Raw genomic sequence first — 72,089 nt, 5'->3', positions numbered from 1 at the left:
TTTTATAGTCCACCAAAGGGAAAATTGTTCACATGTGACATCACACATATTTGTCGCATTGTTAACGGGAAGATCTCCATAGCTGCATTAGTGATCGCAATATTCAGATGCTCAATATTTCTCAATATTTTCCGTTTTTTCTCAAATTTTCTTTGCTCTTATTCTTTGATTTTTTCCTCCCAAGTCCTCATGTTCCAAAGGTTTCATTTCCCTATTTTATTCAATAGATTTGCTGAAGTTATTGACATGAATACTGTATAGCCTATCAGTATTTCATTTAAGTTTTTCAACTCCTGCATAAACAGTATTGACTTAACTTGCTCGGTTGAAGTCGATTGATTAAATATTTCAATTCTTCATGGAAGCGTGTTTGCAGAAAACTTTTCTTTAGGGAGAGGGGTTTGTCAACATTTATCTTTAAAAGGTTTCGTTTGTAAGGGAATCCACATTTGATTGCAATTATGAAGTGATTGTCATATCATTTCTCCCTTTCTCAAATAAATAGAATAACATCAGCAGATATTCCTATAACACCAGGGTAAATTGATTATGATATATATTATTAATAAGTAATAAGGATAGGGTGGGGCACGTTACTCAGCCCCCACCCTTGAGGTAAAGGGACTTTTTTTCTTTGGTAGAAACCTTTCCCTGTGAAGAAAAAAAATGTGCTTCTATTTTTAACATGTTAAGGTAAAATGTAAACCTTCTAACCATAAATTGTTGTAGAATGTCATGGTCTACACTATCAAAACGCTGCGATATATTTAAAAAATGCTTAATTTAGAAATTATGAGTCCTATTATTATATAATATTATCATTATTATTATTACTTTCAGAACAATTACTATATTTTACTTTTGACTAAATGAACCTTTTTAAAAGTGTAGAGAATATGCCAACATTTGACTTACCTACTTTCCTGCAATAATCTTCGTTTGCATTTGCCTTCATACAATTATCATATGCTTTAAGAAGTACAAAAGGAAGAAACGAATTAAAAGTTCCGTTATTACATGAAACATGACCAAGTCATTTTACTATAAATTTATATTCCTGCCTTGTTCTATGCATGTGATGACATATGTTTTTCTCATGTGATATTGAGGACTGTCTTTAGCTTATGTAAGTGTGATAAGTGTTAATAAAAGCCAATGATATTAATTATTCTAGAGTATAACCTTGCATTCATAAATACTTGTAGTAACGATTTGATTTTTTTCAACGGCCGATTTGCCGGTAAAAAATTTAACTAGCATTTGAATCAAACATATATATCGCCCTCTCTCAGCGATATTTTGTTTTTCCTTTAAACTGTGTTCGTTAAGCATGTATCTTACAAATTTAGAGATTTTATTTCAAGAAGCGACAGATAAACTTTATATTTTTAAATTTTCAGCATAATCCAAGCTATGGAATAGGTATTATATAAAAAAGAAACCCTACGCAAATATATATTTCATCTTTTTATAACCTTGCCACAGGTTTCTTTTTATTGAATAGACAAACAAAATATTAACATTTATATATCAACTTCACTTATCAAACGGAGAACTTGCCAATATAACAAAAAATATCTGTAACATCACCTAAATTCAATCAATGTCTAAATATGTCTAGATCAGAAAGACAATTGTCGTAATACATTCAAATTAAATCATAAACATATTTGCATAAAACTAGAAACAACAAAATCAACTTTCATGATGTACTGTATATGTACTACATTCTAATTGGAAAAATGCAAAAGAACACACCGGCTGTTACCATTTTAGTAGTATTCTTGGCCTGTCAACTTGGGTAGGTAATGGGAACCAAATAGCTTTTACCAGAAGGCTAGCTGTTGTAAAGATATGTATCATGACAATAAATGTAATATCTAGGATTCTACCCTTAGGACTATAAAAACACCGATTCACAGTAAAACTGTAGAAATTAAACAATAAGGGGATATTTTGTTCTTCGACGTCAATCCATGTGTTATCTTCAGTGAATGCATTTGGTGAGATGACAGGCATAACAAGAGAGATGAGAACGGCGACAAGTTTTAGTTTTGATGCCATATCTCCGCCAGTACTAGAATAAGTCATGAATACATAAAGAATAACATCTTTTTATTCTTGAAGACATGATCGACAATAATTGTTGCGAATTAGTAGGCCTATGAAGGGTCGTGAGTTCGATTCAAAGCAGTGTCATATTGTAAAGAAACTCTTTGTGTTTGAATTGCAAAAATGGTAATTTGCGTATTCTGGAAAGAATCCAACTTTAGTTCATTACACTTCATATTAACGATAAATATAGAATATTAAATATATATTTTCAATACAAAACATAATACATGGATGACGTCATCGTTCCCTTTTCCATAATGAACATAACTTTTTGTGAAAAATAACCAGAACTTTAAAATGTTATAACTTTAATTTGTTTTTATATTAGACTTTGATGCAAAGTTATACCTATGATTTTTTTTTCTTTTTTATTGAAATTAGCTTTTGGCTGGGGTGTATGTTCACCTTAAAGGCAGTAATTTATGTTTTGCTAGGGTTAACACAGTCTTTGCAAATACACTGTTGGTCATAAAGGTGGAATATTTATTTTTACCCCAGTTTAGGGAAGGATTTTTAAAAATTATTTATTTCTAATAGATCTAGATAATGGCATACATTCTCAGATTTTATTGAATACTAATTTGCGAGTATTTGTTTTGCGTGACTGCTTCATCATATGTGTGTTACTATGCTAATCAGCTAAGGCCCCGGCCCCCAACAGGAAAAATTCCTCTGTAGGGCCATGCATTATGGTTCAAGGCATGGCCACACAGATACATTTTTCCTGTTGGGGGCGGGGGGAAATTGCAATGAATTTTTGACAATTTATTGCATTTTCTTCGTTTTGGGGGATTTGTGGGGGCGGCCGCGTACCCTAGCAAACACTGCGTACAGTCATGATTCAGGGGCTAAGTAATGGCCTCGTTACTGTGAGGCCCCAGGATAAAAATCGTGTCGATTAGCTATATAAGTGCCCTTTTGTGAGGCATTAATCCTCATTACTGTCAATTATGATTTAAGGACGTAGGTTCCCTAGCTGATTAGCATAGTAGCACACATATGATTTAGCAGTCACGCAAAAGAAACACTCGCAAATCAATATTCAATAAAATCTGAGAATGTATGCCATTATCTAGATCTATTAGAAATAAATAATTTTTTAAATCCTTCCCTAAACTGGGGTAGAAATAATTATTCCACCATTATGACCAACAGTCATAAACTAGAAGCTGGATGTGAAGCTGTGAAGCTGTGAAGCTGTGAAGCTGTGAAAGTTTTAATGAGGGAACCATGTAATGACGGAACCATTTAACTAAATCTGGTCTGGATTATATATAGGATTACTAGTCACTTTATCAGCAACAGGATTCATACTGATATCATCTAATCTGATATTTTCAAGTTGGAAAGACAATGGTTCGTCCGGTTACGAGGAGTAACCCAGGTTCAACGGGATCTGCTCAAAACCCCTGTGGGTCGGAGTCGGGCGCTGCAGAATCCAACATACCGAGTGATACAGATGCTGGGCACTCAACTGAATCACGAGCATCGGAGAAAGGAATTCAGACTAGTTCAAATCTTCTTCAGAAGTCTATTGTCGATGCTCTTTGTGCCGAGGAGACTCGTAAAAGGCTCGTGGATGCTATTGTTGACGTGATCGTAGACAATGTTACGCAATCAGTCTACGACGCTGTTAAATTGGATCTTGAACACCAAAAAGAGCGAAATAACATCTCTGAGCAAAAAAGGTCGATGAACTTAGGAAAGAAATCACGAGTCTCAAATCTTCATGTGAAATCCAGGAACAATATAGTCGTCGAAGCTGTCTACGGTTCCACGGCATTCCAGAGAAGGAAGACGAAAACACGGACGAAGTCATACGACAAGTGGTCAATGAGAAGCTGGACATCAATCTAACATCAACCGATATTGATCGGAGTCATCGTCTCACGTCGCGATCAGGAATGTCAGAAGGTGCCAAGCCTCGTGTCATCATCATGAAGTTCGCTCGTTATAACATCAGGAAAATGATCTACAGTAACAGAGCAAAGTTGAAAGGAACTAAGATCTTCATCCATGAAGACCTTACAAGACATCGTCAGTCCCTCGTCAACGCTGCTAACAAATCTGATCTGATATCGAAGGAATACACAACTGATGGTAGAGTCAAAGCCCTTGTGAAGGCAACACAAAGATGGGTAACTATCACTTCTGAAAACCAAATAGAAAAACTATAGACTCATGAAACCTACACTAGTTCAAATATGAACGTAATGCTCAGATTATATGAACCTAGCTTTCCCATGCATTTTTTGTAATAAGTCCGTTAGAAACAATCAGAAAGCTATCCTTTGTGTTAAATGTTCAAAATGGTCTCATTTGAAATGTGGAAATGTTTCAGATAATAGTTTTATGTCGACGATTGACTGGATTTGTCATAAGTGTTTAATGAATGAACTTCCTTTTTACGTTGAAAATTCACCTCAAAAAGATATAAATGTACCTCTAACAAGATAATCTCAAGATAATTTTAACGAGAACTCTAAATTGCAAAAATATAAATTCCCAACAGAGAGGGGAATTAAAGTATCACACCTTAATGTTCACAGTTTAAGGAATAAAAAGGATGAAATGGAGTTGTTTTTAGATTCTAATCCATATGATATTTTTTCAATGTCTGAAACCTGGTTGGACAATGATTTTCCCTCTGGAAGTTTACATATAAATGGATATAACTTAGAGAGAAAAGATAGAATTTGTGGAGCTGGTGGTGGTGTTGGTTGCTATATTAAATCAAATATTACCTATAAAAGGAGAAATGACCTTGAAAATATTTCTTTGGAATTAATGTGGATAGAAATCCAAATAACCAACCAGAAATCATACCTACTAGGTATTGTGTATCGCCCTCCCAAGGCAACAATAGATGTGTTTGAAGAATTAGAATATAACATTGAAAACGTTTGTAATATAAGTAATAAAATACTAATCACAGGAGACATGAATTGTAATATGTTAACAAACAACCTTTTGTCTCGGAAAATCACAGACTTGTGTGATTCCCTTCAGTTTAGACAAGTGATCACAAAGCCAACCCGCATTACTCCATACAGTGAAACACTAATTGATCTTTTTCTTATAACTGATAACCTGGGTACATTGCCGTGTGGTGTTCAATCGGTCGGTATAAGCGATCATTCATTGATATATATAAATCTCAAAGAAAAGAAATTGAAATCCTATCCGAAGATTACAACTATGAGATCTTTTCGTAACTATGATTCAGAAAACTTCAAAGATGATCTTACTTTATTAAACTGGGATGAATTATTTTCAGACAAAGAAAACGTTAATATGATGTGGTTAACTTTTAAAGATAAGTTCATTGAACTGTGTGACAAACATGCGCCTTATGTTAGTATCAGAAAAAAGAATAAACCTGCTCCATGGATAACAAATGAATATTTAATTCTTAGAAGAAACAGAGAATTTTACAAATCTAAATTCGACTATTTTAAATCTAATGGAGATATAGAGAAAATTAATTACTTTTGGTCTGAATATAAACATATTCGTAATAAAATAAACAATATGAATAAAAAATTAAAACGTGAATATTACAGCAATAAATTTAAAGATTTCTCAAGTGATCTGAAACTAAAATGGAAAACAATAAAAGAGCTTTTGCCAAAAAGTAAAACCAATGATAAATATAATCTACAATTTGAGGGTAAAATCATAGAGAATAGTAATGAAATTGGTAATGTTTTCAATCATATATTCAATACTGTGGGAGACAGAATTAGTAATTCAGACACACAAAGGACAGAAGTAGATGTTGAAGATGTAGATGATCCATGCACTAGAAATATACCCAATGTTGATACGATATTTTGTTTTACAGAAATAAGTGAAGAATTTGTTTTGAAAGAGCTTAAAAATATTGATACGACTAAAGCATATGGTCTCGATGACCTTCACCCTCGATTAATCAAAGACGCTGCAGATTTTATTGTAGGACCTCTAACCTATATATTTAATTTTTCACTTAGAACTGGTTGTGTTCCAAATGATTTTAAATCAGCCAAAATAATACCAATACATAAAAGTGGTGACACGTCACAACCAATGAACTACAGACCTATATCGATTCTGTCGGTAATTGGAAAAATTCTTGAGAAGGGAATTCATAAACAGTTGTATAAATATTTAAACGACCATTCACTGCTTACTGATAATCAATCGGGATTTCGACCATTTCATTCCACAAATTCTTGCCTCCTTGACATTATTGAATATATTTTACAAAATATGAGCTCTGGCTACATAACGGGTGCTGTATTTTTAGACCTTCGGAAAGCTTTCGATGTGATTCCGCATGATAAACTATTAAAGAAAATGTTATTGTATGGTATACGAGGTACTGAATATAACTGGTTCCACTCATATTTAACAAATAGAATACAACGTGTCTCCATTGATAATGTTTTAAGTGATCCTCTCTTTGTTAAAACAGGAATTCCCCAAGGCTCGACCCTTTGGCCATTGATTTTTAGCTTATATATTAATGATATTTGTGAAATTGTTAATATGCCACTTAATAAAATATCGTTATATGCAGATGATACCGTTATTTTTTGTAAATCAAAAAATAAAGAAAATTTAGAAATAACACTTCAATCTCAATTTAATATGATAGTTGAATGGATGAGGGTAAATCAAATGTATATTAATGTCGAAAAAACCAAAGTTATGGTATTTGGTACTACTAAAAAGATTAATAAATGCAAAATCAATATTTCATGTAATAACTCATACTTAGAAACAGTTGACAACGTAAAATACCTAGGAGTAATTATTGATTCTTCGATGAAATGGTCAAAACATATTGATGCACTTGTAAGCAAACTCTCACGTTTCACTGCATGTATACGTCGAATTAAGATTTATCTAACACAGAAAACAGTAACTGATTTATATTATTCTATGTTTGTACCACACCTTGATTATTGCAGTATTATTTGGGGAACCTCAACGAAGCATAATATTACCAAACTACAACGAGCTCAAAATAGATACGCTAGAATGATTTTGAATGTCGATAGATATACACCAACTAAGGTTCTGTTACATACCCTAAATTGGCAATCCGTCCAACAACGTATAAAATTCAATTACTGTATAATGATGTATAAAATAATTAATAACCTTGTACCAATGTATCTAACAAGACTCGTTTCCTATAGACCAATTTACTACTCTACAAGATATGCTGCAACCAATCCTTTACATGTCCCAACACCTAGAACAGAATATATAAAATCAACTTTTTCTTATCAAGCAATCGTCATTTTTAATACTCTTCCTTTAAACATACAAACTTGTGGATCATTTATTATTTTTAAGAAGCATTGTAAACAACTAAGTTTAGAATTTTAGTTCATTTTTAAAGTAAACTGAATACATTTTAACTGAATTCCGATATAATCATATGTGATAGTCATAGTGGGCTTTATAGTGGGGTCGGGGATGGGGAGGGATTGTTGTTGTTGTTTTCTTTCTTTAAATATATTATTGTAATCTATATTTTTATATATGTATACCTGTTTAGCATTTTTTTTTCTTCTTTTTACTTGATGTTAATAAAAAAAAAATCGAGGATAAGACCGCCATTATGACATAACTGGCGTTAACTGATTTTATTGTATTACTCTATTTTTAGTATTTCTATTTTTTATCATGCTGGTATTATTTGTTGTTCTCTGGTTTTTATAGTTGTTTTCTCTGTATGTTGTATGTAATGTTTTACTCTTTTTACATTATATGATATTGTAATATTTTATTGTTAACATTTGAACAGGGCTCTCTTGTAAAGCAGTTGTATACTGAAGAGACTACCCTGGGTAAATAAAACAAAATAAATAAATAAATAAAATAAATAACAGTGTATGTATGTAACTGGATTTTCTTGTAAATACACGCAGACAGAACCATATAGGACACTGACCAATTTCTGTTCGATTGTTTGATCAACGTCTGAGTCGGGGAACCTTTGTCGAAATGCTATCACACCACTTGAGAGCACTTGATGAATGATTTTCAATTGCTTTATCATACCTGTACACAGCAAAAACTGTGGTGTTAACCGGTGTACATAGAGGACCACACCAGTTATTTTACACCGGTGTTAAATTGGTGGTGTTAGTTTTACACCTATAGGTGTTATTACAACACTTATGGTTGTTACATTTACACTCATTGGTGTTATGTTCAATCTCTAGGGTATTATTTTAACACCTCAGGGTGTGGTCCTCTATCAACACCAATTGGTGTCAGTTTTAACACCACAGTTTTTACAGTGCATGTATCAAGATTTTATAAAAATACAACAGCCCGCATAAGATTTTACTAATTTATCTTTTTACCACAATAATTTCGCGTAAACCTCTGTGGAAAAGACGAATCCATCTGGTCCTATATATTTCCGTTTCTATAGGTGGGACCAAGGCCGAGTCTGTTCAGCAGGAAATTGTTTATATTTCTCATGACATCCTGAATTCTCTTTCATTTCCATTTAATTATATCGTTCTCATACTGATGATTTATTTTACAAGTCGAATATCCTCAAATTTCCGGATGCTATTCTTTTTCGTACAAGGCAATTCATGTACAAATTGAACCTAAATGTAACCACACATATTATTGATTAACATGTTTACCAAAAAACCCCACAACTATTCACAATCAAGTACGGAAATCTCTCCCCAAAGGGGCTGGAAAATTAGACAAGCAAAAAAAATTGTCACCCCAAAAATAAGGTCATCTCGTCCATAACACATGTTTTATTTCGATTTTTAATGATGTATATTTTTTGTAGCCTTGCAGATGTTTAATCGAGATTGTACCTTTTATTTTACCCTCATAATTGTAAGATTATCATTATTGTTTATTGCTTACCGAAAGCTGTTATCTATTTCATTTGTCATGTTTGTATGGTCATATTGCTTACATGGTATATTCCATTGTATTGATTTGTACGGTTATTATTCCATAGTTTGTGTAATATCATGAATATGTTGAGTCGGAATGAAATAAAGGAAACTTGAACTTTAGTGAAGGTCATTCTGAAGAAGAATGGAGAGATATGTTTGACCCAGTGGCCGTGGCTACGATCCCCGAACGATTCTTAGCAAATACAGTAAAAATGGGACCTTTTGCCATTAGTCCAGGCCCGGAGCTCGGCTTAATTAAACAGGGGCCGCAGAACGGTTTGAAAGTAGGGGGAGGGGGCTAACCATGCAAAAAACACAATCAGATTGTCTTTTTTACATATTTTATACAAGGTTAATCTCCCACCCCCTCCCCCCGATATCCAGGATAACCATCTGTGCATCTGGGTGAATGCACAGATACAGCTTTCTAATAGCTACGATTTCAAAATATTTATTCAACTTCAATATGATCTTAACTCCTCAGCAATCGTCGTAGATGGAGCTATGTCACAAACACCGAGTTACCTGTTGGATTTAAGTCATTACGTGATATTCAGAAAATGCAATTTTCCCCCTTTCGTTTTCTCTTTCTCCTTTTTTATTCTCGACTGAAAAACGTTTGGGGGCATTGTCAAAACCCTTCCATCTTTACGCCAGTGCTATGCAGGTGGGGTACGGAACCTTTCGAAATTTAGCAATTTTAAACAATACAGATGGTGGCTAATTTAATTCAAATCACGGGTTTAAGATTTACACAACACATCACTTCAATACAGTGGCATAATACGACAAATATTTTGAGGGGGCACAACATGGCAAATATGAAAAAAAAAATCTAAAAAGATGCGAGCGATCGAAGCGAGAAAAAAATTGGCCTTGTGAAAATTAATTGCTAATTATGTGATAGATTTTTGTTATATTCAGCAGATAACATATCGCATTTGACCATTTTCTTTCGTTGGCTCCTTCATCATGTTCATTTGTTGGTTTTGGAACTAGGCCTCATTAATTTAGCCCGCGCCATTTATAAAATCAAAAGTCTACGACTTACCCAGGCCTGGTCTGGACAAGCGAGGTACTGAAAGTGGTATTAGTTCCTTGTTTAAACATGGCCCTGCATGGAAGCGGGGGTGCTGAAGTACCCCCAATTTGTTTTCAAGGGTGCTGCGTATGTTATTTATCATAGGCAGCACGCCCCCGCCCCTAATAGAACAAATAGAACAAAATAATAATAGAACAAAACCCCCGGCACCCCTATTCAATAATCGTTCCAAGTACCCTGTGCATAAGTACTAAGTATCAAACCAAATCACAACTTCAAAACCCTCTCCTTCTTTCTTCCTTTGTTGGCTTGATATTGGTTTTATTATCAGGAAATATACGGAATTTATGTATTTACGCTCATCTACAATGCAAAACAAGGCTGTTATGTATTGTTATTTTAATAAAGAACATTATTGAGCTGAATTGTTGGAAAGGCATGAAAAGATGTACTTTGGAAGCAGTGTCTATATATAATCATTCTCGTTGCGTATTGTTCACTTGCCGATGTATATATTTTCCTAAATTTTCATCATATTTTTGACATTTCAATTTCTAGTTTTTTTATGCTTTCAAAGAAATATTAATTTTAAAGGTCTACGATAATACAATCGTGGTTTTCTCACTTGTTAAAGGTACCAAGTACCCTTTTCTATATAGATTTTTCGCCCCTTAGCTACAAGTAGTTTCATATGTATACTTCATTTCATGCATTTTGTTTTATTTCAAAATTCCATTTCTTTATTTCAAATAAGAGGGGGGGGGGGTTCAAAACGTATCATTGAAAATTTGAAATGGCCCAAGGAGTTTTGCTATGTAAAACACATGGGACGTTACAAATGGGTGTTATAGTTAGTTATCATACGATTGCACAAACTTGTTGTGTTTTTTCCAATAAAAATATTATAAACTTTAGTTCTAATCGTTGGATTTGCATGATATTAGTTTTTGTGCATGGCGCCCCCACGGGTGGAGTAGTGTATAACATTCTTTCCTGAATTTCCCACTATCTGATCTTTCATTAAATCCATTATTTCTACAATTCTACTTTGAATATCTCTTTAAGCCATCTTTAATTCATTACAAAGAGGTCGGAGCATTAAAACAATCCATCAAAATTATGTTTACCCCCCTGAGTTTTGGAATTATAACCATAGGAACTTCATTTATTAAAATATCATGATTATCATTGTCATGACTTTAAATGGCCATCCTTATGCTTGAAGCAATCATGCGAAAAAGCAAATATTTGTGTAGATCGGCTCATAAGCTTTCCCAAAAATATGATTCTAAAGAATTAACCTTGCATGGTTAAGATTTCGTTTTGATTCCCCCAACATAATTAAAGTTCATTAACCCTAAATGACCTTTCATATTAGTCATGTGATCTGAAATTCACAAAGCATTTTCAGTGATGCTTGATTACTCTTATGTTCAGGTTTCATGAATCAGATCCATTAACTATCAAAGTAATGATGGAAATCAACAAATACACTTTACATGGCGCCGAAACCCAAAAATGGTTAAAAAGCAAAAAAATAAGGCCAGAGAAAAACCAAAAAAGAACAGCTTTTCATATATCAAGGCCCTTCAAGAACAAAACAACAACATCTACTTTCCCACAACCTTCTAACCCGTAACAGCAAAGGTACCTCAAATAATAATAATAAAACACATTTCCCCATCCTACAAACATGACAACAATCGACAACAACAGCCATCTTCCCGAACCACCCTACTACTTCCTACCGCAGAGGGCGCACCCTACACAACCTCCCACGGCCGTTCCCAACATAAATCCCCACCCCACCAATACTCCCAATGACCCCCTGCATTTCAAATTTAAATCGCCCAAATGCACCCTGCACAACCACATCACGAACACCAGCAAATTCACCAGCACTGTAACCAAACAAAATTACTCAATTACTTCGCACATCACATGTAAATCCACCTGGATACTTTAACCGATCACATGCACCAAATGCAAAAAAAAAAAAAAAAAAAAGATACGATTTAAAAACTAAAACTGCCCCCACACCCGATTCAATAACATAAAGTCCGAAATACGAAAGATTCATCTACCACCGCACATATCACCCCCATACACAATTCATTTCAACCTTCCCTTACACTCTCTAGACAATAATATTTCCTTATCGAGATGGCTTGCAGCGCTCGGTCTTCACCTCCTCCAGCGCCCGATTTAAATGAGTTGTGTAGTGTCTCATCCCGTCGTAGTAAATCTTGATAAGTTTGATTTTATGTTATGGTTGTGGGTGTGTTTACAATTATTTGCATGTTTACCTCCCCCCCCCCCCCTTCTCTCTCCCACTCTCTCTCTTTGTCACCTTCAGTTTTCTTCTCATTTCCCATGTCATTTCCAATCATTTCCAATTACTAGAACTCCTCAAAATAGTTTGGAAATCTGATTTTGATCGAAAATCCCTCCTCGGTTTTAGTGCATATTAATGTCCGATTGATACTAATAAATAGATCATTTAAATGATTATGATTATGGTTCACATGGAGGTGCAGTGCCTTGAAATGTGGGGCAAGGTCGAAATTCGAAAGTTGCAAAATGACACAATATTGAAAGTCTCCTTTCTTTTTTCCTGTGGTGATGAGCGAGTTTCTCAGCGGTTTCTTTTGTTTTCATGCACCTTAACATGAACATCAAATCAACAAACATCTGCACAAGCAAACGCATAACAAACAAACAAACAAACAAACATGCATGGGTATTTCAAACCACGACTCAAACTAAGTTATCTCACATCAATACATAAACCACAACAAAACATTAAAAATGAAGAAGCAGGGACTTGATTTGAATGGATTTTTCATCTCTATTGACACAGACAAAAGAATCATGTACTTTATTGACCTTATTGACCCTTCATGACTATTTCTGCTCGTATTGCAGCTTTTCAATTCAGACCTCATCCAACACTTTTGAATCCGGCTTTTTTGTGATGGCATGATCATAACAGGCATGGTATCATTTTAAAGAAAATCATGATCTTTTTAATGATATCAAATATCCATTCTGTAAAAGTTGGAGTTGGTAGAAATTAATGGCCAAATTCAGATTTCCAAACTTTTTGGAGGGGTTTATACCATTTACCATAGCAATACTACGTATTTTGAAATTATTGTTATACCTTTTGAATATACATTGTATAATTATTTCTAACATTGTCATTTCGTACGTGTGTGTGTGTATGAATAGGTATGTGAATAGGTAATATAAAAGTGTGCGTACTTACATGTAAGTTTTAATATAAATTTCACGTAAGAAATACCAATATCCTTACTTATAATTGTTGTTTTATTTGTATGATATACATACATTTTTACATGTCGTCTGTATATACAGATTCACACGGGCGCCTGCCAAACGTAATTGGCTACAATGCCAGTAATGTATACCAAATCTTATATGTATACTCTTAAAAATGTTTGGCAACATACTGTCCACACAACAATTGGTTAAATCTTTATCCAATTCTGGGTAGTTTTAAACCAATAATGAGTGCTTTGAGTGAAATCTACACAGTATTGGTTGAAAACTACCCAGAGTTAGAATTTTTTTTGAATTTCCTTAATCGTAAATTTTTATTTCTCGTGACCCCAAAAATAATAAACTTCATACATTTCTGAGTATTGTCATTGTTCTTTTTTTTGTTAAGTAACATCTTATTGGGTCCTATATGAGCTATTAAACTACGTAATTCAAATTACACTAATAATATCTTCATTCGCTGCAATATAATCGTAATTATAACGTATCCATGATAAAACAACGAATATCCTCTTTAGTTAATATACATAAAGCATTAATTTCTAAGAAAAACTTGGCATAGAACAGGCACTTCATTACCATTTCCACAAAAAAATATCTTCGTGTAAATCGCGATGTAAAAAAAATGATATCTGCTGGAAGGATATCAGTATAAAAAAGTGCAGACATATCAATTCCAAAGACAAACCTAGCATAGTATGGATAATTATCATTTACACAAAATATATATTCGTGTAAATTGGCTTCATGATAGAGAAAACTTAGATATATGATGGAAGGATATCAGTATCAAAACAGTGCACACATATCAATCAAGAATGCATAAAGCATTCCCATTTATTTGAATGAAGGACAAAAGAGTACCGTCGATTAAATGCCTTGCTCACAGGCATAGGTGCTGGGACCGGGGATCGAACCCCGGACTTTCCTGAGTATAGTCAGGCCCCTTAGACCACTCGGCCACAGCACCTCCATCGGAACCTCACTCTCAATATACTAAGATATATCTCCTTATACAATTTGATTGACATTATATATCAATAAGTAACACCTACAATGAAGAAAATAACATGTCATGCTGGTGTCTTTTTGTACATTGGAACAGCAAAATAAAAACGCCTTAATATTGCGAAATAAGAATTATGTACATTTTTGGATATAGCAATACTTGATTTAACCTCATACTCAGTGGAGATACCCAATAATTGAAACCCACAGTTGTGTTCTGAAGTTAGCGATCCCCACCATGAAACACACTCCTTCATACAGAGTGCTGAATATAGATGATATTACAATGTTTGGGGAGCCCAAATAGGAACAAACTTTATCATGTTTATTGAATGCAATATTGTATCACCTGACTTCAAAGCTACATTGCAGAACTTTTAATATGTTGACTTTCTGGAGGGTTTCACTGACCTCTGAGCACAACTATACATATTACAATAGTATGAGCACAACTATACATATTACATAGTGAAAATTTCATTTCATTTACACCTATATCTACACATTTGCTGATTTTTTATTATTTCGGCTTCTTGCAACATAAAGCAAATACAACACACTTCTCTGGGTATACAATATAATGATCACGTCCAAGGTTGAATGGTGGACCTAATATTTGCTCTAAAATCTTTAAAATTAATGACAAAAAATATTCAGGATCTTGTATCATCGATGATTGGGCGAAATAGTTTAGACAATCTGAATAAAAATAAAATTTGGTTACCACATTGTCAATGTTCACTTATTACTCAAAGTACATAGATACAATAAAATATTCAGTTGCGATGTATTGGGAAATACTTTATTTCGTATACGTCAGCATAATCATACATACACAATAATGTTCTGAATACAAAATTACTGGAAAATTATTTTACGTGCGTTCTTAAATAATGCAAACTAAATATATTTTCAACCGCATATCCGGGCATAGACCGCTGTGTTGGCTCAGTTGATTTTATTTTATTTTATTTTACATATTTCACATAATTATGAATTTAATACAAAAACCATATAACATTACGAATAAGTAACATCGTATATAAATCAGACATGGCCTCATTCAGTTAGTAAAACCAACTGATGGCATCATCAGTTGGTAGAGCGCCGGGTAAAGCATCCGTCTCACACCCGGGATTTCAGACCAAAATACATTGAAGGCATATGCTTACGTTGTAAACATGTAATTTAAAAAAATATCAAAGGAGTGATGAAATATGTACATGAATGCCTTTCTGTCAACCTAAAAACTCTCAAACAAAAAGATCGAAAGAAATCCCTTTGATATACGTTATAATTGATGGTGATGTGTAATTTCTATCGTGCCGATAATAATATAACACATAAGTGTATGGATGAAATTAAGATGGTATTTCCGGTCACTTTATATTTCACTTTTTTTGAAGCACTTAATAATGATTTTCAGACGCGATTTTTGCTGGGCTTCACTTTTGTAACATATCACAGGTGCAGGTGACAAGTGGGACCTCGCAGCTCAGATTTTTTTAAAAGTCAAATCAATGTTAGCAAATACCTTTAAAAGGAGGGAGTTGCTCCTACCCTCATGACCCTGTTTGGTGTTCAACATTTCAGGGACAGAGCCTCGTCGATCTGGCGTCGTACAGCGACTGTTGGGCCCACTATCAATTGGGCAAATTTTAGGAGTATTTCATTCCATGTCTCTTTCGAACAAAAAATATGAGGTTCATTTTTCATTTTCATCGTAAATTTGGTCTCAAAAGATGCACAAGACGTTTAAGTAAAAGGTCATCGAGCGCGGAATAGTCGCCGAAAATGTCGAGAGGGCGGGTGGATTCAACGCCGACGGTTTTAGCGTTAAATTAATGCAAAAAGCTGTTCACAATCTTGTGTCGTCGATAATCCAAATGTTTTAACTATATATGTTTATTTCTTGAGTGCCTAAATCTCTTCCATCTTCATTCCACCGTCCAAACAGTCCTTTTTAATTCACTTGGTAAACCGAACGGCTCTTCTATCATCTCTTAACCACCATGTACATCTTGAAATATCATCTGTTTGGCATAGAAACCATTAAATATGTAGGAATCCAGATGATTTGACGCTGAATCTACAGTTTGAGAGTTTTGTGGAAATTATTGGCTTTTAGATTTGCTACTATATAACGATAATTCCAATAAATCAGTACATTTGGGACAAAGAATTTTTTATTACTTGCTTTTTCGGTAGAATCACTTTTGATTATCAACACTCGGTATTTAATGCATAGTGGGTATGTGCCGCAGAGGGACCCCCATTTTTACACTCAAATTTCCGTTCCAAGGCATAGCATTTCTGTCTTATTGGGAAAAAGAAGAAAGAAATCCGCTCCAAAGTTTCGCATATTTTTCGTTACGCCGTTCCGGTCGCATTGATCTGCTACAATGAGCTGCAATTTTGGTGAAAAGCGGCCGCAGAGCGCTGTCCGACCATCGCCTCTGCCCGAGCGCACCCGGCGAAGGCCGCGCTAGCTGCATCATGCACGCATGCCCGTTCTATATAATAGGGATGTATACGCACTCACACGATGGCGATCCGTTCCAAGGACCCCCGTTTTCACAAACATTTGCAGATCCGAAACCTATTCCGAGGACCCTTCTCTTTTTTTTGTCTCGCCCGCGGCACACCCCTACCACTTTTTTGGTCGAGTGCCCCTCCCCCCGGGCACTCAGGCAGAAGCTCGTCAGCCAAACGAATGTACTTGATTTTAATAAGGGCTTGCCTCAAGCATTCGCGTTCTTCTGATTTCTTGGTTCTATTCCTCCAACCACGAAGCATCTCTAGCGTGCCCATGTATGATGCATTACTGTTATTCTCTAAGTATGGTCCTATTTTTGATGGATGAAATTTCAGTTTTCTGCCAAGATTATCGACATCCTGTCTCTTGTTGACCTGCTCAGCAATTTCCCTCAGAATGTCATCGAACTCATTCTCAGACTCTTCCCTTGGTGCTCTACAGACAATAAAGGAAATACACTTCGAAATTATGAAGATGATAATTGATGGCGATGATGTTCAACGATGATGATAATGACTGCATTGGTCATCATCCTTTGATTATTTGCATTTGTAATTTATACAAACAGTTTTTGGTCACCTAAATGGATACATTCCTCTGCCAACGTCCAAACAATTACCGCAAGATAATATAAAACATGAGATAATTTCGAACACGGTTTGAAAAAAATAAAGACCGGCTAAAGCTTTGATGAAGAACCAATAATTATCTTTTTTTTTCATTTGCAGACTAAAAATAAAAATAAAAAAATCAAGTTTTCAAAAGTTAGTGCCTTCTAGCGGTAATGTTACTAATTTCCTCCAAAAAGGGTCTTTAAGCAATCGTCTATAAAATGTAATGTTTGTAATGTGAAAATTATAGAGAGATTATTTTGAAAAATTCAGCCCATTTCATGCTTCGGTAAATGTTTTTCTTATATTAAATATATATATATATATTCAAAACACCAGACCAAAAAAGATTTCCATCATTTATCCTCCCAAGGAAATGTCCATGTCATATCCTCAACATCATAGGAAAGTAAACTATTTGGATATTTATTTTTCTTATTCGATAATAAGATTACTTATGTATTATGTTTAGTTATTTGACATGTATAGATATTGCATTCTAAGTCGAAATTGGATTTGGTATAGGGAATATGCCTATTTCAGCGTACTTTTACCATGGCCCATAGTAATGTAAATGCCATTCTGTTACGTGCTTGAAATAAATAAATTATTGAAATATTCCATTTGGTTAAGTTTTATTTGTTAATACTATATACTGTCAGATTTTCACCTTGTTTCAGAGGTAGAACCAGAATGTATGACTTCTGCAGGATGATTGCCAGCCGATGAGGATGATGTCGCTATCGTTGATGGTGAACAAGCTCCTCCCTCTGATATCACCGTAGCTGTTTACAATTAAGAGACGAATGACAGTATATGGATATTACAAAATTTGGATTCACTGTAATTATTTGAATCGGACACAATGAACTAATTTAACATTTTTTTTTATTCGCATAGTGGTATTCATATATTTGGTTGAATAATCACATTGCATCTTTAGTTCATTTAAGCATTATCTACATTAATCCTATTCATTGATAGGCACCTAGTATTGAGTCTGTAATTCTTTGGTGGTCGCATGCATTCAGATGACAAGCCTCATCGGTTTTTATCAATCATAATCAAGCTAGTATTTCATCTGAAACAAAGAATTGAAGGTTCGATTTTCTATTTCTTTGTTAAAAAATACAAAAACAATAACATCAATAAACCCATGAGAATATCCATGAAGATGTTGCACAAAATTTTGAACCCTTTTACTGATTTTATGATTCTCGTATTTTAAGGCCGAATTTAGAATTTAGTTTGTCATGTAAAAAAATAGCTGTTGAATAATTTGAATATGACATAGTCACTCTATGAAGGAATATGGATATATCATCAATATTTTCCTGAAATATATCTATACGAGATTTATGCCTCGTTGAACAAAGCATCTGTCTTTCCCCTAGATCATGCATTCTTGTACCATCGCACTCATTCCTATTCGCTATTTTATACCTTTTAACGACATTGGAACGATGAGCGTATTCTTCGTTGTATTCTGTTGTAGGGTGATGTGTAGTTTGACTGCATTCTCAGTAATGTTTTGTGTATCCACCTCGAACATTTTTTTGTGCTTACTTAGGTGACGAAATTCTCTTTCCTGGAGGATCTACAAGAAAATTACATAATGTTTGAAGGGAAATAAATGTTAAAAATTTAAATCAATAAGCTATTCGTAATTAGATATAAAGCACTTTCTACGACTTACTTTTTTAATTCTATAGATAGTTAATTAATTGTTTGGGTCTTTGGAAAAAAACTTTATCTGACCTTGCCTGGTACAGAAATATGCAATATCATAGTGCGATCAGGTGATATAACTTGTAGGTTGTATCAAGTTACATTCGGGATACTTTTTGTTATAGAATCATGAAAATGATATTACCTGAGGCTCGTCTTTCAAGGTGCTTTCTTTGCAAGAAATCTTCAATCCCCCGGACCTCCACCTGAATAAGAACTGCTCCTCGGGAATCGGGGCCTTATATTCTTTTGGAATCTTTGAAAAGCAAAATACAAATGTCATGAACAGGGGCGGTGGAGCGAATTGAAAGTGGAGGGGGGGGGGGCACAGGGAAAACAGTGAACCTTTTCTTTCCAAAAGGGCACTATCTTAAAACAAAGAAAATATGACTTGCCGGTAGGCCTATCTACCCCGCTCACATGACTCATGAAACTTAAGGCACCTCAGTTTCATACTGTAATAATTGTGTTATTCAGAAAAGAAACAGACCATATTGCATCCCAATATACTTAGGTGACCAAAGTAAGTCATTAATTCACGTTGTTGAGAAGTTAGAGTCGCTATTATATAGCACAGGAATTCTTATTTTCCACAGTAAAACTAATGACAACGACTTTACGAATTATATCTTAAATATGAAAATAAGGAGTAGCCTAACATAATGTGCTATAATATAAATATTTTATTATCTTCTCGAATGTTTTCTATTTCTGATATTCAGGGTATATATCAGGGACTAACAACTTTCTCATCAATTTTTTTTTTTTTTTTTTTTTTTCTTTTTTTTCTTTCTTTCTTCTTTCTTTCTTTTACTCGTTTTTATCATTTGTTTTGTTGTTGTTGTTGTCTTTTTTTTTCAATTTGTCTGTTCTTGTAATATTTCGTCTGTCTTGTTTTGGTATAACTTTTTGTCATGTCTTGATCTTGTACCGTTCTGTCACGTCCTGTTTTCGTAACGTTTTGTCTTGTGTGTCCTTTTCACTTTTTCTTCATATCTTGTACGATAATCCAGCCTTGTTTATTTTTTACTTGGGAGAATATGTAAAAAAAAAAATACATTTAACAAGGATTTACATATAATTTTTACATATAATTTTTACAAGAAAGATATGATGACTTGTTTATTGTATCTATTTTGAACTTCAACAAGAACGATATGATTAGTATATTATATATATATATTGTTTTTTGCATTAAGTCTTATTTATTGAAGGAAACCTTCAATAACAAGCTTTGCTTTCCAGAAGGTTCCTATTTCATTTCAAAATGTTATATTATATTTTGCTTTACTTTGTAACTTTGTTGAAATTTTGGAATGAATAAATTCGTTGTCAATCAATCAATACAGATTTACTTGAAGTGACAGTTGATCACTTCATATCTGCTAGTTATACTTTTTTTTTGTTGGCGATATTCAATGTTTTGTCATCTTAATATTCATGATTTCATAAATTTGGTTTCTGTAAATTTACCATATCTGGATCTAAGACGATATGATGGCAACCAAGCCTGATTGTAAAGACTTTCTCATATATTAATTGCTGCCGTTGCGAGTTTAGCTTTAACACCGGTAACGTGTAACCCACATACACCTGGGCGTGTGGGCCCGTGATTTCGTGTGTCTGTACGTGCGTGTGCCTGGTTAAAGAGCACACGGTGTGAAAGGATGTTTTTAAGAACACATTTTTTTTCATTTATTATATTACATATGCATCTTTAAACACATGTTTAACACCCGTAAACTTAAATTCAGATACTTTCAGTCCTATTGGACAGAGTGCAGCGTCAAAAATATTTCACCACCCCCATTAATATATATATATATATATATATATACTTATATATATGACGATATTTCATTCCTCGTGTTGGAAGCAGATGAGATAAAAGAAGCAAAGAGGTACATAGTTCCAGCAAAGTTTATTTTCAAGTATATACAGTGCGTCCCACAAAAAACGAAACCAAGATTTATCGATGATTTATCACAACTTAATCACAAATACAATAGAAAAATGACCTACCACTGTAAAGCTTAGAATCTCCTCTTCCATCTGAAATTGCTTAGATTATTTCTCATTCACGCATGAGTGAGAAAAAATAATTTAAAGAGGGGATACCAAAAAGTCATTTGGCGGGCTGTATAAGGGTTTCAAAAAGAAAACCACACTTTTTAAAAGTTCAATATCTGCTCTTTAAAGGAGAATGAAACCCTTGAAACCAACTGAATCCATATCAAAGAGAAAAATCAAAGAAACATATTGTTGAAAGTTTGAGGAAGATTGAATGAATAATAAGAAAGTTATGAGCATTTGAATATTGAGATCACTAGTGCCATGTAGATCCTCCTATCGGCAATGCGACCAACATCTGTGATGTCACACACGTACAACTCCCTCATTACTTTAGTACTTATTTCACTTATATTCTCACTTTTATAGAGTCTATCACAAGGTGAGGTGTTCTCTTTATGAGATGACAAGTACAGAGGTTTCACAACATTATATCATTGATGAATCGTCATATGATTAGAATGAGCAAAAAGAGATGTTTTGGGGTATATTTTCAGTGTCCAAATGGGAGAGTTGTACGTGTGTGACATCACAGATCTTGGTCGCATTGCCAATAAGAGGATCTCCATAGCATTAGTGATCTCGACATTCAAATGCTCATAACTCTTTTATTGCTAGTCCTATTTTACTCAAACTTTTGTTGATCTTATTCTTTGATTTTTCTGCTTTCACAAAAGCTAACTTGCTCCAAGAGTTTCATTCTCCTTTAATTTGATACCTCATTTCCAGAAAATGGTCAAGAAATAACAAAGTTATGGTTATTTGAAATAAGGCTTGATTTTCAAAAATTTCATAAAATGATGAGGTTCTACAGGCTAGCGTTTAAACTCACTTGGCACTCCGTTTTGTTGACGATCAGCCATGCATTAAGTATTTTGTTAACCATGCGATAGCTTCTGTGGGAAACCGGCGAAAACACGTTTATTTAATGAACTTATGGAAATACAAGCATTGTTTCGAGGGAACACAACTTTTTTACTTCTTGACCATTTTTGTGATTAAGGTATCAAATAAAAGAGCAGATATTGAACTTTTTAGGCATGTGATTTTCTTTTTGATATTCAGATACCCCCCGCCAAATGAGTTTTTGGTATCCTTTCTTCCAATTGTTTTTGCTCACTCATGCGTGAATGAGGAATAATCTATTAAAGTAATACCAGATGAAAGAGGAGCGTCTAAGCTTTACATTGGTAGGTCATTTGTCTATTGTATTTGTGATTAACTCATGATAAATCATCGCTTAATCTCGGTTTAATTTTTTCTGGGACGCACTGTATATCTGTTTTAAGGAAAATTCAGAGAATATTTAAAGAAATGTGATGGAAGCATTCCATTAAGACTAACCTGTCCTTCTGCATTGTTTTGGTCCCTGACATTGACCCACACAACGGGCATGAGATTTCTAGGTGCTGGTACAGGAATGATTGGTGTACAAATAACACGTTTCCCAATAAATATCCTTGATATCATGCTTATTGTAGCAGTAATCCAGAATTCTGAGAAGTGTTCCAGGTAGATATCTAGATCGCTATCTCTCATAACACACTTTGGGATACTCGTGCTGGTGGATAGAATCGCTGTAAACTTAGTAGAATCTGTAATATCATTAAAATAGAAAATAGAAATGTGTCATTCCTCTTTCTGCAAACACACGAAGCAAAGGAGATCATTCTGTAATAAATATATGTATCGTTAAAAAAAGATCAAAATGTACTAATTTTAAATGTCAATGGCCTTTTCCCAACATTTTATCGAAAGCGGGAAATTAGATTGATAAGATGAAACAGAAGAGGAAAGTTATTACTCTACAGAATACAGAGAAGAACGTTTCATTTACATTTACTCTCCACCTTGTGACTATTTGTACTCAAATTAGATAGCCTTGGAAACGGGCCGTTTTGTTCTAATTATCCCCTAGATTCTATGACGTCATCTTATGTGGAATTCAGTTGTGATTACATGCGTTTGTTGTAACCAACATAATGCGCTTTATGAGCGTTCATTCTGCTCCGACATAGTGTAGTGGCTGAATTGTTAGTGCTAACAACACCTTCGCTACAGGCCAGTGAAAAACACCAAATAAGCCTATGGTATGATCGGAGCTTGCAATATATGGGTGTAACAGTAAAAATTGAAGAAACTTATGTTGTTGTATTCTACTCCTTCATATCTTTCAAACGGTGTCTAGTTGTTTGGGTCATCATAATGAACTATATTGTAATCTTAAAATAAAAATCAATATATTTCCTGCAATATTAGTATTACTCCGTTCTTCAGGAATGTGAGTGGGGGAAACTGAGTGAAAGGAAAACGATAAAAAAAAATAGAAAAAAGTACCGTTCTTGCGATAATAGATGTAAACTTCTGCATCAGTAGGCTTTGTAAATGCACCACAGTGGGGCATTGTTACTCTTACAGGACTGTCAAATATTGCGTCAGAAGGCGACATCTTCAATCCAACCGAAATGATGGCTTCTGTCTCCTTCAGCTTTATCTCAGGTGGGACCTCTTCAATCACTTCCACAGTGATGTCCTTTGCACTGTAGATTTCATATTTGGAAATTCTGACAGTAATGCCATGCTTCTCAATTTGAATCAAGTCATATTTTTCATCAGTATGACCCTCATCGCTTTCTGCAGCTTGGGTTTGAGTTTTATTTTGCTTATTCTGCTCCCTCTTCTCATCCTGGGACATAGTGACATCCTCTGAAGTTGCATCAGCAGAGACTTCAGATTCCTTGTGACGTTCTTTATTCACGCTCTCTGTGTATTTGTTGAAGAAGAGTGAATAAAAACTGGCATAATGAGCCTTCACTGATTGACACAGGGCAATGACCTTCAACGAACACTGTTTGGTTACAGAAATACCTTGGATGCCCACCCCCCCCCCACACACACACCCCCCACGCACATGCACCTACAGACAAACACATATTATTTTGTCTCTTATAAAGGATATGAATTTGAATATACTAATAGTAATATGAAATTATTATTACTAATATTACTAATGATAATAACAATAATGATATTGATAACACTAACAACAACAACAACAACAATAATTACAATAATTATTATCTACCAAGTCTTGCAAACTGTTCTCCCAACGGGCCCTGCACAATTTACCCTTCCCTTTTCCAAAACATCGAGAGCCTGACAAGGCAGGAGGTTTAAATTGTAAGTCTTGGATCGAACCCAGGGCCTCCTATTAACGAGACAGACACTCTACCACTTTGCCACCAATATCACTTGTGATGTTTTGCGTGCATCTTACCTTGATAATAATGGGTCTCTTCAGGATGAGATTTCATTCTGAAAATTAATCAAAAATCAATTCAATCACAACAATTTAATCTAGGTATGAAGACATGATATTGACACTGATGGCTCATGATCCCTTGACATGTATGCTCTAAGATGTCAAATATATCTATTGAAGGACAAGTCCACCCCAGCAAAAAAATTGATTTGAATAAAAAGAGAAAAATTCAACAAGCATAACACTGAAAATTTCATCAAAATCGGATGTAAAATAAGAAAGTTATGGCATTTCAAAGTTTCGCTTCATTTCACAAAACCGTTATATGCACATCTCGGTCGGTATGCAAATGAGGAACTGATGACATCACTAACTTTGCATTTTATTATATGAAGTATGAAATATTTTTATTTTCTCGTCATTGGCATGTGAAATGAAGTTGAAATATTGTATAATTCAAACAATAAAAAACAAAAGATGTAGTGAGTGAGGGACATCATCGACTCATTTGGATGTAACTGGCTCGTTCATTTAACTATTTAGCTAAAAATAAGCGAAACTTTTAAATGAAATGTCATAACTTTCTTATTTTACATCCTATTTTGATGAAATTTTCAGCATTGTGCTTGTCTGATTTTTCTCTATTGATTGAAATCAGCATTTATACATAAAGTTTTTGGTCACCTAAATGGATACATTCCTCTGACAACGTCCAAACAATTACCGAAAGATAATATAAAACATGAGATAATTTCTAACACGGTTTGAAAAAAATAAAGACCGGCTAAAGCTTTGATGAAGAACCAATAATTTTTTTTTTCATTTGCAGACTAAAAATAAAAATAAACAAGTGGAATGCCTCTGGCCGTCTCACCTGCATCACGCGATTCAATATAGCAGCAGTGCTGATTTTGAAAACTACTATAACTCGCACAAGATGTTCAGTGATACTTGGTTACTCTTATTTCCACGTTTTATAAACTAGACCAATACACTTATAGAGATATGATGGTAATTCAACAAATACCCCCAACGTGGCCAAAGTTCATTGACCTTACATGACCTTTGACCTTGATCATGTGACCTGAAACTCACACAGGATGTTCAGTGATACTTGATTACTCTTATGTCCAAGTTTCAAGAGTAAGATCCAACAACTTTCCAAGTTATAATGGTAATTAAACAGATACCCCCATTATGGCCAAAGTTCATTGACCTTTGACCTTGGTCATGTGACCTAAATTGCGCACAGAATGTTCAGTGATACTTGATTATTCTTATGTCCAAGTTTTATGAACTAGACCAACACACTTTCAAAGTTATGGCGGTAATTCAACAAATACCCCAATTTGACCAAAGTTCATTGACCCTAAATGACCTTTGACCTTAATCATGTGACCTGAAACTGGCACAGGATGTTCAGTAATACTTGATTACTATTATGTCCAAGTTTCATGAATCAGATCCATAAACTTTTAAAGTTATGATGGTAATTCAAAAACTTAACCTCAGGTTAAGATTTGGTGTTGACGCCGCCGCCGCCGCCGTCGGAAAAGCGGCGCCTATAGTCTCACTCTGCTATGCAGGTGAGACAAACAAATCAAGTGTTCAAAAGTTGGTGCCCTTTAGCGGTAATGTTACTAATTTCCTCCAAAAAGGGTCTTTGAGCAATCATCTATAAAATGTAATGCTTGTAAAGAGAGATTATTTTGAAAAATTCAGCCCATTTCATGCTTCGGAAAATGTTTTTCTTATATTAAAAAAATATATATATATAAAACACCAGACTAAAAAAGATTTCCATCATTTATCCTCCCAAGGAAATGTCCATGTCATATCCTCAACATCATAGGAAAGTAAACTTTTTGGATATTAATTTTTCTTATTCGATACTAAGATTACTTAGGTATTAGGTTTAGTTATTTGACATGTATAGATATTGCATTCTAAGTCGAAATTGGATTTGGTATAGGGAATATGCCTATTTTAGCGTACTTTTACCATGGCCCATAGTAATGTTAATGCCATTCTGTTACGTGCTTGAAATAAATAAATTATTGAAATATTCCATTTGGTTAAGTTTTATTTGTCAATACTAAATAATGTCAGATTTTCACCTTGTTTCAGAGGTAGAACCAGAATGTATGACTTCTGCAGGATGATTGCCAGCCGATGAGGATGATGTCGCTATCGTTGATGGTGAACAAGCTCCTCCCTCTGATATCACCGTAGCTGTTTACAATTAAGAGACGAATGACAGTATATGGAAATTACAAAATTTGAATTTACTGTAATTATTTGAATCGGACACTATGAACTAGTTTAACATTTTTTTTTTAATTTGCATAGTGGTATTCATATATTTGGTTGAATAATCATATTGCATCTTTGGTTCATTTAAGCATTATCTACATTAATCCTATTCATTGATAGGCACCTAGTATTGAGTCTGTAATTCTTCGGTGGTCGAATGCATTCAGATGACAAGCCTCATCGGTTTTTATCAATCATAATCAAGCTGGTATTTCATCTGAAACAAAGAATTGAAGGTTCGATTTTCTATTTCTTTGTTAAAAGATACAAAACAATAACATCAATAAACCCACGAGAATATCCGTGAAGATGTTGCACAAAATGTTGAACCTTTTTACTGATTTAATGATTCTCGTATCTTAAGGCCGAATTTAGAATTTAGTTTGTCATGTAAAAAAAAACAGCTGTTGAATAATTTGAATTGGACATATTCACTCTTTGAAGGAATATGGATATATCATCAATATTTTCCTGAAATATATCTATACGAGATTTATGCCTCGTTGAACAAAGCATCTGTCTTTCCCCTAGATCATGCATTCTTGTACCATCGCACTCATTCCTATTCGCTATTTTATACCTTTTAACGACATTGGAACGATGAGCGGATTCTTCGTTGTATTCTGTTGTAGGGTGATGTGAAGATTGACTGCATTCTCAGTAATGTTTTGTGTATCCACCTCGAACATTTTTTTGTGCTTACTTAGGTGACGAAATTCTCTTTCCTGGAGAATCTACAAGAAAATTACATAATGTTTGAAGGGAAATAAATGTTAAAAATTTAAATCAATAAGCTATTCGTAATTAGATATAAAGCACTTTCTACGAGTTACTTTTTTAATTCTATAGATAGTTAATTAATTGTTTGGGTCTTTGGAAAAAAACTTTATCTGACCTTGCCTGGTACAGAAATATGCAATATCAGAGTGCGATCAGGTGATATAACTTGTAGGTTGTATCAAGTTACATTCGGGATACTTTTTGTTATAGAATCATGAAAATGATATTACCTGAGGCTCGTCTTTCAAGGTGCTTTCTTTGCAAGAAATCTTCAATCCCCCGGACCTCCACCTGAATAAGAACTGCTCCTCAGGAATCGGGGCCTTATATTCTTTTGGAATCTTTGAAAAGCAAAATAAAATGCAATGGCAGAAAAGGCATAAATACCTAAACAGGGGCGTTGTAGCGAATTCTTTTCAAAAGGGCGCTATCTTAAAACAAAGAAAATTATGACTAACCGGTAGGCCTATCTACCCCGCTCACATGACTCATGAAACTTAAGGCCCCTCAGTTTAATACTGTAATAATTGCGTTATTCAGAAAAGAAACAGACCACATTGCATTCCAATATAATTAGGTGACCAAAGTAAGTCAATAATTAATTAAAGTAGTTGGGAAGTTAGAATTGCTATTATACAGCGCAGGAATTCGTATTTTTCTACAGTGAAACTAATGAAAAGGACATTACGAATTATATCTAAAATATGAAAATAAGGAGCAGCCTAACATATTGTGCTATATTTAGAATCTTTTATTATCTTTTCGATATTCAGGGTATATCTCGGGACTAACAACTTTCTCATCAATACAGATTTATTTGAAGTGAGAGTTGATCTATTCGTATATTTCCTAGTTTTCTACGATGCTTCATAAAGATAACTGCCAGTTGAGCTAATGATATCGAAAAATAGTTTGCACCCGATTCAAACAAATTAATGACCGTCAAAATGTTTGTATGCATATTTATAAAATATGCGCGAAATGATTAGGCAGGAAATGGATGATTACAAAGAAATAAATAAAACAAGCGTGACATTCCAATCAGCTGTCAGGCACGTAGCAAGGGGGGGGGGCGGTGGGGGCGGTCACCCCCCAAACGTCCCCAAAAATAAAAAAGGGGAAGAGAGGAGAAAAGGAAACGCGAAGGGAGGAAAGAGAAGAAAGGTAGATTTGTGGGTTTTTCTTTTTATTCTTTATTTTTTTCTCAAAAAAGAAACTCCTTCACTCTTGCTCTAAATTTATATATTTGAATTTAATTTCCGCGCTGCGCGCTAAATGACAATATTGCAGTTCTTCTTTGTTTCCATCATACACCCTTTCTCCATAACTCTGTTTTTCCACCTCAGCTACAGTTTCTTGCCAGTTAAAGTTTAAATGTATACATTAAGGCATGGAATTATGCAGAAGTATATGAACTTGAAGTTATTTTTTTTTCCAAATTGATCGCGCAACTTCTGGTCGGGTCGGCTCCCAACGGTTAAAATCTTGATATCAATTTCTGCCGTCCCCTATGAGGCGCCGAATGTACCAATATTATATAGAACAATTATTTGTTATATAATCATTATTTATTAAATAATAACTATTATTTATATATAATTTACATTTTATTTGTAAATAACTACTATTATATAAAATATCATTTCTAATTATTTATATATAATTCCAAGTAATACTTCATTATTTGTAAATAATAATAGTTCGACATTCCATTATTTATAAATAATGATTATTTGTTTTTCATTATTTATAAATAATGATTATTTGTTTTTCATTATTTATAAATAATGATTATTTGTTTTTCATTATTTACAAATAATGATTATTTGTTTTTCATTATTTATAGATAATGATTATTTGTTTTTCATTATTTATAAATAATGATTATTTGTTTTTCATTATTTATAAATAATGATTATTTGTTTTTCATTATTTATAAATAATGATTATTTGTTTTTCATTATTTACAAATAATGATAATTTGTTTTTCATTATTTATAAATAATGATTATTTGTTTTTCATTATTTATAAATAATTTGTTGAGTTTTCCATTATTTATAAATAATGATTATTTGTTAAATAATGAAAACGTCTACTTCATTATTTATAAATAATTTTTTCGAGTGCACCATTATTCTCATTATTTATAAATAATCATTATTTAATGTTCGAGTTTTCCATTATTTATAAATAAAGATTATTTGTTAAATAATGAAATATCTACTTCATTATTTATAAATAATAATTTTGTTTCAATATCCCATTATTTATAAATAATCATTATTTATAAACAATTTTTACAGTTTGCCATTATATACAAATAATCATTATTTATATACAAATAACCATTATTTATTAAACAATGCCATTATTTATTATATAATGCCATTATTTATTATATAATGCCATTATTTATTATATAATGCCATTATTTATTAAATAATGGAAAACTCGCTATAACATGCAAATGTGGGACCGCCCATGATATGAATATTCATAATGCGATTTCCTTTTTCGTGATTTTTCTTCACAAATTTTTGTCCATTTCCTCTTCATAATGACATTTCCTGAAGCAATTTTCTAGAGATATGGTCTGATTGTAATATTCTTCATTTTCTATATAACTTCGTCTTCGTAGAAATATCAAAAAGTGTAATTTTATACGATTTTTCCTACAGTTCACAATCCCCATAGGCGCGCGTGTATCGTAGGGACAACCGGTGAATCGACGGAGTGCTCTTCATCGAAATACTACGTTGGTTGGTCCCCGGAAGTGGCGGGCGGAATTTAGCCCGAATCCTCGATGGAAGTCGATCAAGTGCATATGAGCTGAGAGAGTGAAATATCAGTGTACTTGTACAGGCCCTTCTACTTTTTATAAATATAAGTTTCAGTTCTAATAATGCACTTCAAATACATTTTGGAGTGTCTGTTTGAGGCGTTTGGGGCGATTTCACCCTGGCCCCAAAATGCTCGCAACGACAATACGGGGGCATGATGACCCCTAATTTTTTAAAAACTTATTTTTCTATTGAAAATTATCACAAAATTCACCAAAAGTGTGCACGAAAGCCTTCGTATTTCACTTTTAAAACTCCAAAAAGTGCCCAAATGACAAGCTTGGTCGCTTCGCTGTGTCGCTTTCAACATGAGAACGTTTACGCGTCTGCTTCCCCCCCCCCCCTCCTCCGAAAGAAATTCTGTATACGCGGCCATGCTCTAAAGAGCCTGGCACATTGATTTATGTATACTTCATTTTCATTATTTTTATCTCATTATCATCATGGCCTTACGCATAATTTTTTGCGGGGGGGGGGGGTGGGGGGAGCAGGACGCGCGTAAACTTTCTCATAAAAATCTTGAAAAAGCGAAGCGACCAAGCTTGTCATTTGAGTTTGGTCGCGTCGCTGTCTCGCTTTCAAGATTTTTTTGAGAAACTTTACGCCCCTTTACGCGCGTCCTAGCTGCCCCCCCCCCCCCCGGTAAAAATTCTGTGTAAGGCCATGATGATGATGTGATAAAAATAATGAAAATGAAAAGTACATATAAATCAATGTGCCATATGCTCTTTTGAGCATGGCCGTTCACAGAATTTCTTTCGGGGGGTGGGGGCAGACGCGTGTAAACGTTCTCAAGTTGAAAGCGAGACAGCGAAGCGACCAAGCTTGTCATTTGGGCTTGGTCCCGTGGCTGTCTCGCTTTCAAGATTTTTTTGAGAAAGTTTACGCGTGTCATGCTCCGGCCCCGGCCCCCCTGGAAAAAATTCTGCGTAAGGCCATGTTGATAATGAGATAAAAATAATGAAAATGAAAGTATACATAAATCAATGTGCCAGGCTCTTTAGAGCATGGCCGTATACAGAATTTCTTTCGGAGGAGGGGGGGGGGGGGGGGGAAGCAGACGCGTAAACGTTCTCAAGTTGAAAGCGACACAGCGAAGCGACCAAGCTTGTCATTTGGGCACTTTTTGGAGTTTTAAAAGTGAAATACGAAGGCTTTCGTGCACACTTTTGGTGAATTTTGTGATAATTTTCAATAGAAAAATAAGTTTTTAAAAATTTAGGGGTCATCATGCCCCCGTATTGTCGTTGCGAGCATTTTGGGGCCAGGGTGAAATCGCCCCAAACGCCTCAAACAGACACTCCAAAATGTATTTGAAGTGCATTATTAGAACTGAAACTTATATTTATAAAAAGTAGAAGGGCCTGTACAAGTACACTGATATTTCACTCTCTCAGCTCATATGCACTTGATCGACTTCCATCGAGGATTCGGGCTAAATTCCGCCCGCCACTTCCGGGGACCAACCAACGTAGTATTTCGATGAAGAGCACTCCGTCGATTCACCGGTTGTCCCTACGATACACGCGCGCCTATGGGGATTGTGAACTGTAGGAAAAATCGTATAAAATTACACTTTTTGATATTTCTACGAAGACGAAGTTATATAGAAAATGAAGAATATTACAATCAGACCATATCTCTAGAAAATTGCTTCAGGAAATGTCATTATGAAGAGGAAATGGACAAAAATTTGTGAAGAAAAATCACGAAAAAGGAAATCGCATTATGAATATTCATATCATGGGCGGTCCCACATTTGCATGTTATAGCGAGTTTTCCATTATTTAATAAATAATGGCATTATTTAATAAATAATGGCATTATATAATAAATAATGGCATTATATAATAAATAATGGCATTATATAATAAATAATGGCATTATTTAATAAATAATGGTTATTTGTATATAGATAATGATTATTTGTATATAATGGCAAACTGTAAAAATTGTTTATAAATAATGATTATTTATAAATAATGGGATATTGAAACAAAATTATTATTTATAAATAATGAAGTAGATATTTCATTATTTAACAAATAATCTTTATTTATAAATAATGGAAAACTCGAACATTAAATAATGATTATTTATAAATAATGAGAATAATGGTGCACTCGAAAAAATTATTTATAAATAATGAAGTAGACGTTTTCATTATTTAACAAATAATCATTATTTATAAATAATGGAAAACTCAACAAATTATTTATAAATAATGAAAAACAAATAATCATTATTTATAAATAATGAAAAACAAATAATCATTATTTGTAAATAATGAAAAACAAATAATCATTATTTATAAATAATGAAAAACAAATAATCATTATTTATAAATAATGAAAAACAAATAATCATTATTTATAAATAATGAAAAACAAATAATCATTATTTATAAATAATGAAAAACAAATAATCATTATTTGTAAATAATGAAAAACAAATAATCATTATTTATAAATAATGAAAAACAAATAATCATTATTTATAAATAATGAAAAACAAATAATCATTATTTGCGAGAATAAATACAGATCGAACATGAAATTGCCGTTTCTCAACTTTATTGCCTCTGGGGGATTTTACCAGAATCATTAAAACGACATTTACAATATTTTAACAAGTACACAGTTTCTAAACAATATTCATCAAGCCACAATCAACCAGATTTTAAGGGGGAAACCGGGTCACGTGACCTCCCAGAAGGAAGAGATCCAACGGGATCCCAGGACAGGTATTTCCTGGGGTGCGGATTCCCCTCTTTACATTTATCATCTATTCAATACAAGATTATCTCATGTGTGAAATAAAATTGGGGGAGAGGCTTCAAGACCAGAACGTGAATTCTTGGAAGGGGAACCTGCCGGAAGACATCCAGCCGGACTTCCAAACCAGGAGACTTTGGAAAGTTGGGTTCCCCTGTCCCGATTTTCTTGACATAATTAGTATACAGTGCCTCCCCCTGGTGTTGAAATTTGACCGATATAAGAAAAAATACTCAGTAATCAGGCCAAACACCAAAACAAGCCCATCCTACCAGCCAAAACAAGCCCATCCAACCAACCATATCAAGCCCGACCAACCAACCATAACAAGCCCGACCAACCAACCAACCATAACAAGCCCATCCAACCATCCAACCATATAAAGCCAATCTAACTAGCCAAACGAGTTTAAGTTCACCTTGTACATCATTACCACATACAAACATAAATCAATTATAAATGATATGATGCATAAACAATGACAATACATATCAATTGTAATTACAAATCAACTACGGACACAATTTCAATATTTGTACAATAGTATTATCAGCTTGGTTGAAACTGAGGGGATCTTTCTAAAGGATCTGCTGATAGAGCGTGGATCGATATGATCATAACCAATCAACTAATCATAACAAGCCCAAACATCCAACCAATGTTAGCCCATCCAACCAAACAAAACAAGTTCCTTTTGAACTTCCGTCATGTACATCACAAAAAATTACGGTACCAATCAATATGCATCAAATGCATTAACACAAATACACATCAATTATAATTCCAAATCAACTGCAAATTATGAAAATTTGTGCAATTGTAGTCAACCAGAACAAGCCCAGCCAACCAACCATATAAAGCCACCAAACAAATTTCAGTTCATCTTGTACATCATTACCAAATACAAACACGAATTAAATATGCATCATAGTGCGCATAAACAATTTGCAAATACATATAAATTGTAATTGCCGGTCAACTACAGACAACATTTTAAAATTTGTACAAAAGTATTAATAGCTTGGTTGGAAATGAGGGGATCCACTAAAATAACTACTTGGAGAGCGTGAATCCCTATGATCATTATAACCAACCAACCAATCATAGCAAGCCCATCCACCCAACCAGCGCAAGCACATCCAACCAAATAAAAACGAGTTCATTTTGAACTTCCGTCATGTACATCATAAAAAATCACGGTACAAATCAAATATGCACTAAATGCATAAACACAAATACACAACAATTGTAATTACAAATCAACTATAGACAAATTATGGAAATTTGGGCAATTGTATTAACAAGAACTTGTTTGGAAATAAGGGGATCCACTAAAAGCCTTGCTTGTAGAGCGTGGATCCTTATGATAATAAACAACCAAACATATCGCCCAACCAACCAATGCAAGTCTATCCGACCATCAAGCCCATCCAGTCAACTAATACAAGCCTATGCAACCAATGCAATTCTATCCAAACACATGCCCAGCCAACCAACCAAAATAAATCCATGTTATCTATCAACAGTATAACCAACCAAAATATAAGGTTATTTCAATCAACTGTAACAGGCACAACTTGCACTTAAACAGGCTCATTGAGCAATCTCGAGCCCCGTCTTTAAAATTCGCTATTACCACATTTAGATTAATTAGCACAATCGCCTTTGACAGATTTGAGTATAAACAAAAATCACGACAGAATTATTAACAACCATGTATTATATCATCCAATCTTTTTTCATAACATGTGTACCACATTTTTGGAGGCAGAAACAATACCCTCAGACCCTGACAATATTATAACCAACCACTCACAACCATTATTAAATGGGCGGGAGGGAGGGCAAATTAACGTCTTGCATCCCCCAGAGCTTAGTTGAGAATGAACATGTGCTTCCAAATCTGTCGCGTATTGCGCACGTCCCTGAATTCTTTCAATGCATTTCATTGGTTCTTTTTAGCGTAGAGGCTGTGCCCCCGTTGCCGTTGCCTGGCTGTCACCAAGGGCGCTGTGTAACGGCGCCATCCATGACATGCCCAGCCAATCACAGGCATGTTGCTGGGGGCGTGTCCTTGGAGAATTCCCGCGGAATCGCAGGGGCGCGCTTTGTTTTCGCGGGCCGTGTATGGCTTGCCAATAATTGGTTTTTTGAGAAGACCTGTCTTCTCTCGCAAACTATCTTCTTCGCTTATTCGAATAATCTTATTGCGAGAATAAATACAGATCGAACATGAAATTGCCGTTTCTCAACTTTATTGCCTCTGGGGGATTTTACCAGAATCATTAAAACGACATTTACAATATTTTAACAAGTACACAGTTTCTAAACAATATTCATCAAGCCACAATCAACCAGATTTTAAGGGGGAAACCGGGTCACGTGACCTCCCAGAAGGAAGAGATCCAACGGGATCCCAGGACAGGTATTTCCTGGGGTGCGGATTCCCCTCTTTACATTTATCATCTATTCAATACAAGATTATCTCATGTGTGAAATAAAATTGGGGGAGAGGCTTCAAGACCAGAACGTGAATTCTTGGAAGGGGAACCTGCCGGAAGACATCCAGCCGGACTTCCAAACCAGGAGACTTTGGAAAGTTGGGTTCCCCTGTCCCGATTTTCTTGACATAATTAGTATACAGTGCCTCCCCCTGGTGTTGAAATTTGACCGATATAAGAAAAAATACCCACAAAAAAGCGAAAGCCCCAAATAATTTTTTTTTTTTTTTTTTTTTTTTTTTTTTTTTTTTTTTTTTTTTTTTTTTGCCGTGACACTTGGCAAACACTATTGGATTTTGGGAGTCCCTTCATGTCAAGGCCATCCCTCCCAAACCATCGCGTCTGGTTTCCTGGTTGCAACTCATGGTTTCGGAAACCCATAAATTATGCTCTCTCTCCCTTGTCCTCTGCACTAGGACCAAAATATATACTATGAGCGTCATCTTCTTTTGTCATGTAATTATACTCGTACTTCAATAATGTCGCCATTATACTAGTATGATAATTCTATTTTGTGCATTTTATCGTATAATAATACTCGATAAAATAAGGGCCACTCTTCCAAAGCACCCCCGATATCATGACTAAGGTAGGATTTGGTCCCATATTCTGCCTCCTCGGCGGCGACCCTAAATGGTAGAATAGAGGGCCGTGCATCGGTGCCGTCGACTTTAAATTATCAAACCATTGCCTACCCTGGAAAGCTGATGTCAAAGCTACCGATAATAATCAGTCGGTAATTCTGTAACCAAGCCCAACCAAGCCATAAGTTCAAAAGTGAGTTTTCACGCTCGACAACCCAGCCAATTCAATAATCAAGGACACAACAACTAAGTTAATGATCAATAAACCATGCCAGCCATCGGAATGGATAGTCAACAATCACAAAATTATTCCATACAAAGCAATCTCATGCGATCAACGAATGGACGCATCATATACCATACTCTTCGTCTACACCTCCAAGTTGTTATAAATATCTCTACATCAATTGGACATTGGCCAACCATTCTCACTCTAAACCATTAACAAGCTTGACAACATCGCATCCTTGCTTATTTCATTCCCCCTGCGAGTGAATGTTGTTCGCAAGTTTAAGCCCTCGTTGCACTAAACATAACTCATGCAACGAGAGCTGAAACCAATTCCACGTCAAGTAGGTCCAGGGTAAAAAACCAGAGATAAAACTCGGTGAGAAGAAACTCTGGAAAACCTTCGGATCCACTTTTGCGGAAATGTGAAACAACAAATCAACAAATGTCTTGGCACACCTTAAAAAGGAGTACCCTTCTTTCAACTAATTTCAACTTAATGTCAATTAGGGGGTCATCGAAGTGACTCTAACATGAAATAATTTGAGGCCAAAGAATATATCAAATTAATGTATAGCCAAACCATGCTAGTAATTCTATCATTATTGTACAACTCAACTGTTTGATGAAATGCCATACAAAATCAATCTCCACAACTATTTGATAAATGTGTATTTCTTTTCAAGTGAACAAACTGTGGCCTCCATAACCGTTAAATAAGACCATTGAATTTCATCATCCCTGGTAACAGTTCATGCATTAGGAAATTTTGCATGATTTTCTCATGTGTAATGTTTATGTAGGAATGCCTTCCTTCAAGCTAAGAACCGGGATTTTTTTTTTTTCTTTTTTTTTTTTTTTTCGTTTTTGGTCACCAGTGTGAATCGAAACAAATAATATCCATTCCACATCGATTAACGTCTTGCATCCCCCAGAGCTTAGTTGAGAATGAACATGTGCTTCCAAATCTGTCGCGTATTGCGCACGTCCCTGAATTCTTTCAATGCATTTCATTGGTTCTTTTTAGCGTAGAGGCTGTGCCCCCGTTGCCGTTGCCTGGCTGTCACCAAGGGCGCTGTGTAACGGCGCCATCCATGACATGCCCAGCCAATCACAGGCATGTTGCTGGGGGCGTGTCCTTGGAGAATTCCCGCGGAATCGCAGGGGCGCGCTTTGTTTTCGCGGGCCGTGTATGGCTTGCCAATAATTGGTTTTTTGAGAAGACCTGTCTTCTCTCGCAAACTATCTTCTTCGCTTATTCGAATAATCTTATTGCGAGAATAAATACAGATCGAACATGAAATTGCCGTTTCTCAACTTTATTGCCTCTGGGGGATTTTACCAGAATCATTAAAACGACATTTACAATATTTTAACAAGTACACAGTTTCTAAACAATATTCATCAAGCCACAATCAACCAGATTTTAAGGGGGAAACCGGGTCACGTGACCTCCCAGAAGGAAGAGATCCAACGGGATCCCAGGACAGGTATTTCCTGGGGTGCGGATTCCCCTCTTTACATTTATCATCTATTCAATACAAGATTATCTCATGTGTGAAATAAAATTGGGGGAGAGGCTTCAAGACCAGAACGTGAATTCTTGGAAGGGGAACCTGCCGGAAGACATCCAGCCGGACTTCCAAACCAGGAGACTTTGGAAAGTTGGGTTCCCCTGTCCCGATTTTCTTGACATAATTAGTATACAGTGCCTCCCCCTGGTGTTGAAATTTGACCGATATAAGAAAAAATACCCACAAAAAAGCGAAAGCCCCAAATAATTTTTTTTTTTTTTTTTTTTTTTTTTTTTTTTTTTTTTTTTTTTTTTTTTTGCCGTGACACTTGGCAAACACTATTGGATTTTGGGAGTCCCTTCATGTCAAGGCCATCCCTCCCAAACCATCGCGTCTGGTTTCCTGGTTGCAACTCATGGTTTCGGAAACCCATAAATTATGCTCTCTCTCCCTTGTCCTCTGCACTAGGACCAAAATATATACTATGAGCGTCATCTTCTTTTGTCATGTAATTATACTCGTACTTCAATAATGTCGCCATTATACTAGTATGATAATTCTATTTTGTGCATTTTATCGTATAATAATACTCGATAAAATAAGGGCCACTCTTCCAAAGCACCCCCGATATCATGACTAAGGTAGGATTTGGTCCCATATTCTGCCTCCTCGGCGGCGACCCTAAATGGTAGAATAGAGGGCCGTGCATCGGTGCCGTCGACTTTAAATTATCAAACCATTGCCTACCCTGGAAAGCTGATGTCAAAGCTACCGATAATAATCAGTCGGTAATTCTGTAACCAAGCCCAACCAAGCCATAAGTTCAAAAGTGAGTTTTCACGCTCGACAACCCAGCCAATTCAATAATCAAGGACACAACAACTAAGTTAATGATCAATAAACCATGCCAGCCATCGGAATGGATAGTCAACAATCACAAAATTATTCCATACAAAGCAATCTCATGCGATCAACGAATGGACGCATCATATACCATACTCTTCGTCTACACCTCCAAGTTGTTATAAATATCTCTACATCAATTGGACATTGGCCAACCATTCTCACTCTAAACCATTAACAAGCTTGACAACATCGCATCCTTGCTTATTTCATTCCCCCTGCGAGTGAATGTTGTTCGCAAGTTTAAGCCCTCGTTGCACTAAACATAACTCATGCAACGAGAGCTGAAACCAATTCCACGTCAAGTAGGTCCAGGGTAAAAAACCAGAGATAAAACTCGGTGAGAAGAAACTCTGGAAAACCTTCGGATCCACTTTTGCGGAAATGTGAAACAACAAATCAACAAATGTCTTGGCACACCTTAAAAAGGAGTACCCTTCTTTCAACTAATTTCAACTTAATGTCAATTAGGGGGTCATCGAAGTGACTCTAACATGAAATAATTTGAGGCCAAAGAATATATCAAATTAATGTATAGCCAAACCATGCTAGTAATTCTATCATTATTGTACAACTCAACTGTTTGATGAAATGCCATACAAAATCAATCTCCACAACTATTTGATAAATGTGTATTTCTTTTCAAGTGAACAAACTGTGGCCTCCATAACCGTTAAATAAGACCATTGAATTTCATCATCCCTGGTAACAGTTCATGCATTAGGAAATTTTGCATGATTTTCTCATGTGTAATGTTTATGTAGGAATGCCTTCCTTCAAGCTAAGAACCGGGATTTTTTTTTTTTCTTTTTTTTTTTTTTTTCGTTTTTGGTCACCAGTGTGAATCGAAACAAATAATATCCATTCCACATCGATTAACGTCTTGCATCCCCCAGAGCTTAGTTGAGAATGAACATGTGCTTCCAAATCTGTCGCGTATTGCGCACGTCCCTGAATTCTTTCAATGCATTTCATTGGTTCTTTTTAGCGTAGAGGCTGTGCCCCCGTTGCCGTTGCCTGGCTGTCACCAAGGGCGCTGTGTAACGGCGCCATCCATGACATGCCCAGCCAATCACAGGCATGTTGCTGGGGGCGTGTCCTTGGAGAATTCCCGCGGAATCGCAGGGGCGCGCTTTGTTTTCGCGGGCCGTGTATGGCTTGCCAATAATTGGTTTTTTGAGAAGACCTGTCTTCTCTCGCAAACTATCTTCTTCGCTTATTCGAATAATCTTATTATAAATAATGGAATGTCGAACTATTATTATTTACAAATAATGAAGTATTACTTGGAATTATATATAAATAATTAGAAATGATATTTTATATAATAGTAGTTATTTACAAATAAAATGTAAATTATATATAAATAATAGTTATTATTTAATAAATAATGATTATATAACAAATAATTGTTCTATATAATATTGGTACATTCGGCGCCTCATAGTCCCCTTCATTTAGGCAACTTTTCCCGCTTTTCAGCTAACAGTTTCCTAATTTATAAAGAGGGCAGGTTTAAATTCATGTCGTATTGAATAAAAAAGTACAATATATTTTATCACATTCTATTAAACTTCATGTTATTTCCCTGCACATTCATCTTCTGTCCTGTTTTGCGCCATCAGTTTGAAATTTTGAATGACACTTAAGTTTCTTTATCATTCAAAATGAAGCGCTTCAGTATAAGTCAAATAAATTGTACATCATCCTTTTTTTTATATAATTTCAATAAATCACAGAAGTTTCAACTTTTTGCGAACTATTTTCTTTGTAATGAAGTTCAATAATCTTAGAAAATCAATTGAATTAGAGCCGATGTGGTATTAGTGATATCTGCATTTGATGAATCGTCCGCCCTTAAAAAATTCAGTTTCATTGCTCTGCGCGGGGAGGAATATTTTCCTCCCGGCATACAAGTTTCTTCTCCTCTGTTTTGTGAGTTAAAAATATGCACTGTCGCTTAATAGTTTGTAATCAAATCTGATCTTTCCAAGGGAAGCATTCAATATAACTAAGAAAATACCCTTTTCTCAGGACCCTTTTCTTTGCAAAAAAAAGTAAAACGCGGTAACTTGTTATTTTAATTTTCTCCATTTTATCCCTTTTTGTGCATTCACAATCACTTTTGAAAACAAGGTTCAAAATCACAATATAGTCAACTGAATTGGAGCTGATATAGAGACAAGAGAGACGGCTACTTTTCATTTTAATTTATGAAACACCGAAAGTTTCGCACTTAGCAAGGGAGGGGGAAACTCCCCCTCCTGCACACACCCCCTAGGGAGCGCACTTCGCGAAATGTTGATTTGAATAAATAGAGAAAATCAAACTAGCAAAATGCTAAAGATTTCATCAAAATCGGATGTAAAATAGGAAAGTTATGACATTTTAAATTTTCGCTTATTTTTCACAAAATTGTGATATCCACAACTCAGAGACATGCAAATGAGAAAGCTGATGATGTCCCTCGCTCACTATTTCCTTTCTTTATATTGCTTGAATCATACAATATTTCATTGTTTTACAAATATGACAATAAGGCCCAACTGGAGGAATTAATCGTTGTTTCACCTGTCAATAAGGAGAAAATGAGAATACTTCATATTCCATATGATAAATTACAAAAGGAATAGTGAGTGGATGACGTCATCAGTCTCCTTATTTGCATACCCACCAGGATGTGCATATTACAGTTTTGTGAAATTTAGCGAAACTTTGAAATGTCATAGCTTTCTTATTTTACATCCGATTTTGATGAAATGTTCAGTGTTATGCTTTTTGGATTTTTCTTTTTTTTAATTCAAATCTATTTTTTTGTTGGGGTGGACTTGTCTTTTATTTGCTGCCGTTGCGAGTTAGCTTTAACACCGGTAACTAGTAACCCACATACACCTGGGCGTGTGGGCCCGTGATTTCGTGTGTCTATACGTGCGTGTGCCTAATTAAAGAGCACATGGTGTGAAAGGATGTTTTTAAGAACACATTTTTCCCCATTTTTTCTATGAAAAATTACATATACATCTTTAAAAACATGTTTAACACCCTGTAAGCTTAAATTCAGATACTCTCAGTCCTATTGGACAGAGTGCAGCGTCAAAAGTATTTCACCACCCCAATTTACCTTTGATATATATATATATATATATATATATATATATATATATATATATATATATGTATATATATGTATATATAGATATATGCTCATATATATGACGATATTTCATTCCTCGTGTTGGACACAGATGAGATGAAAGAGGCAAAGAGGTAATACATTGCAACAAACATAATTCCAACAAAGTTTATATATATATATTTTTTTTTAAATATATATATATATATATATATATATATATATATATATATATATATAGGTATCTGTTCAGAGAATATTTAAAGAAATGTGATGGAAGCATTCCAATAAGACTAACCTGTCTTTCTGCAACGTTTTGATCCCTGACATTGACCCACAAAATGGGCATGGGATTTCTAGGTGCTAGTACAGGAACGATTGGTGTACAAATAACACGTTTCCCAATAAACATCATGCTTATTGTAGCAGTAATCCAGAATTCTGAGAAGTGTTCCAGGTAGATATCTAGATCGCGATCTCTCACAACACATTTTGGGATACTCGTGCTGGTGGATAAAATCGCTGTAAACTTTGTAGAATCTGTAATATCATTAAAATAGAAAATAGAAATGTGTCATTCCTCTTTCTGCAAGCCCACGAAGCAAAGGAGATCATTCTGTACTAAATATTTGTATCGTTAAAAAAGGATCAAAATGTACTGATTTTATATCAATGGCCTTTTCCCAACACCTTATCGAAAGCGGGAAATTAGAGTGAAAAATGAAACAGAAGTGAACAGTTATTAATCTACAGAATACGAAAATGAACGTTTCATTTATATTCACCCTCCATCTTCTGACTGTTTACTATATGGTTATCAAATTAGCGAGCCTTGGAAACGGTCCGTTTTGTTCTAATTACCCCCTAGATTCTATGACGTCATCTTATGTGGAATGAAGTTGTACTTACATGCGTTTATTGTAACAGACATAAGCGCTTTATGTGCGTTCATTCTGCTCATGGTGTTAGTGGCTGATTTGTTAGTGACTTGTTTGCGCTAACAAAACCTTCACTATCAGCGCTTCTGTGTGGCCGCTACAACCCAATAAGTAGCAGTAAAAATTGAAGAAACTTATGTCGTTGTATTCTACTCATTCATATCTTTCAAACGGTGTCTAGTTGTTTGGGTCATCATAATGAACTATATTGTAATCTTAAAATAAAAATCAATAAATCTTCTGCAATAGTATTACTCCGTTCTTCAGAAATGTGAGTGGGGGAAAACTGAGTGAAAGGAAAACGATCAAAAAGGAAATAGAAAATGAGTACCGTTCTTGCGATAATAGATGTAAACCTCTGCATCAGTAGGCTTTGTAAATCCACCGCAGTGGGGCATTGTTACTCTTACAGGACTGTCAAACACTGCGTCCGAAGGCGACATCTTCAATCCAACCGAAATGATGGCTTCTGTCTCCTTCAGCTTTATCTCAGGTGGGACCTCTTCAATCACTTCCACAGTGATGTCCTTTGCACTGTAGATTTCATATTTGGAAATTCTGACAGTAATGCCATGCTTCTCAATTTGAATCAAGTCATATTCTTCATCAGTATGACCCTCATCGCTTTCTGCAGCTTGGGTTTGAGTTTTATTTTGCTTATTCTGCTCCCTCTTCTCATCCTGGGACATAGTGACATCCTCTGAAGTTTCGTCCGCAGAGACTTCAGATTCCTTGTGACGTTCTTTATTCACGCTCTCTGTGTATTTGTTGAAGAAGAGTGAATAAAAACTGGCATAATGAGCCTTCACTGATTGACACAGGGCAATGACCTTCAACGAACACTGTTTGGTTACAGAAATACCTTGGATGCCCACCCCCCCCCCACACACACACCCCCCACGCACATGCACCTACAGACAAACACATATTATTTTGTCTCTTATAAAGGATATGAATTTGAATATACTAATAGTAATATGAAATTATTATTACTAATATTACTAATGATAATAACAATAATGATATTGATAACACTAACAACAACAACAACAACAACAATAATAACAATAATTATTATCTACCAAGTCTTGCAAACTGTTCTCGCAATGGGCCCTGCACAATTTACCCTTCCCTTTTCCAAAACATCGAGAGCCTGACAAGGCAGGAGGTTTAAATTGTAAGTCTTGGATCGAACCCAGGGCCTCCTATTAACGAGACAGACACTCTACCACTTTGCCACCAATAGTGATGTTTTGCGTGCATCTTACCTTGATAACAATGGGCCTCTTCAGGAGATTTCATTCTGAAAATTAATCAAATATGAATTTAATAACAACCATTAAATCAACAAGGAATGAAGACATAACATTGACACTGATGGCTCATGATCCCTTGACATGTATGCTCTAAGATGTCAAATATATCTATTAAAGGACAAGTCCACCCCAGCAAAAAACTTGATATGAATAAAAAGAGAAAAATTCAAGATGCATAACACTGAAAATTTCATCAAAATCGGATGTAAAATAAGAAAGTTATGTCATTTCAAAGATTCGCTTCATTTCACAAAACCGTTACATGCACATCTCGGTCGGTATGCAAATGAGGAACTGATGACATCACTCACTTTGTATTTTATTATATGAAATATTTTTATTTTCTCGTCATTGGCATGTGAAATAAAGATGAATAATCCAAACAATAAAAAAACAAAAGATGTAGTGAGTGAGTGACATCATCGACTCATTTGGATGTAACTGGCTCGTTCATTTCACTATTTAGCTAAAAATAAGCGAAACTTTGAAATGAAATGTCATAACTTTCTTATTTTACATCCTATTTTGATGAAATTCTAGCATTGTGCTTGTCTGATTTTTCTCTATTGATTCAAATCAGCATTTATACATACAGTTTTTGGTCACCTAAATGGATACATTCCTCTGCCAACGTCCAAACAATTACCGAAAGATAATATAAAACATGAGATAATTTCTAACACGGTTTGAAAAAAATAAAGACCGGCTAAAGCTTTGATGAAGAACCAATAATTTTTTTTTTTCATTTGCAGACTAAAAAAAAAAAAAATAAACAAATGGAATGCCTCTGGCCGTCTCACCTGCATCACGCGATTCAATATAGCAGCAGTGCTGATTTTGAAAACTACTATAACTCGCACAAGATGTTCAGTGATACTTGGTTACTCTTATTTCCACGTTTTATAAACTAGACCAATACACTTATAATCCAGGAAAAATAACTGATTTTGGGGGTCAACCGCAAACAAATTGCAATAGAATTTTTTTACCACAATGCATTTCCCTGAAGTCCCCAAAATGACATACTAAAAGTCCAGAAAAATCCCAGTAGTGGAAAGACGTCTAATTTGCATAAATCCAAAATGGCCGCCAAATTTTCAGAAAATTTGAATTTTCGTGCATAGATTTTGACATGAACATTTAATTGCCACAAAATTAGTGTCATATGAAAGAAAAATAAATTTTCTATAATTTGGTACTATTTATAGGGGATAAATAAATAATTTGGCTGAGATTTTTTAGTAGAAAACTGCATTTTTGTCATTTTTTCCCCAAAATTGAAAATTTTTGAAATACATGATTTTACATAAATCTGAGAAAACTTAAGCAATTACCTTGAAATGTTCTAGAAAACTTTATTGATATACTATTATCATGTGGATGCAATTTTTAATTGGGGTCATTATTTTTAACAAATTTATAAGGTATCAAAGTTGACTATTCAAATTTCACAAATGTCGCGTTTTGTATGCATTTTCGTAGAGTAATATGTATACAGTACAGTAGTGAAAGATTGTATGCATTTATCTACGCTTTTTAACCACTTAGTTTTGATTAAGCTTTTCTTTATCAGCTACATAAAACGGGCTGGCACATTGACGCCTAGTCCTCTCAGGGGGTGTTAAAGTCACGCCCCCTGGCTATATCATGTTGTAAGTGTATCAAAATTAGCACAGCCACATTTCATTCCAACTTTGTGAAAAATTTGTTAGCTTATAGTCCAGGAAAAAAATACTGATTTAGGGGGTCAACCTCAAACAAATTGCACAATTTTTTTTTTACTACAATGCATTTCCTTTAAGTCCCCTAAATTTCATACTAAATGTGTTTTTAAAATCCATGTATTGGAAAGAGGTCTTATTTGCATAAATCCAAAATGGCGGCCATCGCAAGATTTTTCAGTAATGATTACTTATAGTAGTACAAATACTTGTCTGATCATATCACTTATAAAAATATATGATTAAAGCATTTACCTTTCACCAGTGTTATATCTTACCATAGGCTTTGTCTTAAAATTAGGATGCAAGTCAGATTTGGCCTATGCTGACCTCTAGAGGTCAATGACCTTAAGGTCAACGACCTCAAAATATCAGAAGTTTTGCATCATTAGCTCATGATAAATATAATAATAATGCAAACAAAATTATTATTAAATATTGACTTTCAAGATAACCTGATATTCTAGAAATAATTTTGTGTATTACAAAAGTTGACCTTTGACCCTGGAGCACTGGAAAGGTCAATAAACATATTACAATATTGATACTTAGCAAAATGCAATACAATTTATTTCAGCACAATGCATTTCCATGAAGTCTATAAAATGACATGTACTAAAAGTCCAGAAAATCCATGTAGTGGAAAGACGTCTAGTTTGTATAAATCCGAAATGGAGGCCATCGTGAGAATTTTTCATTTTTACAAATAATAGTAAAAACACTGGTCTGATCATAGCACTTAAAAAAATAATGATAAAAGCATTTAACTTTCACCAGTGTTATATCTTACCATAGGCTTCATTTAAAAATTCCAATGCAATTCAGATTTGATCTCTCCTGACCTCTCGAGGACAATGACCTTAAGGCCAATGACTTAAAAATATTGATGTTTTGCATCCAGAGTTCTTTATTAGCATCATGTTATATTAAATTATGTTTAAAATTTGAGGATCTCTAAAGAAATTTGACCTTAAAATGTAAAATATTGGTACTCGGCATCACTGGTTGATATGATAATATTTTGATGTAATTGATCTTTCACTTTCGTCAGCAGTCAAATGTTGAGATCTGTAAACTTTCTCAAAATTAATGATCAGTTAAAAATAACAAAACTATATCTGTATAGTTGTAAGTTTGTAACTCTAGGGGCACGTTTCATAAAGAGTAACTTTGCCATTATGGCAACTACCATGGCATTAGGGTTCAGCAGCCAATCAAAATCAAGGTTTCCATGGTAGTTGTCATAATGGAAAAGTTACAACATTTATAACTCTTTATGAAACGGGGCACCAGGTCTTTTTGGGCTAGTACATTCCTGACTGAGGTTAGAGCATTGGGAGGTTTTGAAATTATATCTGAAATGTCTCAATTATTTTTTTTGCAATTATCATCTATGTATACTTCCCGAGAGACTTGCAAGTTTTCCCATCTAGATTGTAACCTGGTGTAGTTGCTCTTTAGAAGAAAGATGCAGCTTACCACGACGCTGGTTGGCACTGCACTTCTCTTCCCATAACTTGCATAATGGTGACTCTGTCAGAGGTTGGACAGAATTAAAAATATGTTTCCTAGATTTTAAGCTTTTTCAACTAGTTTGGCATCATAGATTTGATGGATGCTATATCTTCGCTTAGAGCTCTGTGGTATAGCTACTGATCTGCGTATATCAGATGGGCAATACCTGACAGGACATACAGACTCTTCACATTTTTTGGCTTTAGATAGTTTGTGATAATCCCACAAGTGTTGTCTAGAGGTAGACGTGTTCAAGACAGCACATGCATACTCTGTAGCAGAGTATTGGTGGAGGAGTTTGTCAGTTCCGGAGAATTTATTTTGGATCCTCACTTTCCCCCTTCACTCTTAATGTGACTGATCAAGGTTGACACCAAGATATCTTGCATGGTCGCAGTGCTGGAATGGAATTAAAAACATAGATTGTTTTGAGTTTCCTCAAAGCATGAGGATTGTGGGGATGAAACAAGCTAACCTTGGTCTTCGGGTTTAAAGACAAGCAAGAACACTACCCTGAGAGAATCAGTTCTTTTGAATTATTTACCTGCCGGTCTTCCTGTTGAGCTCCAAAAAGAGTTGTCTGTTTTCTAGTAGAAGTTTGATGACTTTAGTCAGATGAATGTCATCAATGATTTGTATAGTTGTACAAGTAGACCACAGTATCAGATGCAGCTGCTAATTCAACAAAATTTTCTATACCCGTTAGTTAGTTACCGTATTAAGTCGGAAGTCCTCAGTGAACTGAGTCTGGTTGAGAACCCAGCCTGTATATTATTTCCAAAGTTAAAAACCAGCCTGGTTAGGAATATGATATGTTGTTCTATAATGGGACAATTTTTTTTAAAGGATGACTAAATGCTCAAGTATAGCTTATAGAGATATCAGAAAAAGGCGATTGGTCTGTAGCTTCTAGGCACATTTGGATCTTTCCCAGGTTTGAGGAATTACTTTAGCCTTCCTCAAAATTTCTGGGAGATGGGACTGTGTAGCATATTGTTAAATAGGCTGACAAGCCATTCTTAAGTATGGAAGCCTAAGATGTTCACATAATCATCTCGTCATGTCTACATCTCTTAAGGAAAAAAGATAAGATGACGAAATCTCGGATCTCGTCTTGTCTACATCCTGTGGGAGAGATGATCAGGTGACAAGATCTTGGATCCCATCTTGTCTACATCCTGTAGGAGAGATGATCAGATGGCAAGATCTTGGATCTCGTCATGTCTACATCCTGTGGGAGAGATGATCTGATGACTTGATCTGTGATCTCATCATGTCTACAACTCTTAGAGAAAAGGATAAGATGACAATATCTTAGATCTGATCATCTCTCCCACATGAAGTAGACATGACGAGATGATTAAATGAACATCTGGGCGGCAGATCAAAATGTTTCATTTACTCAGAGTGGTGTCACCGAAGCGTGCTGCATTTCCCTTCTTTGTTCCTTCAATTTCAATATCCATGTGAAGTCTCCATTGGACTGGTCTCATGGAAGATATCCACTTTGGTGTATCTTTGGTGTATCTGTACTGGGTTGTTCTATTCAGCAGAAGCTGGATAGTAAACTAGTTAAGTTTAATATTCTAAATGAATTGACCTTTGAAAGTTTCAGGGTTAAAGGTCAGAATTTTTAATACTCGCAAATTTTCTCATGAATCAAGGGCCCTTATAAGTTAACGAATTATTATGATGCAAAACATAATTTTTATGATATTCCGACGTCAATAATCCTTTAGGTCATTGCCTCTAGAGTTATGCACAGGTCAATTCTAAATTGCATCCGATTTTTAAAATGAAACATATGATAAAATATAACAGTGATGAAAGTTTAACACTTAAATCATATTGTTAGTGTTATGATCAGACCCGTGTTTGTACTACTATGATTAATAATTTTGGATCACTTTTGATGCCTATAAGACGCTTTTCCACCACTTGGATTTTTCTGGACTTTTGGTATATCATTTTGGAGACTTCATGGAGATGCAATGAGGTGAAATAAATAGTATTGCAATTTTTACACCTTGAGGCCTGTTTTAATATCATAAAACAGTGATGCTTTGCGTCACTATTCCAAAATGTTAAGGTCATTGACCCTTTCTAGCTCTCCAGTGTTCAAAGGTCAAAGCTTATAACCCACCAAATTCTTTCTAAAATACCAAAATACCTCGGAAGTCAATATTGAATAATTTTGTTTTCATTATTACTATTTTTATCATGAGCTAATGATGCAAAACATCATTTTTTTTATATTTTGAGGTCATTGACCTTAAGGTATTTGACCTCTAAACATCAGCGGAGGTCAAATCAGACTTGCATCCTAATTTTGAAATGAAGCATATGGTAAGATATAACACTGATGAAAGCTCAATGCTTCAATAATAATTTTTAAAAGTGCTATGATCAGACCATTGCTTGTACTAATAATCATAAAAAGTTTTTATGATGGTCGCCATTTTGGATTTATGCAAATTAGACGTCTTTCCACTACATGGATTTTTCTGGACTTTTAGTATGTCATTTTGGTGACTTCATGGAAATGCATCGTGCTCAAATTAATTGTATTACAATTTTTACACTAGAAGCTTGTTCATAAATCAGATATGCTATGTGTCAATATTCTAAAATGTTAAGGTCATTGACCTTTTCCAGCTCTCAAAGGTCAAGACTTATAACCCACCAAATTCTTTGTAAAATATCAAGATACCTTGAAAGTCAATATTGAATCATTTTGTTTTGATTATAACAATATATATTATGTACTAATGATGCAAAACATCAATGTTCTTATATGTAGAGGTCATTGACCTCTAGAGGTCAGTGGAGGTAAAATTTGACTTGCATCTTGCTTTCAAAATGAGATCTATGGTAAGATATAACACTGTTTAAAGTTTCATGCTTTTATCATATTTTTTTAAAGTGATACGATCAGAAGAATGTTTGTACTACTATCAATAATCATCAAAAATTCTCACGATAGTCGCCAACTTGGATTTATGCAAGTTAGACGTCTTTCCACTACATGGATTTTTCTGGACTTTTAGTACGTCATTTTGGTGACTTCATGGAAATGCATCGTGCTCAAATTAATTGTATTGCAATTTTTACACTAGAAGCCTGTTCATAAATCATAGATGTTACGTGTCAATATTCAAAAATGTTAAGGTCATTGACCTTTTCCAGCTCTCCAGGGTCAAAGGTCAAGACTTAAAACCCACCAAAATCTTTCTAAAATATTAAGATACATTGAAAATCAATATTGAATCATTTTGTTTGCATTATAACCATATTTATTATGTTCTAATGATGCAAAGCATCAATTTTCTTATATTTAGAGGTCATTGACCTTAAGGTCATTGACCTCTAGAGGTCAGCGGAGGTCAAATTTGACTTGTATTCTGATTTTAAAATGAAGCCTATGGTAAGATATAACACTGGTAAAAGTTTCATGCTTTTATCATAATTTTTGAAAGTGCTATGATCAGAACAATGTTTATACTACTATCAATAATCAGCAAAAATTCTTACGGTAGCCGCCATTTTGGATTTATGCAAATTAGACATCATTCCACTAAATGGATTTTTCTGGACTTTTAGTATGTCATTTTGGGGACTTCATGGAAATGCATTGCGTTGAAAAAAATTATATTGCAATTTGTTTGCGGTCAAACCTTATTTTTCCTGGACTATTATAGAGATATGATGGTAATTCAACAAATACCCCCAACGTGGCCAAAGTTCACTGACCTTACATGACCTTTGACCTTGATCGTGTGACCTGAAACTCACACAGGATGTTCAGTGATACTTGATTACTCTTATGTCCAAGTTTGAAGAGTAAGATCCAACAACTTCCCAAGTTATAATGGTAATTAAACAGATACCCCCATTATGGCCAAAGTTCATTGACCTTTGACCTTGGTCATGTGACCTAAAATGCGCACAGAATGTTCAGTGATATTTGATTACTATTATGTCGAAGTTTCATGAATCAGATCCATAAACTTTTAAAGTTATGATGGTAATTCAACATATACACCCAATTCGGCCAAAGTTCATTGACCCTAAATGACATTTGACCTTGGTCATGTGACGTGAAACTCATGCAGGATATTCAGTGATACTTGATTAACCTTATGTATAAGTTTTATGAACTAGGTTCATATATTTTCTAAGTTATGATGACATTTCAAAAACTTAACTTTAGGTTAAGATTTTGATGTTGATTTCCCCAACATGGTGTAAGTTCATTGACCCTAAATGACCATTGACCATGGTCATGTGACATGAAACTCAGGCAGGATGTTCAGTAATACTTGATTAACCTTATGGGCAAGTTTCATGAACTAGGACCATATACTTTCTAAGTTATGCTGTAATTTCAAAAACTTAACCTCAGGTTAAGATTTGGTGTTGACGCCGCCACCGCCGCCGCCGCCGTCGGAAAAGCGGCGCCTATAGTCTCACTCTGCTATGCAGGTGAGACAAAAAATCAAGTGTTCAAAAGTTGATGCCCTCTAGCGGTAATGTTACTAATTTCCTCCAAAAAGGGTCTTTGAGCAATCATCTATGAAATGTAATGCTCGTAATGTGAAAATTAGAAAGAGATTATTTTGAAAAATTCAGCCCATTTCATGCTTCGGAAAATGTTTTTCTTATATTAAAAAAATATATATATATAAAACACCAGACTAAAAAAGATTTCCATCATTTATCCTCCCAAGGAAATGTCCATGTCATATCCTCAACATCATAGGAAAGTAAACTTTTTGGATATTTATTTTTCTTTTTCGATACTGAGATTACTTATGTATTAGGTTTAGTTATTTGACATGTATAGATATTGCATTCTAAGTCGAAATTGGATTTGGTATAGGGAATATGCCTATTTTAGCGTACTTTTACCATGGCCCATAGTAATGTTAATGCCATTCTGTTACGTGCTTGAAATAAATAAATTATTGAAATATTCCATTTGGTTAAGTTTTATTTGTCAATACTATATACTGTCAGATTTTCACCTTGTTTCAGAGGTAGAACCAGAATGTATGACTTCTGCAGGATGATTGCCAGCCGATGAGGATGATGTCGCTATCGTTGATGGTGAACAAGCTCCTCCCTCTGATATCACCGTAGCTGTTTACAATTAAGAGACGAATGACAGTATATGGATATTACACAATTTGAATTCACTGTAATTATTTGAATCGGACACTATGAACTAATTTAACATTTTTTTTATTCGCATAGTGGTATTCATATATTTGGTTGAATAATCATATTGCATCTTTTGTTCATTTAAGCTTTATCTACATTAATCCTATTCATTGATAGGCACCTAGTATTGAGTCTGTAATTCTTCGGTGGTCGCATGCATTCAGATGACAAGCCTCATCGGTTTTTATCAATCATAATCAAGCTAGTATTTCATCTGAAACAAAGAATTGAAGGTTCGATTTTCTATTTCTTTGTTAAAAAATACAAAAACAATAACATCAATAAACCCACGAGAATATCCATGAAGATGTTGCACAAAATTTTGAACCTTTTTCCTATTTTATGATTCTCGTATTTTAAGGCCGAATTTAGAATTTAGTTTGTCATGTAAAAAAAATAGCTGTTGAATAATTTGAATATGACATAGTCACTCTATGAAGGAATATGGATGTATCATCAATATTTTCCTGAAATATATCTATACGAGATTTATGCCTCGTTGAACAAAGCATCTGTCTTTCCCCTAGATCATGCATTCTTGTACCATCGCACTCATTCGTATTCGCTATTTTATACCTTTTAACGACATTGGAACGATGAGCGTATTCTTCGTTGTATTCTGTTGTAGGGTGATGTGTAGATTGACTGCATTCTCAGTAATGTTTTGTGTATCCACCTCGAACATTTTTTTGTGCTTACTTAGGTGACGAAATTCTCTTTCCTGGAGAATCTACAAGAAAATTACATAATGTTTGAAGGGAAATAAATGTTGAAAATTTAAATCAATAAGCTATTCGTAATTAGATATAAAGCACTTTCTACGAGTTACTTTTTTAATTCTATAGATAGTTAATTAATTGTTTGGGTCTTTGGAAGAAAACTTTATCTGACCTTGCCTGGTACAGAAATATGCAATATCATAGTGCGATCAGGTGATATAACTTGTAGGTTGTATCAAGTTACATTCGGGATACTTTTTGTTATAGAATCATGAACATGATATTACCTGAGGCTCGTCTTTCAAGGTGCTTTCTTTGCAAGAAATCTTCAATCCCCCGGACCTCCACCTGAATAAGAACTGCTCCTCAGGAATCGGGGCCTTATATTCTTTGGGAATCTTTGAAAAGCAAAATACAAATGCCGTGAACAGGGGCGGTGGAGCGAATTGAAAGTGGAGGGGGGGGGGCACAGGGAAAACAGTGAACCTTTTCTTTCCAAAAGGGCACTATCTTAAAACAAAGAAAATATGACTTGCCGGTAGGCCTATCTACCCCGCTCACATGACTCATGAAACTTAAGGCACCTCAGTTTCATACTGTAATAATTGTGTTATTCAGAAAAGAAACAGACCATATTGCATCCCAATATACTTAGGTGACCAAAGTAAGTCATTAATTCACGTAGTTGAGAAGTTAGAGTCGCTATTATATAGCACAGGAATTCTTATTTTCCACAGTAAAACTAATGACAACGACATTACGAATTATATCTAAAATATGAAAATAAGGAGTAGCCTAACATAATGTGCTATAATATGAATCTTTTATTATCTTCTCGAATGTTTTCTACTTCTGATATTCAGGGTATATATCAGGGACTAACAACTTTCTCATCAATACATATTTACTTGAAGTGACAGTTGATCACTTCATATCTGCTAGTTATACTTTTCTTTGTTGGCGATATTCAATGTTTTGTCATCTTAATATTCATGATTTCATAAATTTGGTTTCTGTAAATTTACCATATCTGGATCTAGTACGATATGATGGCAACCAAGCCTGATTGTAAAGACTTTCTCATATATTAATTGCTGCCGTTGCGAGTTTAGCTTTAACACCGGTAACGTGTAACCCACATACACCTGGGCGTGTGGGCCCGTGATTTCGTGTGTCTGTACGTGCGTGTGCCTGGTTAAAGAGCACACGGTGTGAAAGGATGTTTTTAAGAACACATTTTTTTTTCATTTATTCTATTACATATGCATCTTTAAACACATGTTTAACACCCGTAAACTTAAATTCAGATACTTTCAGTCCTATTGGACATTGTGCAGCGTCAAAAGTATTTCACCACCCCCATTAATATATATATATATATATATATATATATATATATATATATATACTTATATATATGACGATATTTCATTCCTCGTGTTGGAAGCAGATGAGATAAAAGAAGCAAAGAGGTACATAGTTCCAGCAAAGTTTATTTTCAAGTATATACAGTGCGTCCCACAAAAAACGAAACCGAGATTTATCGATGATTTATCACAACTTAATCACAAATACAATAGAAAAATGACCTACCAATGTAAAGCTTAGAATCTCCTCTTCCATCTGAAATTGCTTAGATTATTTCTCATTCACGCATGAGTGAGAAAAAATAATTTAAAGAGGGGATACCAAAAAGTCATTTGGCGGGCTGTATAAGGGTTTCAAAAAGAAAACCACACTTTTTAAAAGTTCAATATCTGCTCTTTAATTTGATACCTCATTTCCAGAAAATGGTCAAGAAATAACAAAGTTATGGTTATTTGAAATAAGGTTTGATTTTCAAAAATTTCATAAAATGATGAGGTTCTACAGGCTAGCGTTTAAACTCACTTGACACTCCGTTTTGTTGACGATCAGCCATGCATTAAGTCTTTTGTTAACCATGCGATAGCTTCTGTGGGAAACCGGCGAAAACACGTTTATTTAATGAAATTATGGAAATACAAGCATTGTTTCGAGGGAACACAACTTTTTTACTTCTTGACCATTTTTGTGATTAAGGTATCAAATAAAAGAGCAGATATTGAACTTTTTAGGCATGTGATTTTCTTTTTGATATTCAGATACCCCCGGCCAAATGAGTTTTTGGTATCCTTTCTTCCAAATGTTTTTGCTCACCCATGCGTGAATGAGGAATAATCTATTAAAGTAATACCAGATGAAAGAGGAGCTTCTAAGCTTTACATTGGTAGGTCATTTCATAAATCATCACTTAATATCGGTTTCATTTTTTCTGGGACGCACTGTATATCTGTTCTAAGGAAAATTCAGAGAATATTTAAAGAAATGTGATGGAAGCATTCCAATAAGACTAACCTGTCCTTCTGCATTGTTTTGGTCCCTGACATTGACCCACACAACGGGCATGAGATTTCTAGGTGCTGGTACAGGAATGATTGGTGTACAAATAACGACTTTCCCAATAAATATCTTTCTTATTGTAGCAGTAATCCAGAATTCTGAGAAGTGTTCCAGGTAGATATCTAGATCGCGATCTCTCACAACACATTTTGGGATACTCGTGCTGGTGGATAGAATTGCTGTAAACTTTGTAGAATCTGTAATATCATTAAAATAGAAAATAGAAATGTGTCATTCCTCTTTCTGCAAACACACGAAGCAAAGGAGATCATTCTGTACTAAATATATGTATCGTGAAAAAAAGATCAAAATGTACTAATTTTAAATGAATGGCCTTTTCCCAACATTTTATCGAAAGCGGGAAATTAGATTGATAAGATGAAACAGAAGAGGAAAGTTATTACTCTACAGAATACAGAGAAGAACGTTTCATTTACATTTACTCTCCATCTTGTGACTATTTGTACTCAAATTAGATAGCCTTGGAAACGGGCCGTTTTGTTCTAATTATCCCCTAGATTCTATGACGTCATCTTATGTGGAATTCAGTTGTGATTATATGCGTTTGTTGTAACCAACATAATGCGCTTTATGAGCGTTCATTCTGCTCCGGCATAGTGTAGTGGTTGAATTGTTAGTGCTAACAACACCTTCGCTACAGGCCAGTGAAAAATACCAAATAAGCCTATGGTATGATCGGAGCTTGCAATATATGGGTGTAACAGTAAAAATTGAAGAAACTTATGTTGTTGTATTCTACTCCTTCATATCTTTCAAACGGTGTCTAGTTGTTTGGGTCATCATAATGAACTATATTGTAATCTTAAAATAAAAATCAATATATTTCCTGCAATATTAGTATTACTCCGTTCTTCAGGAATGTGAGTGGGGGAAACTGAGTGAAAGGAAAACGATAAAAAAAAAAAAGTACCGTTCTTGCGATAATAGATGTAAACTTCTGCATCAGTAGGCTTTGTAAATGCACCACAGTGGGGCATTGTTACTCTTACAGGACTGTCAAAGATTGCGTCAGAAGGCGACATCTTCAATCCAACCGAGATGATGGCTTCTGTTTCATTCAGCTTTAGCTCAGGTGGGACCTCTTCAATCACTTCCACAGTGATGTCCTTTGCACTGTAGATTTCATATTTGGAAATTCTGACAGTAATGCCATGCTTCTCAATTTGAATCAAGTCATATTTTTCATCAGTATGACCCTCATCGCTTTCTGCAGCTTGGGTTTGAGTTTTATTTTGCTTATTCTGCTCCCTCTTCTCATCCTGGGACATAGTGACATCCTCTGAAGTTTCGTCCGCAGAGACTTTAGATTCCGTGTGACGTTCTTTATTCACGCTTTCTGTGCATTTGTTGAAGAAGAGTGAATAAAAACTGGCACAATGAGCCTTCACTGATTGACACAGGGCAATGACCTTCAACGAACACTGTTTGGTTACAGAAATACCTTGGATGCCCACCCCCCACACACACCCCCCCCCCCACGCACATGCACCTACAGACAAACACATATTATTTTGTCTCTTATAAAGGATATGAATTTGAATATACTAATAGTAATATGAAATTATTATTACTAATATTACTAATGATAATAACAATAATGATATTGATAACACTAACAACAACAACAACAACAATAATAACAATAATTATTATCTACCAAGTCTTGCAAACTGTTCTCCCAACGGGCCCTGCACAATTTACCCTTCCCTTTTCCAAAACATCGAGAGCCTGACAAGGCAGGAGGTTTAAATTGTAAGTCTTGGATCGAACCCAGGGCCTCATATTAACGAGACAGACACTCTACCACTTTGCCACCAATATCACTTGTGATGTTTTGCGTGCATCTTACCTTGATAATAATGGGCCTCTTCAGGATGAGATTTCATTCTGAAAATTAATCAAAAATGAATTCAATAACAACCATTAAATCTACAAGGAATGAAGACATAATATTGACACTGATGGCTCATGATCCCTTGACATGTATGCTCTAAGATGTCAAATATATATATTGAAGGACAAGTCGACCCCAGCAAAAAAATTTGATTTGAATAAAAAGAGAAAAATTCAACAAGCATAACACTGAAAATTTCATCAAAATCGGATGTAAAATAAGAAAGTTATGTCATTTCAAAGTTTCGCTTCATTTCACAAAACCGTTACATGCACATCTCGGTCGGTATGCAAATGAGGAACTGATGACATCACTAACTTTGCATTTTATTATATGAAGTATGAAATATTTTTATTTTCTCGTCATTGGCATGTGAAATGAAGTTGAAATATTGTATAATTCAAACAATAAAAAACAAAAGATGTAGTGAGTGAGGGACATCATCGACTCATTTGGATGTAGCTGGCTCGTTCATTTAACTATTTAGCTAAAAATAAGCGAAACTTTTAAATGAAATGTCATAACTTTCTTATTTTACATCCTATTTTGATGAAATTTTCAGCATTGTGCTTGTCTGATTTTCCTCTATTGATCAGCATTTATACATAAAGTTTTTGGTCACCTAAATGGATACATTCCTCTGCCAACGTCCAAACAATTACCGAAAGATAATATAAAACATGAGATAATTTCTAACACGGTTTGAAAAAAATAAAGACCGGCTAAAGCTTTGATGAAGAACCAATAATTTTTTTTTTTCATTTGCAGACTAAAAAAAAAAATAATAAACAAATGGAATGCCTCTGGCCGTCTCACCTGCATCACGCGATTCAATATAGCAGCAGTGCTGATTTTGAAAACTACTATAACTCGCACAAGATGTTCAGTGATACTTGGTTACTCTTATTTCCACGTTTTATAAACTAGACCAATACACTTATAGAGATATGATGGTAATTCAACAGATACACCCAATTCGGCCAAAGTTCATTGACCCTAAATGACCTTTGACCTTGGTCATGTGACGTGAAACTCATGCAGGATGTTCAGTAATACTTGATTAACCTTATGGCCAAGTTTCATGAACTAGGACTATATACTTTCTAAGTTATGCTGTCATTTCAAAAACTTAACCTCAGGTTAAGATTTGGTGTTGACGCCGCCGCCGCCGCCGTCGGAAAAGCGGCGCCTATAGTCTCACTCTGCTATGCAGGTGAGACAAAAAAAATCAAGTGTTCAAAAGTTGGTGCCCTCTAGCGGTAATGTTACTAATTTCTTCCAAAAAGGGTCTTTGAGCAATCATCTATAAAATGTAATGCTTGTAAAGAGAGATTATTTTGAAAAATTCAGCCCATTTCATGCTTCGGAAAATGTTTTTCTTATATTAAAAAAATATATATATATAAAACACCAGACTAAAAAAGATTTCCATCATTTATCCTCCCAAGGAAATGTCCATGTCATATCCTCAACATCATAGGAAAGTAAATTTTTTGGATATTAATTTTTCTTATTCGATACTAAGATTACTTATGTATTAGGTTTAGTTATTTGACATGTATAGATATTGCATTCTAAGTCGAAATTGGATTTGGTATAGGGAATATGCCTATTTTAGCGTACTTTTACCATGGCCCATAGTAATGTTAATGCCATTCTGTTACGTGCTTGAAATAAATAAATTATTGAAATATTCCATTTGGTTAAGTTTTATTTGTCAATACTAAATAATGTCAGATTTTCACCTTGTTTCAGAGGTAGAACCAGAATGTATGACTTCTGCAGGATGACTGTCAGCCGATGGGGATGATGTCGCTATCGTTGATGATGAACAAGCTCCTCCATCTGATATCACCGTAGCTGTTTACAATTAAGAGACGAATGACATTATATGGATATTACAAAATTTGAATTTACTGTAATTATTTGAATTGGACACTATGAACTAGTTTAACATTTTTTTTTTTTGCATAGTGGTATTCATATATTTGGTTGAATAATCATATTGCATCTTTGGTTCATTTAAGCATTATCTACATTAATCCTATTCATTGATAGGCACCTAGTATTGAGTCTGTAATTCTTCGGTGGTCGCATGCATTCAGATGACAAGCCTCATCGGTTTTTATCAATCATAATCAAGCTGGTATTTCATCTGAAACAAAGAATTGAAGGTTCGATTTTCTATTTCTTTGTTAAAAGATACAAAAACAATAACATCAATAAACCCACGAGAATATCCATGAAGATGTTGCACAAAACTTTGAACCTTTTTACTGATTTAATGATTCTCGTATTTTAAGGCCGAATTTAGAATTTAGTTTGTCATGTAAAAAAAATAGCTGTTGAATAATTTGAATTGGACATAGTCACTCTATGAAGGAATATGGATATATCATCAATATTTTCCTGAAATATATCTATACGAGATTTATGCCTCGTTGAACAAAGCATCTGTCTTTCCCCTAGATCATGCATTCTTGTACCATCGCACTCATTCCTATTCGCTATTTTATACCTTTTAACGACATTGGAACGATGAGCGTATTCTTCGTTGTATTCTGTTGTAGGGTGATGTGTAGATTGACTGCATTCTCAGTAATGTTTTGTGTATCCACCTCGAACATTTTTTTGTGCTTATTTAGGTGACGAAATTCTCTTTCCTGGAGAATCTACAAGAAAATTACATAATGTTTGAAGGGAAATAAATGTTAAAAAATTAAATCAATAAGCTATTCGTAATTAGATATAAAGCACTTTCTACGAGTTACTTTTTTAATTCTATAGATAGTTAATTAATTGTTTGGATCTTTGGAAGAAAGCCTATCTACCCCGCTCACATGACTCATGAAACTTAAGGCACCTCAGTTTCATACTGTAATAATTGTGTTATTCAGAAAAGAAACAGACCATATTGCATCCCAATATACTTAGGTGACCAAAGTAAGTCATTAATTCACGTAGTTGAGAAGTTAGAGTCGCTATTATATAGCACAGGAATTATTATTTTCCACAGTAAAACTAATGACAACGACATTACGAATTATATCTGAAATATGAAAATAAGGAGTAGCCTAACATAATGTGCTATAATTAGAATCTTTTATTATCTTCTCGAATGTTTTCTATTTCTGATATTCAGGGTATATATCAGGGACTAACAACTTTCTCATCAATACAGATTTACTTGAAGTGACAGTTGATCACTTCATATCTGCTAGTTATACTTTTCTTTGTTGGCGATCTTCAATATTTTGTCATCTTGATATTCAGGATTTCATAAATTTGGTTTCTGTAAATTTACCATATCTGGGTCTAGGACGATATGATGGCAATCAAGCCTGATTGTAAAGACTTTCTCATATATTAATTGCTGCCGTTGCGAGTTTAGCTTTAACACCGGTAACGTGTAACCCACGTACACCTGGGCGTGTGGGCCCGCGATTTCGTGTGTCTGTACGTGTATGTGCCTGGTTAAAGAGCACACGGTGTGAAAGGATGTTTTTAAGAACCCATTTTTTTCCTTTTTTCTATGTAATATTACATATGCATCTTTCAAAACATGTTTAGCACCCTGTAAGCTTAAATTCAGATACTTTCAGTCCTATTGGACAGAGTGCAGCGTCAAAAGTATTTCACCACCCCCATTGATATTATATATGTATACATATATACATAGGTGTGAAGTTATACATGTACAACAGCTTTGGCAACTCATTTATTTAAATATTTTGTGAAAGAAATGGATGAAGAGAACAATAGTAGGCGTAGCTTAAATCAAAGTTCCCCAGAGCTATCCACCCTTTGGAAAAATTGGTGATGCCGAAAAAATGTATCTGCCGGGAATCGAACCCGGGCCCCCAGCTTTGAACGCCGGTGCCTACAATTGTTCTCTTCATCCATTTCTTTCACAATATATATAGCCTATTTATATATATATATATATATATATACATATTTATATAAGGTATCTGTTCTGAAAATGATTCAGAGAATATTTAAAGAAATGTGATGGAAGCATTCCAATAAGACTAACCTGTCCTTCTGCAACGTTTTGGTCCCTGACATTGACCCACAAAATGGGCATGGGATTTCTAGGTGCTAGTACAGGAATGATTGGTGTACAAATAACAAGTTTCCCAATAAATATCTCTCTTATTGTAGCAACAATCCAGAATTCTGAGAAGTGTTCCAGGTAGATATCTAGATCGCGATCTCTCACAACACATTTTGGGATACTCGTGCTGGTGGAGAGAATCGCTGTAAACTTTGTAGAATCTGTAATATCATTAAAATAGATAATAAAAATGTGTCATTCCTACAAACCCACGAAGCAAAGGAGATCATTCTGTACTAAACATGTATCGTTAAAAAATTGATCAAAATGTACTGATTTTATATCAATGGCCTTTTCCCAACACCTTACCGAAAGCGGGAAATTAGAGTGAAAAATGAAACAGAAGTGAACAGTTATTAATCTACAGAATACAAAGATGAACGTTTCATTTATATTCACCCTCCACCTTCTGACTGTTTACTATATGGTACTCAAATTAGCGAGCCTTGGAAACAGTCCGTTTTGTTCTAATTACCCCCTAGATTCTATGACGTCATCTTATGTGGAATTAAATTGTGATTACATGCGTTTGTTGTAACCAACATATGCGCTTTCTGAGCGTTCATTCTGCTCATAGTGTATAGTGGCTAACTTGTTAGCGCTAACAACGCCTTCACTAACGGCGCTTCTGTGCGGCCGCTAGTGAAAAAACCCAATAGGCCCATGGCATGATCCGAGCTTGCAATATATGGGTGTAACAGTAAAAATTGAGGAAAAAAAACTTATGTCGTATTCTACTCCTTCATATCTTTCAAACGGTGTCTAGTTGTTTGGGCCATCATAATGAACTATATTGTAATCTTAAAATAAAAATCAATATATATTCTGCAATAGTATTTCTCAGTTCTTCAGAGATGTGAGTGGGGAAAACTGAGTGAAAGGAAAACGATTAAAAAAAATAGAAAAAAGTACCGTTCTTGCGATAATAGATGTAAACTTCTGCATCAGTAGGCTTTGTAAATGCACCACAGTGGGGCATTGTTACTCTTACAGGACTGTCAAATATTGCGTCAGAAGGCGACATCTTCAATCCAACCGCAATGATGGCTTCTGTTTCCTTCAGCTTTAGCTCAGGTGGGACCTCTTCAATCACTTCCACAGTGATTTCGTTTGCACTGTAGATTTCATATTTGGAAATTCTGACAGTAATGCCATGCTTCTCAATTTGAATCAAGTCATATTCTTCATCAGTATGACCTTCGTCGCTTTCTGCAGGTTGGGTTTGAGTTTCATTTTGCTTACTCTGCTCCCTCTTATCTGAATCATCCTGGGACATTGTGACATCCTCTGAAGTTACGTTAGCAGAGACTTTAGATTCCGTGTGACGTTCTTTATTCACGCTTTCTGTGTATTTGTTGAAGAAGAGTGAAAAAAAAACTGGCATAATGAGCCTTTAGTGATTGACACAGGGCAATGGCCTTTGACGAACACTGTTTGGTGGCAGATATACCTTGGATGCCCCCCCCCCCTACACACACATGCTCCTACAGCTCATACAGACAAACACATATTTTTTTGTCTGTTATAAAGGATATAAATTCAAATATACTAATAGTAATCTAAAAATATCATTACTAATATTATTAATGGTAATAACAATAATAATAATGAAAACATTAAGAACAACAACAATAATAACAATAATTATTATCTACCAAGTCTTGCGAACTGTTCTCCCAACGGGCCCTGCACAATTTACCCTTCCCTTTTCTAAAACATCGAGAGCCTGACAAGGCAGGAGGTCTAAATTGTAAGTCTTGGATCGAACCCACGGCCTCCTATTAATGAGGCAGACACTCTACCACTAAGCCACCAATACCGGTTGTGATGTTTTGCGTGCATCTTACCTTGATAATAATGGGCCTCTTCAGGAGATTTCATTCTGAAAATTAATCAAACATGAATTCAATAACAACCATTAAATATAGGTATGAACACATAATATTGACACTGATGGCTCATGATCCCTTGACATTTACGCTCTTAGAAATTAAACTATATCTATTAAAGATAGGGGGAATGCATAAGAAGATGGAAACAAAACATCAGCGAACAGAGAATCTTGTAATATCACCACTCACGAAGTATATCTAACAAATTAAGAACTATATTTTCTCCTCATTGTTTTGAACTTTTGAACTTTCAAGACAAAACTAGGTATTTAAATGTGTTTTTTCATTATTGAGTGTTTAACATAATCACTTTCTCATTAATATCAATTCTTTAAAAAGAAAGAAATTATGGATTAGAAAAAGGCGTTCCCATTGACACGACATAGGCTTATAGGTTTACTCATAAAAAAATAAAATTACCTCGATAAGATCATCTGTCTAACCACTTCATCTTTGGCATAGTGGATTGGCAATTTCCCTGACTTATCTTCCACGTCTGTCTTAGCTCCATTGTCAAGTAAATAAAACACCAAAGCCTTTTCGGGTGATAGGTTTCCATTGTAAAACTCGTCTGAAATCTGAATCATACAAAACTAGTAAACCAATGCCTGTTTTTCTAATCGATCTTACAACCGTGGATTGGGTGTTACCCCCGCCCTCGAGTCTCCGCTGTCGGTAATGCGGTCGTGAATAAATGTATACAACAATCAACCCCAAACTTTGGTTCAATTCTATCTTGGTACTTTGTATATTTCAGGGCCCCGTCTTACAAAGAGTAACGATTGATCCAGTCAATCGTAACTCTATGGAAATCCATCAGTGTCATATTTTTTTCTACAGGAAATTTGCAAAATGTACTTTGTAAACAAAGGCGAACACACCAAATTGTCAAGAAAACAAAGAATTTGTGGATATACATTCATATCTAGGTTTTTTTTAATGACAAACATGCACTTTATATTTTGACTTTGCCGGCTTTCCATATTTGCGATTAATTCCGGGGATTGATTGGATCAATCGCAACTCTTTATAAGACGGGCCCTAGGAAACAATGAAAATTTAACATCCTGCGTCACGTGATCCTGAACAGAAACTTATATTGATTTGCTATGACAACACTAAATTATCGTATAATATCTCGTATCATATCCGATAACGCGCTTACATGCGTATATGTGTAGCCTGCTGTGCAAACCCCTCACTCGAGTAAAGGGTCTGAATGTGCAGCCTACTCATGTTGCCTTGTTTACTGAAGGCCCTCGAAACAGCAAGTTTTGTATGTGCTAGTCTTTGCGTGGAGACTCATTTGCTGATCAAAGTTTCAATCAGGGTCTGTTCCTGCAGACTAGCGTATGTGAGCCAACCACTGATAAACGAATCGAGAGTAGGGTAGTGTTAAAACTAGTCTGCAGGCACAGACCCTGATTGCAACTTTGATCAACAAGTGTGTCTCCACGCAAAGACTAACACATACAAAAAACGAGAGGGCCTTCAGAGGGGGGGGGGGGGGTGGTGGGTTCTTCTTTTTATTTGGCAACCAGTCAATTTGACTATTTTCGCCATCATAAATATTGTATTATTCACGTTGTTTTCTTTGAAAAAAAAAATATTCATATAGAGTAAGCTTCAAATATATATTTCTTATTCTTTTTTTCCTTTTATTCTCTTCTTTTTCTTTTATATTTATTAGTATTATTATTATTTATTTTTTATATATATATATTTTTAGGGTATCTACGAGGATTTAAAGTCGAGTAGGTGTGTCTCAAAAATTAAAACCAAGGCTTTTTCTCAAAATATGTTAGATATACAGGCCTACGAGTAATGCAAGTGAACATAGGAAGAGATGACAGAGAAAAGAAGTGAGGAAAATCACAGCTCCAATCCTACACCCGTACCGGAGTATGGGGATACGTCTGTCCCGTTGATGTGAACATCAACGTCAGTGAAGTATCGATCTTTCCCGGAGACAAGACGCCTTTAAATCCTACCTACATTGGGAGACAAGCCCTTGTAGGATGGAAAGTGATTTTGGGTGAGTTTTGGGGAAAAAATTGAATACATGCATTTATATATATATATATATATATGTATATATACATATATATATATATATATAAAATAGAAATAGTCTGCTTCGGCATAAGGAATAAAATAATCACAAAAGGTTTAGTAAATGCCGTAAAAATAAAATCGTAGATTTTAAAAGGAGCATAGCTCTCAAAAATGAAAGGTAAAGTCACACTCTTCGTCAGTGCCCATGATGTGACAAGGTGAGTTTCACAATCCGTATGCTCATGAACAGACGTGTTTTTCACGACTGTTTCAGAAACGGATTTTGAATTCTCTTTTTTTGTCACATCATGGGCACTGACGAAGAGTGTGACTTTACCTTTCATTTTTTAGAGCTATGCTCCTTTTTAAATCTACGATTTTATTTTTACGGCATTTACTAAACCTTTTGTGATTATATATATATATATATATATATATAAATATATATATATATATATATATATATATATAAATATATATATATATATATATATATATATATATATATATACATCAATCCATATATACATTAACTGAAAGCATACGTATTTCATCATTTAAGTATAAGGTAATACATGTATACGGTAAGGCAATTATCTGAAGGCTATACATATAATAATTTTGGTTACTCATTACCATATAAAGATGTAATTGTATAAGAACAGTATCTAGCTATAATTAAAGTTATTAAAAGTAATAAAGAGCAGTCCAACTATGATGACCCGGACAATTGATATAGTAGGACCTAAGTTTATAGGCCATATATTATCTCGATCCATTTGCACATATACGTTGATCAGTTTTAAGAAGAAAAAAACAAATGAAAATAGAAATAAAACAGATCCTGTATCGATAACAAAAACTTGTACATAAAACTATTTATATTTTTTCTCTTTTTTTCTTTTTTATCAGTGCTTCCTCCACTTCTCTCTCTCTCTCTCTTTTAATTCTTTTTTTCTTATGCCGTGAGTTTGAATTACCCCCATGAAGCTTGGCATATGGTTATAGGCAAAACAAAAAGCTCAATTTTTTAACTGCTCCTCGAATAGCTAGGTAACTGATGAACTAGATCGACATGGTGCTTTCATCGGCCGTTTCCTCCAGCCACCTACGACTAATCATCAGCCGAGAAGGAGACTTTCTTCAACCGTTGACCAACATAAAAACATTGGCATCAGTATCCGATTTACAGAATTAATTGAGGAAAGCATCCGGGCTTTCTGTGCATATTGCAGTGTTTCCCAAAACGTTATAATAGATATTTAAAACAAACTAACCGAAAAGGCATGCAATTACATATTATATGTATATACATTACACATTCTTCTTTCATTATTTTTCTTTTGTATTTTAGTTAAAGTTTGAGTAAAACGAAAATACCACAAGGCATGAGTAGGCTACAATTCAGACCCTTTACTCGAGTGAAGGATTTGCACAGCAGACTTTGTTAAGACCGGGGTTTCAGTTGGTCATTCGATTAGTGTGTGGAATTTAGAGCAGAGCAATTGTCACCGGAGCAAATGTCATGGAAGCATAAGGAATCTGTTTAACTGAACCGTAAAAACAATGTAGTCAACAATAAAAATTATGATGTGGTATGTAAGTGCTTCCATCAAATTTAGCTTTAGCTATCCTAAAACATACAAAATCTAATTTCCACAAAGCATCGAGAGATGGAAGAAATGTTCAAAATATAATGCAAAATGATATCCCGGTTCATATCATTCTAATGATTGAATCTTTACTGAAGTGTAGACAGAAATCAAGTATGAATCACCTTTCGTAGCGTGTAACTTTCTTCTACATTTCTCCCAGCTTTGTAACAGAGTTTAATGGCTTCATGGAGACACATCTGACCGTCAGCTGACTGGACATTGAGATCAGCTCCTTGAGACACTAAGTTCTCAATCGTGGTGGTTTGACCATTTTGTATAGCAAGATGAATATCCTTTAAAATCTGTTAGGATTCAAGAGGATTGGTTAGTTTATCCAGGGAAAAGTTTTGAGCCGTTTTCAAAATAAAAGTTTTATTGACCCAACATTTTAGCCATTTGGGGAAAGTTTTGACAAGATCTTCTAAATCTTTGACTAGCATAAGTTCTTTTTTTTATAGAGTCGAGTACGGGTGTGACTGAAAAAAGGGAGCAGAAGTTTATTGTTACAAGGGCCCATCGCTTATTGAACTGTTATAAACACTTGTAATTATTAAGTGAGGACTGTTCTTTCTGACTGAATGACTGGCATTTTCAATCAGTCAGTCTGGAGGTCCCTGTGTTAATGAGCAAATGAGCAAGATTTATCCAAGTCCTCTTGTGGCTGAGTTCATATCCATACAAAATCTCGCGAAATGTGAGACTTTTTTTCTCAAAAAATATAACTACTTTAAAAAAGGAATTATATTTGCACGATAGGAAATAGTAAACATTAATCCTTCATATTAAAAGTAAACTTTTATCTTTCATATTGGTTATTTTTTTCAATAAAATATTTTGATAAATAAGTGAATTTCAGGACTGAAAAGATTCTTCAAACATAATTTTCTTTCCCCTTCTTTTTCTCTTTCAAATTCCGCATTTTTTAATGTTTTGGACACAGATACTACTTATATCATCAGAAAGCTCAAACTCTATACTTTCTGACAATGTCACTTTTGATATGTGGCACCTTTTAGATGGGTCAACAGCCAGCTTTTTCCATCAAGATCCATGACGAGATTTCTGATATTTCTGAGTAGCATAAAATCCAGAGTTCTGTATCGGCCGCACAGAAACGCTGTTAGCCGCTGTTAACGTAACATTTCACTAACACTGCGCTAACAAAGGGTCCCTGTTACAACCGGTAATCTCGCCGCGATGGCTATAATGCATTATTTACATCTGAGATTAACGCTTGACATCACAATCTGTATAGTATTATCCATTAACAAATCAGCTCTTAACAACATGGGTGGAATTACCGCGAAGAAGGTAGAAAAACCTGTTGTTAGAGGATTAGAGTTAGGCAAAATTTAATTACTATTACATTTTAACCTTAATTCTCCGGGGGGGGGGGCATAATGCCCCCCCCCTCGACAATTTTCGCGATATATCTGCTACGCAAAAAAAATTTACCTCGCCGCTCACTGACTTTATATTTTCAAGTCTCGCGCAAATTTTGAGACAAAATTTGTGACGCCCGGGTATGCAGTTACGACATTATGCAACATTATGTAAGTGCATGTCAGACCCAAAATTGCTCATAAACGTGATTTCATGTACAAATCCAATGCAAATTGTGTATTTAGCCAAAATTCATAAATGTATCATTATTTCTACTTTTACTGATTAAAATTAATTAATTTTGCCTTGTTTATGATCAGAATTAAGTCTGGAACGATTTCCATCGAAAAAAAAAAAAAAAAAAAAAAAGTAAAAAACAAAGAAATACATAAGAAATTAAAAAAATAAAAATAAAATACATAAGAAATTGGTCTTGGTATCAGAATTAGTTTCATTCACAATTGTTAGGAATGCTATAAAGAATATTTTTCACCAAAAATAGCATTCTAGGAGCTTTAATTAGTGACTCAGAGCAAAAAGTATGATTTCATGAATAAATTAGCATAATTAATTCATATAAAATAAAAATCTATGAATTCAGTGCAATTCACCAATGCAACTACGTAGATTACGTCATTCTCTACCATCATGCAAATTTTCGTTGTGATTGCGCGATCCGCGGCTGAGATCTTAAGGGGGAGCCATAATGCCCTCCCCCCCTCCCCGGGAATGACAAGAATCAAAATACCCCGGGAGATTTAGGGTTAAACATGAAATGGCAGCAGGTAGTATTACTAATTTAATTCTTAAAATATCGAATAAGCTTAAAAATATTTAAAAAATTTGACTATTATGATATTACGATGGAGATTCTGTACAAAAAAATGCAATCCCACTTTTCATCAGTTTCTTTTGTTTGCAAATGCTCTTCGCAGACTTCACTCATCATGCTCATTATAGAGTACTTGCCAATAAAAAGTTATCATGCGATAAATTTCATCAGCTATTTTTCTTCTTTCTAATGTAGGGTCTATTCATAAAAAATGTCTTCACACATCTAAATAAATGATATATCTTGGAAGAAAACAATCTTTGAAAAGGATCATTTATCTTGGCACTAATCAGCACCCCCCCCCCCCCCGCTATATACCTATTCCTAAAAGGGTACTCCAGGCTGAAGAAAATAATACGGTTAGAACAGTAAAGTGAGACAAGCAAAACACTGACAAATTGATAAAAATTGGAAATGAGTAGGAAAAAAATATGGTTTCTTAAAATTTTGCATTAGGCCCTATTTCGCTGAAATTTACATTCATGTCTCCAGAAATATACAATGAGGGTCTGTTATATCATACAAAATTGGGTTTAAATTTTGTCCACACAGAATATTGCTTCAAAGATCATCATTTTGTTACTCGGGCGACCTACATACATTTAAGACAATTACGAGTTCATTTCAAACTTTCAATAAAATCAGAAAAAGGGGAAAGAGCTAGAGGATATGGCATTACATCGTTCCATTTATTGCATATTCATGGCCACATGCTGCTCAGTAATATCAGTTGCAAAAAAGTGTTTAATTTTTAATAGTCAAGAATTTTGTTATTTTTTATCAGATTTTGATGAATTTTCAGCAATTTGCTCATCTAATTTTACTCAATTTATTCATATATTGTTGGGCCCAGAATACCCCTTTTATTCGGTCGAGGTATATTATAAATTACTTGGTATAAGAAAGGGAGACAAGTTTTAAAGAGAGAAATTATTCACTAACATCATCACTATTGGTGCCCATGGCACTGGTAGTGATTTGTATTAACATTAGCGCCACTGTTAGCTTCTGCTAAGCCTTTTATTGTTAGATTATTAGGAATTCGACTAAGCTTCTGTGAGTTTATCGATACCAGTTGGTCTACTTTTAGATGTCTGTGTGGAAACAATGCGTCTAGCAGTGGTCGCCCGTGAAAGGTGTGACTGTCCCTAATGTGAGCGTTCTGGTACGCTAACAACGCGTCTTCGCCACTGATTGGTTGACTAGTGTTATCAAAACAACAGGCGCGGGTAATTTGAAGAGATTGCCACATGGTGAGTGTGACCTTGCAGAGTAGTCCAGTCATTTTAACTTTTACTTGTAACAAATTGCAACAGAATTTATTTCAATGCAGAACATTTCTTTGAGGTCCATAGAAGACCATACTAAAAGTCCCAGAAAATCCGAATAGGGGAAAGTGTTCTAATTTGCATAAACATAATGGTTAGTTTTGGTCATATTAGCTCATTTAGTTTACGTAGCAGTACTACGTACTATGTACTCAGACCCAATTGCAAACCATATCGATTCCGGACTCGATACTATGTATACATTGACCTCATCAAATTATAGCTATATCATAAACATGATACATATCAGTAAGCAAAGATTTATACTACAAGAACATTGTTACTATTAACATTAAATGCATAAATTCGATTCTGATTTGACTGTATTTATTGTTTATCATGAAAGAGTCTAGGCAAGGAAACTATCATATGCTAGTCACTTGACGTTGTACACCAAACTAAAGACATTTTCTGCCTACTCGATCTCAGAGTTCAAGAGAAAAATGAGATGTAGCTATTAGACCTGCCACATCCTATTATACTACTATTGAACTACCGAAGGCACTCACCCATTTTCCGTAATTTGCAAATTTAGGGGAAAATCTGTCAATTTGGAGCCGTTGAAGAGGGGAGGGGTCGATGCACCTATAGCCGAAACCTGTTCATCTTTAAGTGGTTTCAACTAATAAAAATGACTTAACCATGTAGCAGAAATGCCCTTTGCCTGAATGGGGGGGGGTCAAAAGCTGCGGTTTTGTTTTAATAAAGAGTGGAAATAAGCAAAATGGGTGGGGAGATGAGGGGGTAGGCTTTGCTGAGCCAGCACTTCTTTATATGTAGCTGTTAGAGGAAAATCTATTTTTTTATTTCCAAGTGGTTACGAAACAATGAAAGAGGTTTGCTATAGAGCAGAAACAATGGCCCGAATTCACAAGGGTGGATTC

The 72,089-nt window shown here is 34.8% G+C and overlaps 3 protein-coding genes across 3 annotated transcripts; all 3 read right to left on the bottom strand.

Annotated features, from left to right (window-relative positions):
• Positions 1-13,718: 13,718 nt before the first annotated feature.
• Positions 13,719-28,013, bottom strand: LOC135154924 (uncharacterized). The gene is made up of 10 exons (XM_064103167.1): positions 27,931-28,013; positions 27,501-27,654; positions 26,725-26,839; positions 24,623-24,660; positions 23,683-24,108; positions 22,690-22,940; positions 19,421-19,531; positions 18,991-19,144; positions 18,218-18,332; positions 13,719-17,371 (listed from the first exon to the last, which is right to left on the bottom strand). Exons 2-10 carry the CDS (start codon positions 27,607-27,609, stop codon positions 16,975-16,977), a joined length of 1,716 nt encoding a protein of 571 aa, XP_063959237.1. The 5' UTR covers positions 27,610-27,654; positions 27,931-28,013; the 3' UTR covers positions 13,719-16,974.
• A 15,408-nt stretch (positions 28,014-43,421) lies between these two features.
• On the bottom strand, positions 43,422-57,935 carry LOC129283015 (uncharacterized). Its single transcript, XM_064104227.1, has 8 exons — positions 57,899-57,935; positions 56,960-57,385; positions 55,984-56,225; positions 53,895-54,005; positions 53,465-53,618; positions 52,693-52,807; positions 44,385-44,419; positions 43,422-43,873 (listed from the first exon to the last, which is right to left on the bottom strand). The coding sequence occupies exons 1-8, from the start codon at positions 57,933-57,935 to the stop codon at positions 43,422-43,424; spliced, it is 1,572 nt and encodes a 523-aa protein (XP_063960297.1).
• A 3,051-nt stretch (positions 57,936-60,986) lies between these two features.
• Positions 60,987-64,539, bottom strand: LOC129283301 (uncharacterized). Its single transcript, XM_064104226.1, has 5 exons — positions 64,373-64,539; positions 63,908-63,942; positions 62,973-63,404; positions 61,980-62,221; positions 60,987-60,992 (listed from the first exon to the last, which is right to left on the bottom strand). Exons 1-5 carry the CDS (start codon positions 64,537-64,539, stop codon positions 60,987-60,989), a joined length of 882 nt encoding a protein of 293 aa, XP_063960296.1.
• Positions 64,540-72,089: the final 7,550 nt, after the last annotated feature.

This window comes from Lytechinus pictus, chromosome 8 (genome assembly GCF_037042905.1).
Source record: "Lytechinus pictus isolate F3 Inbred chromosome 8, Lp3.0, whole genome shotgun sequence".
Taxonomy (NCBI): domain Eukaryota; kingdom Metazoa; phylum Echinodermata; class Echinoidea; order Temnopleuroida; family Toxopneustidae; genus Lytechinus; species Lytechinus pictus.
The sequence above is the reverse complement of the archived record's forward strand: the minus strand, read 5'-3'. Positions and strand labels throughout refer to the sequence as shown.

What these genes read in the sequence shown, in the direction of transcription:
- LOC129283301 (XM_064104226.1), bottom strand. Translation starts at nt 64,539, where the DNA reads ATGATTCAGATTTCAGACGAGTTTTACAATGGAAACCTATCACCCGAA. An exon ending in AGAGGCCCATTATTATCAAG is followed by an intron (nt 63,405 to 63,907) that starts GTAAGATGCACG and finishes ACAAATACACAG; the next exon opens with AAAGCGTGAATAAAGAACGT. An exon ending in CATCTATTATCGCAAGAACG is followed by an intron (nt 62,222 to 62,972) that starts GTACTTTTTTCT and finishes ATGATATTACAG; the next exon opens with ATTCTACAAAGTTTACAGCG.
- LOC129283015 (XM_064104227.1), bottom strand. Translation starts at nt 57,935, where the DNA reads ATGAAATCTCATCCTGAAGAGGCCCATTATTATCAAG. An exon ending in AGAGGCCCATTATTATCAAG is followed by an intron (nt 57,386 to 57,898) that starts GTAAGATGCACG and finishes ACAAATGCACAG; the next exon opens with AAAGCGTGAATAAAGAACGT. An exon ending in AGAGGCCCATTGTTATCAAG is followed by an intron (nt 43,874 to 44,384) that starts GTAAGATGCACG and finishes ACAAATACACAG; the next exon opens with AGAGCGTGAATAAAGAACGT.
- LOC135154924 (XM_064103167.1), bottom strand. Translation starts at nt 27,609, where the DNA reads ATGTTCGAGGTGGATACACAAAACATTACTGAGAATGCAGTCAATCTT. An exon ending in GGTTCTACCTCTGAAACAAG is followed by an intron (nt 24,661 to 26,724) that starts GTGAAAATCTGA and finishes ATTAATTTTCAG; the next exon opens with AATGAAATCTCATCCTGAAG. An exon ending in AAAACAATGCAGAAGGACAG is followed by an intron (nt 19,532 to 22,689) that starts GTTAGTCTTAAT and finishes TGCTTTTCAAAG; the next exon opens with ATTCCAAAAGAATATAAGGC.